General features: G+C 55.2%; 2 long non-coding RNA genes across 2 annotated transcripts; both read right to left on the reverse strand.

Moving 5' to 3' along the window:
• Positions 1-29,251: 29,251 nt before the first annotated feature.
• On the reverse strand, positions 29,252-30,833 carry LOC149122439 (uncharacterized). Its single transcript, XR_016220871.1, has 2 exons — positions 30,546-30,833; positions 29,252-29,686 (listed from the first exon to the last, which is right to left on the reverse strand). It is a non-coding gene; the product is annotated as an uncharacterized LOC149122439 (long non-coding RNA).
• Positions 30,834-33,302: 2,469 nt separating this feature from the next.
• On the reverse strand, positions 33,303-50,559 carry LOC127492724 (uncharacterized). The gene is made up of 5 exons (XR_016220875.1): positions 50,419-50,559; positions 49,660-49,971; positions 44,022-44,287; positions 41,986-42,072; positions 33,303-33,661 (listed from the first exon to the last, which is right to left on the reverse strand). It is a non-coding gene; the product is annotated as an uncharacterized LOC127492724 (long non-coding RNA).
• Positions 50,560-70,468: the final 19,909 nt, after the last annotated feature.

Raw genomic sequence — 70,468 nt, forward strand, 5'->3', positions numbered from 1 at the left:
CCCCCTCCCGCTCAGAGACGGCTCATTCCTCCTGGACCAGGTGCCCGTGCTCGTCAGAGGCTCTGACAGCCACGGGGGATTGATCACCCGATAGGGAAACTGCTCGCCCCCCACAAGCTCCCAGCAGAGTCAAACTTTTCTGGCAGATGGATGAAACCATAAGAATGTGCAGGAATTTTCTTCATACAGAGGAGTGGAAGGGATCTTCACAGGACCCTGAGGAAAACCGGAACATTCAGACACAGGAGTGGTGTCCATGTGGACGTAGAACATGGTATGGGAGATGGAGAAAGGGGGGAGTGGCTCAGAGAGCTACACAAGCCCCCGATTCTGGGGAACCATTAATGAAGAAGGCAGACATCTCAAAGGCATCCTCTGTGGGACAGGGGCTCTGAGCACAGGGTGCCCACCAGTCTGGAGCTGTGGCTGGGAAGCTGGACGAGCCCCAGGGAGTTCACAGCCAAGGGCACGCCACCCCATCGGCCTCATATTTCACCGCACACTGCCCGTGTTAGGGCGCTGCCTTCAGTCTCCCTGTGGCTGTGACAGACGGTTAGCAAGGAAGTGCTGGGGGAACCGGCCCTTACTCATTACTAATTCAAAAAGAGCCATACCGAATTAAACACCTGTCATCCAGTAAGTGCAGGGCTTGCAAATCCAGGCTCCTACGTCCTCTATATGTTTGTCTTTGTGATATAATGAAAATTTAGTGGTAATATAAATGAGCACCTGCCTGCTGCACCACCGTGTAATTAGTTTAGGATTATAGTTGTCCAAATCCATAGAAAATGAGTCGTCCGGATTTGTGTTGCTCTTTTCCCTAATCTCCACCCCCGTATCATTGCTCACTCAACATCAGGACTGAAGAGAGAGGGCTCACATTTAAGTAACAGGAACCGAATCTTAGATGCACACACAGTACTGAGAAGAACCTCAATATTTAGATGTCAAGTTGTCTCACAGGATGAAATGTGAAGAGATTTGGAGAGGAAAAGATTACAAATATAAAAACTCACCTATGAACAGCCGATTTTAGGTATTTGGATTATAACTATTAATTAGCAAATAAATAAGTCAATTATTGGTCAAATGCTCTACACACAAGAACGTGGCTTGACTAGTGACGGGTCAGAGAGGTGACCCTGACTTCACCAAGAGCAGCTGGGAGGGCAGGAAGCGTCGTTTGCTGGAAGACATCGCAGTGTCAGGCGGCCGGCAGGAGAGAAGAAACCCCGAGAGGTGGGGTTCGCTCTTCTGCTCCTCTGGGGTTTCTGCTGACGCCAAGCACTGAGCCCGAGAAACTGGCCAGAGCTGTCGCCTCCCCACGGGCCCCTGCGCCAGGGCAGAGCTGCAGTCCAGGGCCTGCCTGCGGGAGCGTGGGCTCGGGCAGCTCCTGCACGCCCTGGGTTGGGACTCTGACAGGCGGCACCAGGAGACCGCGGGGGCTACAGCCCACCTCTGGGAGTGACAAACAGTCTGGTCTGCAGAGACGGAAGCCTAGGCCTGCACAATCGTCTCTAGCGCCGAGTTCCTAACCGCCCGCCCGAGATAAATGGACGCCCTCTTTGCGAGATGATAGTAGTTTACAATCAAATCACTTCCACGTTATTTATTGCAAGGCTCCAACACCTGCTCATAGACAATCATGCAAGTAAAGGGAAAATAACACATTTTTAACGGTGACTGACAATAGAAACAGACACAGGGATTTAGGTAATACAATGGTCTGACTCAGCACTTAGAATAAATATGTTTAGTATGTTCACTATATAAATGCAAGACTGAACATTTTGGTTAAAAAATGAGAACTGTAAAACAGAAGTGAGCAGGATGTCTTAGTCTGAAAAAAAATAATGAAAATAAAAATGTAGAGTAGACACATATGAGTAGGAAGTTCTGTGCTTTTGAATACAGAGAAGGTGAGGCCCAGTGCGGAGCGCACAGAAAGAAGCCGGTGGGTGAGGCAGCGCAGGTGTGAGGAGGCGGCGGGGGAGGGCCAAGGGTGCAGGGGGGTGGTGGGCGTGTCTACTACAGGGGCGGTGGGGGTGCCAGAGCCGAGAACAGGAGCCGGGAGCGCGTGCTCTGTGAAGAGATGCTGGCCCGCGTGTTTCCCAACCTCACGAAGACAGCAGGCAACAGAGGCAGGAGGCCTGAACCCCCCACGGCGAGTGCACACAGCCCCGAAGTGAGACGGAGTGAGGAAGCGTTAGTCGCCGGGGGAGTGACAACTGAACAGCAGCTGATCTTCCAGTAGAAACAAAGGCAGACGGAGACAATGCGGTGACCTTATTTTCCAAATATCTCTAGGATTCCCTGGTCAGCAAAAGCCGTTCTTCAGGGCTGAAGGTGGATCGTCGGGGGTGCTGGGAGGGTGTCCCAGTGCGGGAAGTAACGTGGGGTGCAGCGGAGTGGGTGTTTCCCCGTGGGGATCTCTCCAGGTGCTGAGAGGCGGCCTGTCTCCGTTTGCCTCTCTCAGGAGTCGTCCCAGCCCGGGGATCCAGCCTGGGGACCCATTACGTGCACATCAGATCCCAGGAACGGGCTCAGGAGTCATCCCAGCCCGGGGATCCAGCCCAGGGATCCATTACGTGCACATCAGATCCCAGGAAGGGGCTCTGGAGTTGTCCCAGCCCGGGGATCCAGCCCAGGGATCCATTACGTGCACATCAGATCCCAGGAAGGGGCTCAGGAGTCATCCCAGCCCGGGGATCCAGCCCAGGGATCCATTACGTGCACATCAGATCCCAGGAACGGGCTCAGGAGTCATCCCAGCCCGGGGATCCAGCCCAGGGATCCATCACCTGCACATCAGATCCCAGGAAGGGGCTCTGGAGTTGTCCCAGCCCGGGGATCCAGCCCAGGGATCCATTACGTGCACATCAGATCCCAGGAAGGGGCTCTGGAGTCGTCCCAGCCCGGGGATCCAGCCCGGGGATCCATCACCTGCACATCAGATCCCAGGAAGGGGAAGCACTCCTGGGAAAACCGCTGCAGGGAGCAGCCGGAGTTCTGTGGTCCCGGCCGCGCTGTGCCGAAGGCTAAGCACGCCCACTGGCCATCCTTCCTCTGCCCACTGGGTGGACGGCCGCTGGGATACCGCAGCAAGTGACTGGAGCTGATCCGCGCACTTTCAATGGTCACACTGGGCATGAACACAGTGCTCTGGGTCTCGGGTGCAGGTTTCGGTGATGAGAACAAGCAGCTGCTTGGACGTGGGTGCCGAGGCCTGAGCCTGTCCCGCAGACACGGAGGCCATAAAAGATGGGGGAGCGACCTTTACGAACCTGGTGAAATAGGTTTAACATTGCACAGATCTGACCCGGGCTGGGACCAGCAGGCCAGCGAGGGGGCTCTGGCCGCACTTCTGCTGGGAAGTCTGATTAAGCCAGAGGTTAGGTAGGACAATGCTGGGGAGGGGACCGCAAAGCTTCCAGGGCACAACACGCAGCAGAACGAGGGCAAGAGTGAAGAAGTGGGGGGAGACAAAGCTCTGCCCGGAGAGCAGACTTGGCCGCAGTCTCCGCCCCCCAGGGCCGGCCTTGCCCCGGGAAGCCCCAGGGAGGACGGAACAGACGCTCACGCCCACCCGTCCGGCTGTCTGCTCCCTGGAGGAGAGGACGCCTCTGACTGAGACCCAGCACGCGGTGCTCCGGGGCTGGGACCGTCCCTTGTCGGGGGGCTGCGTTTCCTCCTGCGCTGGTGCGCACTCTGAGCTCACCCCTCCACGAACCACAGGGCGAGCTCCCCCCTCCACGAACCACAGGGCGCGCTGCCTACGCGGGTCTACCAAAGGGAGAAGGCGCACACGCCCAGCCCGTGGGCGTGTCTCATCCTGAGCCGCAGTTTGCTTGTCCCTGTTGTAGACTGAACCACCTCTCCGGGTGTTACACGTCAGTCTCCAGGGCTGTGCTTGTGACAGTGTGGCTACGAAGGGCCGGACCTCCTCGGTGTGACCCTCAGAAGGTGATCCCGAGGCCAGATCCCAGCCCGAGGCATCAGCAAGTGCATCCCGGCTGAGGTTCGGGACACGTGGCGCCCTTTGGTCCTAGTCTGACATCCCAGTTGAGAACTGCGGCACTATCATGAGCAGGAGCCAGTGTGAGAGTCGTCACGTGGCAGACACGTTCGGAGAGGCATTAAGTACCGGGATGACGGGCAGGCACGGCGAAAGTGCTTCCCACGAGAGCACGAGTACAAAACACCCGTGTGCAAGCCTTCCCTCCCACGCGGAGAGAAAAGGACGCTTTCTTGTGTTTTTAACATTTTTTTTTTGAAATGCAGAGAGACCAAGAGAGAGGGAGAGAGAGAGAAGGATCTTCCATTTGCTGGTGCACTCCCCCAATGCCCCCAACAGCCAGGCCTGGGCCAGGCTGACACCAGGAACCCAGAACATAGCCCCGGTCTCCCATGTGGTGGCAGGATCGCAACTACTTAGGCAGTTGCCTGCTGCCTCCCAGGGTGCACGTTAGCAGGAAGCTGGAATTGAAGGCGGACCCAGGACTCAAACCCAGGCTCGGACACAGGGTGCAGGTTTCCCAGGCTGCAGCGTAACCCCCACCCACGCCCAGCCCAGAAGGTTTTTTTCTGGGAAGTAACACGGGATGAACACACAGAGCATAGTTTCTCTTTGTATAATTAGGCTGCACACCATGTCATGTGTAATACATTTATTCAGTGTCTGCAATGTCTTGTTTTCTTTCGCTGAAAAAAAAAAATAGATTTAACACTTCCCAAAGTGCATGGACTCAGACCCCAGCCTGCAGCCAACTTAATTGCTTCTATAAGGTCATGGGCTTTTCAACTGTGCATTATCCCACAGGAGACTTGCAGCCCCACTGTTGGAAATGGACCACGGAAGACTATGGGATTCCTGATCGAACGTTTCTTTGCCCACGTGAGAGGGCTCCTCCAAGTTAAGTCAGTTCCTGCACAGTGAGAAATGCAAGGTGAGCTACAAGGTTAGACGGAAACACAGCAAAACAGCTGGGAAATCCCGACCTTTCTTTTATCCCAGCTAAACCATTGTCTCTCTGATCCTATCAGCTTGGTACATCTGCAGCTAGAGGCTTACAATGTCTGTCCCAGGAGTCCGGTAGGGGACGTAAGGGCACCAGTTGTTGGAGGAAGATAGCAGCCACTAAACTGATTTGGCGTTTAGCTCTGATCTCCTTTACGATGGAGAAATACAACCTTCACTGCGAAACAGTTCTACACAGAACTGTCCCGGTGGCAATCTGGGCTGTGCCTCAGCTCTGCGACATTGTTGAGGTTCTAGTTGGTTCCCCCATTTCTCAAGGTGCATTCTAGAGAACGAGCCAGTGAGCAACTTGGTCGTGGCTCACTCGGCGTCCTGGGTCGGATGCCAGGATGCCAGACTCGTTGCTGGGTTTCCAAGAGCTGCAGGACCCCTCCTGCCTTTTTTGTTTAACAGAGGAACAGACATGAGGGAATTAATGATGCTCAGATATGGTCCTCGGGGCCGGCGCTGTAGCGTAGTGGGTAAAGCTGACATCTGTGGTGCCGGCATCCCACATGAGCGCCTGTTCGAGTCCTGGGTGCCCCACTTCCTATCCAGCTCCCTGCTTATGCACCTGGGAAGACAGAGGTAGATGCTTGGGGCCCCGCACCAGTGTGGGAGACCCGGACATAGCTCCCAGCTCCTGGCTTCAGCCTGGCTCAGCCCCGGCCGTTGTGCCCATTTGGAGAGTGAACCAGCGAATGGAAGATCTCTGTATCTCTCCCTCCCTGTCTCTCTGTAACTCTGCCTTTCAAGAGTTAAATAAAATAAAAATTGATAGACACCTGTAAGCCCACAAGGAAAAGACCACTGAAGACAGTGGCACACACGATCTGAGAGGGCTTGGAGGAGAGCCCACCTTGTCAGCCCACAGGATGCACAAATGCCAGTGAACCAGGGCAGCCGGATCCCTCAGAACTCAGAGAGGCGCACACATGCCTTCGGGCACCAGTGATGGGGAATGGGGGCGGGGGAGAAGCCCTGGGCTGGAAATGGTGGGGCTGACTGAGGCCTCTGGAGAGAGATGCCCCCTCCTTCCTCAGGACACAGGTGCCCCCAGCCTCGAGCAAGGCAGGGGGATTTCCATCTGTGCAGAGAAAGAAGTAGAACTGTGTAGGCCAGGCATAGACAAGAGCTGAAACGGAAACTTCAGTAAAATATCGAATATCGGAGGCCAGGGCTCATTGAATGAGCCTGTACTAGAAAGATCGGCTCCTGGAACCACGGCCGGTGGGCCGGGTTAGCTCCTGAACTCAGACACACGGAGGAAAAACGCTGCTGCTGTTGGGTGCCTGCGGGAAGCCTGGCTTCCTACAGTACCAGGGAACAGCTCGCGAGCCACCGCACCCGGGCCCCGTCCTGCACACCCACATGTGCAAGAGAAAATGGGGCTTCTGGCTTACTGCTTTGTATTTTTTCTTTTTTTTGACAGGCAGAGTTAGACAGTGAGAGAGAGAGAGACAGAGAGAAAGGTCTTCCTTCCGTCGGTTCACCCCCAAAATGGCCTCTACGGCCAGTGCGCTGTGCCGATCCGAAGCCAGGAGCCAGGCGCTTCCTCCTGGTCTCCCATGCGGGTGCAGGGTCCCGGCGCCCCAACTGGGACTAGAACCCGGGGTGCCGGCGCCACAGGCGGAGGATTAGCCTAGTGAGCCATGGCGCCGGCTTCTTGCCTTACTTTTAAATACAAATAGATGGTGAAGGCCAAGTGGGGAAGGCCTACAAAGAGAGAAAACAAAACCAGCAGGAAAATAGAGCCCTGACCAACAGAGACCATGCATGGCCGAGGAGGACACACAGTTAAGCAGCCCTGGTCGTCCATGTGCAAAACGGAACCACTCGCCGCGAGAGAAGAGCGTCAGAGAAGCAGGGAGATTCTCCGGAACTAAATAGGAGAGCTGCAAGTTCAAGTTCACGAGAAAGAGAGATGGAGAAAAGCTCCTGGCGGAGAAGCCAAGGCTGAGAGAAGGAAGAAGAGAGTCGGGGGTTGCTGAACGTGAACTTGTGGAAGGAAGTTCCAAATGGCCGCAGTGCTGGGAGAAGGGAGCCAACTGGAGTCGACTGAAAACGGGTCCCAGAGGCCGCCGGGGTCTGAGTTCCAGAACCCTCGAATGCTGAGTTATTTGGAAAAGAGTTTATGCAAACATGGGTAAGGATAGGGAAGGGAGAAATGACTCTGGGTTAGCAGGCGGATTAAATGCTGCCACACTCGGCTTTATGGGAGAGAGTTGCAGGGCCCTTTGCGTGATGCAGACGTAGTAACAGCAGGAGCCCCCGGGAACTACAAGAAGCAAGGATTGGATCTTACCCGCTGGAAACGCTGGCTTCGAATTTCTGGGCTCTTGAACTGAAGGGAGCACAGTTTTAAGTTAGTTTTATGTATTTGTTTATTTAAGAAGGAGGGGCTGGGGGCAAGAGAGTACCCATCCACTGGTCCACTCCCCAAAGACCTCAAAAGCCAGGAATAGGCCAGGCGGGAGCCTCGGACCAGGAGCTCAATCTTGGTCTCCCCTGAGAGTGGCAGGAGCCCAAGTTCTTGAGCCACCACTGGGCTGCAGAAGCAGGAAACTGGAGTCAGAAGACAGAGCTGGGTACTGGATTGGGCACTGTCCTGTGGGCGTGGGTCTCGGGCACTGTCCTGTGGGCGTGGGTCTCGGGCACTGTCACATGGGCGTGGGTCTCGGGCACTGTCCTGTGGGTGTGGGTCTCGGGCACTGTCCTGTGGGCGTGGGTCTCAGGTACTGTCCTGTGGGTGTGGGTCTCGGGCACTGTCCTGTGGGCGTGGGTCTCAGGCACTGTCCTGTGGGCGTGGGTCTCGGGCACTGTCCTGTGGGTGTGGGTCTTGGGCACTGTCCTGTGGGCGTGGGTCTCGGGCACTGTCCTGTGGGCGTGGGTCTCAGGTACTGTCACGTGGGCGTGGGTCTCAGGCACTGTCCTGTGGGTGTGGGTCTCGGGTACTGTCCTGTGGCTGTGGGTCTCAGGTACTGTCACGTGGGCGTGGGTCTCAGGCACTGTCCTGTGGGCGTGGGTCTCGGGCACTGTCCTGTGGGTGTGGGTCTCGGGCACTGTCATGTGGATGTGGGTCTCAGGTACTGTCCTGTGGGTGTGGGTCTCGGGTACTGTCCTGTGGGCGTGGGTCTCAGGTACCGCCATGTGGGCGTGGGTCTCGGGCACTGTCCTGTGGGCATGGGTCTCGGGCACTGTCACATGGGCGTGGGTCTCGGGCACTGTCCTGTGGGCGTGGGTCTCGGGCACTGTCCTGTGGGCATGGGTCTCGGGCACTGTCACATGGGTGTGGGTCTCAGGTACTGTCCTGTGGGCGTGGGTCTCGGGCACTGTCCTGTGGGCGTGGGTCTCGGGCACTGTCCTGTGGGCGTGGGTCTCGGGTACTGTCCTGTGGGCGTGGGTCTCGGGTACTGTCCTGTGGGTGTGGGTCTCGGGTACTGTTCTGTGGGTTTGGGTCTCAGGTACTGTCATGTGGGCGTGGGTCTCGGGCACTGTCACTTGGGTGTGGGTCTCGGATCTGTGAGGCCAGACACCCTCCTTGAGAAGAAACATGGGTAGAGCCAAGTCATCGAGTTCTGGACATTTGCTTCAGCAATCACAGAAAACTAATACCTTCCCTTTCAAAGAAATGGGAGTTTCCAGGCCTGACGGGGAACTGTTACCCCAGCCAAGTCCACCCGTGTTCCAGTACATTAAAACACAGCACCCGACTGTCTCGCCGTTGTGTGTTGCTATCATGGGCGACATGAACCTGAATCATTTACTAAAAACTGCATTTATTTTCTCATTCTTCTGACAGCTGTGAAGAATGAGATCCAGCGGTTCTGTTGTTCTGCTCCCCGCTTTCAATTCGGTGCCTTCCCGAACCCCTGGGTGGGAGGAGCCCTGCGTGCGCCACGGTAGGAGGCGGAAGGGCCAGGAGACGCCTCTGCAGAGGGCAGGCGGCCAGGCTGGTGCAAGGAAGGCGTCCTCGCTCAGCGGGGGCTGAACCGGAGGGGAAAGCCCAGGAAGGGACCGCGCAGGGGGCGCTGCAGAGAGCATTTCCTGCTGAGATCCGGAAGAGAAGAGAAAGGCAGGCAGCGCAGAGAATCAGGGGAGGCGGCAGCGCTCCCCACAGCCCTGCGGAGGGAGGGCGCCGAGGGGCGGATGAGAGCTCGGGAGATCGGGGCCGGGGTTTCCAGCACATTCAGACCATGGGAGCTTTGTCCTTCAAACTAGGGAGAAAGATTGAGGTCCCCCCCTTAAAAGATTATTTTTCAAGCAGGAGAGGAGTGCCAAGATGTGCCGTATCCATGGGCACAATGTGTCCAGGACTGGAGCAGAGGAGATGAGAGAGTTGGACACAGCCACGGACGTGCTGCTCAGAGACAGCGAAGATGCAGCAAAAAGAGACATTAGGGAGGGAGGCGGGGAGACAACTGCTTGGACACAGGTGTCTGACGCAGAACTCAGCTGCAGGGTATCGTCATGGCAACTGGATGCAGGTGTCTGTGCGAAACCTGGATGGGTGGCGATGCTCTTCCCGGAGACCGGGGCAGAGCAGGTGGACTGTTGGGCTCATTCAGTGCCCGGTGCCCACGGGACGCCCCAGGGAAGCTCCTGGAAGCCAATGAGATCTTGGTGTGGGCACTCCGGAGGGCGACGTGGGCTTTCTTAACCAAGTGGGAGCCCTGGGCATACAGCCAGGAGTCAGGCTTCAGTGAGGAGGAGCCTTCCTGCTCACCGATGGGCCGAGCCAGAGAAGAGGGCGGGCACAGAACTCCAGGCTTGAGCAACGCTCCTTACATCGGGGAACCGAAGGAGACCGCGTTGAGGAAGGGGGCAGAGGGCGGTATCGGCACCGTGGGAGGGGGCGCAGCCAGGACGAGTCTCTGAGGGTCGTTCTCCCTGTGGATTCCTCGCACACAAGTCATTGACGCCCAAGGCAGAGAGGATCCTGGGTGGTGGCTAGCGTAGAAGCCGCGCCGTGGGTGCTGATGGGGAGGCAGCTGGAGGAGCAGGGTGATGGCCGTGAGGCCTCAGTGCCGGGGGCTGGAAAGACCTGGGCATGGCCGGGTGCCGACGGGAAGACTCGGGGCTGGGAGAGCCCTGGCCCCATAAGCCGGGGCAGCCGACGGGCGGTTGTGGAGCTCAAGTTGTCCAAGCAGGAGGGATGGGCAAGGCCGGACGGTCACCAGAACGTCCCAAAGCCCTCACGTTCTCACGAAGCACGTTTTCCATCTTGAACGTTGGAAACTCTTTAATAATTTGAGATGTGATTTGACAAGTAATTTTACAGCCTCCAGCAGGTGTGACAAAAGCTTTGGCAGAGACGAAAATGCATAAAACAGTATTTTTTATAGCGTTTGGTTGCGTTTTTTTGCTGTCCTCTGAAGAGTCGAAGAGTCTGCACCAGACACGCGGGCCCATCTGGCCATCTTTCTGCCGCACCATCCTGCCCAATTAATTACTGCGCTCAGCTGGGAGCCCCGTGACAGGCACCTGCTAGCAGGGGGGACGGGGAAGACGTCCACCCGCAGGACCAGCCGCCTCCCAAGGCCATTTCACTGGGAGTTGGGCTTCGATGTGGGGCCTTGGGGGAGGACAGGAGCACTGGTGTGTAGCGTGGCTGGTGGCTCCCATGGTTCCTGCGGAGCAGTAACACGGCTCTCCAGTCTGGCACAGCTGCTGCGTCTACCGCGGGTTCTCTGGCCATCAAGGGCTCCCTATGCGGTGTCGTGGGATGTTCTGCGCCCACGGCTGACGCCTGGGCTGGGCTCTCTGTTGAGGGACTCAGCAGCAGAGTCAGCGGCCCTTTGATCCTCTGGGATTTCATTTCTTACTTCCCATACCCAATTTCAGCCATGAAAATTCATGTAGGATAGGCGATCTGCAAACAGTCCCTGTGTAGGTGAGGGATCCAGATGCTGTTTTGGAGAATGGGAGGGAGAAGTCCAGGTAGGACTCTCCACAAGAACAGGACCACTCTTGTAGGGATGGCAAATATCCCAAGTCAGTTCCCTTCCCCACCAAGGCATGGAGCCAGACAAGAGCCACGCCCCGGTCACACACCGGCCTCTCCTGGTGGAGCCTGTTTCCCTGAGAGTGTGTGGCACCCACGCTGCACCCCGTGCCCAGCTCAGGGAACGATCCCCAAAACCCACCAACAAGCCACCTGTGAACAGCTAGTGTTTCTGAACTGTCACTGTTCTCCAATCTGTTTTAACATACAAACAGCATGTGGCAAACATTGAAATGGATAGAAAATCTATTCTGAGTGGACAGACAGGGAGACAGATACGTCCGTCTAAACCAACCTCCGCCCAAGAGGAGAGGGGCGAGCTTTGCTGGATTCTGAGCTTTGCCCAGTGGGCGTAATGACAGCTGGCGATGCAGATGTGTTAAACAGGACCCACATTCCTGCTGGGGAACTGGGCACGCAGGCTCTATTAACATCTGGCATGAGCAATTTTGAGTCAGAAGGAGTAATATCAACTGCCTGATATTAAACATTGGGATAGCGCAGAGCTCTTACACATACACATATTGGTCTCGGAAGAATGGCTCTGGGATGAAAAGCTTCTCCATTACGTTAGCGGTGCAGTCGGAACTGGAAGTGCCAGCCCTGTGGAGGCCCTGCTGCTTCCAAGGAATTTTCTGCATCTTTGGAAAGACTGGGTTGCACACAATGATTCCTGGAAACGGGCTTGCCCCACTTCCCGGAGATACCCACTACCGTTGCCGGACTTTGTTGCCTATTTATTTTGAGTTTCGGAGCACTGCTTCTGCAAACTCTCTCAGTAAAATATACACGTTAAAAGTCAGTTTTCGGCTGCATGTTGAAGATGACCTGACCGACAAAGAGAAAGACTGGGTGTGCATCGACTGGGAGTGAGCAGGCACCTCAGGGACACTTCTGCATCTCCAAAGACCAAGGCCATTTCCGCCCCGCCGGCCTCTGGGCTCCACCCTGACTGTCGAAGCTGCAGGACTGTAAGAGGAAACCATGGCTCGGCCGGCGCCGCGGCTCACTAGGCTAATCCTCCGCCTGAGGCGCCGGCACACCGGGTTCTAGTCCCAGTCAGGGCGCCGGATTCTGTCCTGGCTGCCCCTCTTCCAGGCCAGCTCTCTGCTGTGGCCCGGGAGTGCAGTGGAGGATGGCCCAGGTGCTTGGGCCCTGCACCCCATGGGAGACCAGGAGAAGCACCTGGCTCCTGCCTTCGGATCAGCGCGGTGAGGCAGCCGCAGCGCCCAGGCCGCGGCGGCCATTGCAGGGTGAACCAACGGCAAAGGAAGACCTTTCTCTCTGTCTCTCTCTCTCACTGTCCACTCTGCCTGTCCAAAAAAAAAAAAAAAAAAGAGGAAACATGGCTCCCGAGAAAGGGGCGGGGAGTCCCTCGCAAGCCCGTCTGGTCTGTGTATGAGGTTGAGTTTTTCCTCGAAGTCTCACACGCACACTTCAACGTCAGGCCTGGGACGTGAGATGGTGACACGGCAGCTCACTGAACCCTTCTACGTTGTATGTAAGCAGCAAAACCTCACATGGTACCCCAGGAGTGTGTCTGATTATGATTCGTCAATCAAAAATGATGTTAATCTTCCAAAGTCAAATATTGGGATAATACTTTGGAGTTCAGCCACCATTCACCCCTCTTGTAGGTTTAGACAGAACTGAGGGTCTAACAGCTGAATTTCTCTTCTTTCTTTCTTTCCTGCTTTCTCTCTTTCTTCCTTTCTCTCTCTCTTCCTTTCTCTCTTTCTTTCTTTCTTTTATTTATTTGTATTCCCTCCCAAAAAACATTTATTTAAGGAATACAAACTTCATGCATTTCATAAGTACAACTTTGGGAATATAGTTATTCCTCCCACCATACCCACCCTCCCACCCTCCTCCTCCCGCTCCCATCCCCAGTCCCATTCTCCACTAAGATCCATTTTCAATTAACTTAATACACAAAAGACCAACTCTGTGCTAAGTAAAGAGTTCAACAATTTGCACAAAAACAAAACAAAGCAAAGCACAACACAACTGTTCCTCAACAGTGGAGACAAGGGCTGTTCAAAGTCATTGCATCTTTTAGTTAATTTCACTTGTTCTTTTTTTTAGAAACTTAATTAACTTTAAAGAAATAACAGCTAAATTTCTGTGACTTCCTCATAGCCAGAGTTGTAGATGATCAACCATCGCAAGACAAAGGGCCCCTCAAAAGGCTCAGGGAAAATGGAAAGGAAAATAAGTTTACTTTGTTACCAGATGAATGAAACGCATGCAGAGTTTTCATGATACACATTTCCCACAGATTGTTTGAAGGCTCCTCCTACGCACGGATTTGCAATGTCCTGTGCCGAAATAAACATCTTTGCTTCCTTTTCCAGGGACTGCTTGGAGGAACTCTGTCCACTGCTGGAAGTGTCACGGACCCAGCTGTGGCAGGTGCCACTGTGCCGGTGCCTGTGGGCTCAGAGGTGGAATCCACATCTCGGGGGCCACGCGGCAGCTGTGGGGGTGCTCTGCTCCTGGCAGTGCCCGGAAGGGAAGAAGCAGCTGCTCTCGGCACTCCATGTCCTGAGTCCCTCCGCCGATGCCTCACACCCTCTCCTCCAGCGCTCGCCGTGACGGTCAAGGCCACTTTGTTCCCGAGTGAGCTGACGTTCCAGGATGCGGTTTCCTGCCGTGCACCCTGACTGCGACACAGTCGTTGGCATCGTCATGACTGCTCGTGTCCAGAGCCAGGACGGGAGACCCAGAGTCCATGAGAGTGTGGCCACTCAGTACCTGGGCATGAGAAAGTCGCTTTCGTTCGGCTAAGGGTGAAGTGGAGAGGGAGCTGGATCCGGGCGGCCATCAGCCGGGGCCACCCCAACCCTGAGCCTCCTGCAGTTGTCTCACGGCACAGCAATTCAGCCGCTCCGCGGTCGAGGTCCGCAGTGGGCAGAGCAGAGCCCGTGTCCCCCGAAGATCAGGTGCCCGTGTCCCCTTCTCAGTGTTTGCATCCTTCCTGTTGCCACCCGTATTTCCATGGAGGTGACACACAAAACCTCTGCCTTGAATTAGCTAGGACGTGATTACATCTAAGGGTGCGGTGACTTGGGAACACACGGCCCCCATGGATCAGTGCCTTGTGAGAGTCTTCTGTCCCATCGCACTTGAATTTTCATTGTGTTAGACCCTCGGAGTGAGAATGCTAACACGTCGAGAGGCACACCCCAGAGACTCAGACTCCAGACCAGCTGATGCAAAAGCAAGAGGATTTATTCGGCGTCTGTGCAGACGGGCCTCCTGAACTCGGGAGTCCAGAGAGCGCCCCCAGCACAGAGCCACACGGTTTATATACCCGCAGCAACCAATCAGAAGCACTATAGAGTCCATGCACACAGCAGTCCAATCAGCGAGCTGATCATGTGAAGGGCATGCGTCTTCTATCCAATCAGCTACGAGATCACACGGGAGGCATGCACCTCGTTGCCATTTTGTTGTTTACTTCTTTAGCAGTTCCTTTCCCTGCCAGCGCCATCTTGTTCACCCTGAGGGGGATGACGTCTCACTCCCTTCGTTCCCCTGGTGGGAGAGTGGCGTCCCGCTTCCCACACCGTTATTTGAGTATTAGGAGGCATACAAACTGGGTTAGGTCTTAGCACAGCCAGGCACAAGTGTCGCAGCTAGCTAAGCATAGGGTCCCTTATTTTATAGCTGCACCTAATTTTAGCTTTGGGGGAAAAAGTTTAGGGCTGTAATTTTAAACTTTAATTTTTTATTTGGGGCAAAGGTGACTTCTTGTTTTTAATAGTGTTAGCTTAAGTCACTCCATCTTGGTTTGATTTTTAAGGTTCTTCAATTGAATCCCAAAGCAAGTTTCCACCAGTCTCAGGGAATGTTACAGTTTAAATCAACTTCTCCTATAAAAGATTTCTGTGGGTTTTGAGACCATACTCAAATACGCTTCATGTCGTGATACCTAAATAGTGCAAATTAGAAGCTCTACCTGGTTACCTTGACTTACAAACAAGACAAGAGCTCAGTCATTCCAGAAGGGGCCCTAGGAAAGTGCCGGAGCCTCCCCCCATAGGGTGGGGGGTGGTAGGAGCACATGGTGGGGGTGAGGGGAGGGCTTTTGGACACCCACCCTTTCTGTGGCACAGGCACACACCCAGGTTCATGTCAGCTGACTCCTCCTGGATCCGGCCAGTGGCCCATGCTGGACGTATGTCAAAGGTGGGGAGAACAGAAGAAACAAGGTGTCTGCCCGGCCCTGTCCACCTGGGGCAGGGTCTGGGTCGGCTCATGTCCTCTTCAGCTCAGCCTGGGCCCCGGGCACTCCACCTGCTCCCGGCATTCGGCCTTGAGAACCCGCGTACGTGCTCGCCCTGACACCACCATGCCCGGTTCGCTCCTTCACCGTTCGCCCACTGAGTGAGAATTTCCCCAGATTAACGGCCTGAGTTGTGACCATGGTGTGGCTTCCATTTCTGCAGTGAGACCCTGATCGAGCCCCCGTCCCGTCCCCACAGGGAATAGAGCGGGCCTGGATGTGGGTGTTCCGGGGGGGTGGGTGGGAGGGGGAGGGGTCTCTTCAGGCTTCCCGTGAGCCAGGAGCACTCTACGAAGAGCACATCTTGAAGTCGGAAGCAGAGGAGGTTTTCCACGCTGCCCAGGAAGGCAAGACTGAGAAACATCAGGGCACGAGGCACAGGAGTGATTGCCTGTTTGCCTGCAGGAGCAGCGGCGGCTTAGCCGGCTGCCGGGGCTGCAGAGACCCCAGCAGACACGGGCCACCAGGCACTCACTTACGGTGCATCCTGGGCAGAAGGTCAAGTATATTCTGGATCGGGGGGAAGTGGGTGCCACTCGGGGGGCGGGGAGTGAGCGCGTCGGTGGGAAGCTGCCTTGTCCATTCCTTGTCACTGCACTTGCAATATTTCCCCTTCGGAATCACAAGACCCCCGAGTGGACCCCAGACGAGGCGGTGTCTCGTGCCCTTGTGAAAACCTCAGCAGGTATCCCCTTGACAAGAGCTGGAAAGCCACTTTGTCCACGAAAAGGAACAGAGTGAAACTGAGAAAGATTTTCCAGTGGAAGAGCCAGGAATCACATGGAAAAGATTATTTCCCTCCAAGTGCAAGTTCATGAAGAAGAGAAACAGCAAAGTCCACACAGGAGGTTAGAGAGAGCGAATGCACCTCCGTGATGTCACTCACGGCCGGCGATCCACGCAGGGGACAAAGCCACCCCTGCCGTGGACGCCAAGGAGGAAAAGCAATCCGATCAACCTCGTGTCAATGTTCTTCCTCCCCTTGTTTGCAAGGTGGAGATGGGCTAACAGGGCCAGCTGGGACATTCCTCTTTTCAAATGGAAGGATTATTTTGACCTTAAACTGGTGAGAACTAACATTAAATCCTCTGAAGAAAGCGGGGTTAAAAATTAATTGTGGTGTCGCCTCTTTGACAGTTGAGATGGGAGTCATGCAAAAACGTGAACTAACTTTCTCCTTTTTAACCAATTTCATCTTTTTGGAAAAAACTGTCATAGTAATTAAGCTGGTGGTGATTGGAATACACAGACATATGCAGGGGTGAGCTTCAGAAAGCTCACAGAAAATGGAATGAAAAGTGCTTTTTTCGGTACAAAAAAATTGGAAATCCACACTTGGTGTTCCTAATAGGCGTTTTCCTTGGACCCTTTGGCCGTCCCCACACCCCGTGTCCATGTGTGCGTGCATGTGTGGTATACGCATGCACTGTGTGTATACTTGCACATGTATGGACACATACACACATCTATATCATAGTTTTATAACTAACTATTACTGAATAGCCTTACTAGGAGAGAGGAGCAACACGGAACTTAATCTGGTTTCCTGAGTCCCTTCCCCTCAACTGGATGGCACCAGTAAAACCCGCCCTGTGTTGGGATGACGACTGTGCCTGCCTGCATGCGTGTCCTTCCTTTTCTGAACAGAGAGACCGTGTGCCACACACACTTAGTATGCCGCCTTCTTTGCTTGTGGTTTTCCTCTGCCGCCCCTGTAAGACCAAAGAAAGCCGAATTGCACCGCAACCTCTCCCTGTTGAAACACCGCTCTTTATCTGACAGCCAACAGTTGCAAATCCTAAATGAACGCGTCAATTATTCAGGAGTCTGAGCCGCGAATGCCAACTCTGCATTATTAATGAGCCGATGTAAATATTTAAAGAGCGGAGAGAAAGACATTCTGTGACAGTGCTTCTGCGCTGGAGTGGGTGAACACCCACGGTTAAGGCAGAGGGTGATGGGCACAGAGCAGCGTTTATTCAGCGCCCTGCACAATAGGGTTAAGCACACGGTTCAAAAGCCCCTTTCAACTCGCCCTCATCACAAAGGGAGCTGCGTGTTGATGCCACAGCCATTACTTCCACATAGTTAACCTTCGCAGCCACCAAATCTGAGTTTGGTGCTTTTGGTCCCTCTATCTGCTCCGCGATTTCATTGAATTCTTGTCTTGAATGCGGCAGAGCAGGGCGGTGTCTTGTCATCTCGTTTGCAAGACGCTTCGTGGAGGCCAGCAGCGGGAGCAACACGACCTGGGTTCGAGGTGACTTACAGAGGCCTCTCCATCGCGGCACAAACTTCATTACCCGCGTAGAATTCTCCCCTGCCTCCGAGGCTCTGCTCTGCTCTCCCCTGACCTGCTGCACTTCCTCCCCTGCTCAGGCAATCCTACTCAGAGTTTTTTTTTTTTTTTAGATTTATTTATTTATTGGAAAGGCAGAGTTACAGAGAGGCAGAGAGAGAGAAAGGTCTTCCATCTGCTGGTTCACTCCCCAGATGGACGTAATGGCCAGAGCCATGCTGATCAGAAGCCAGGGGCCAGGAGCTTCTTCCAGGTTCCCATGTGGGTACAGGGTCCAGAGGACTGGGCCATCTTCTACTGCCCTCCCAGGCCATAGCAGAGAGCTGGATCGTAAGAGGAGCAACCAGGATCCCAACCAGCACCCATATGGGATGTTGGCGCTGCAGGTGGCGCTTTACCCCCTATGCCACAGTACTGGCCCCAAACCTACTCAGTCTTAAAGGTCAACCTTTTGGATTTGGCCTCTGTGACTGTTTCTCCAGCCATCCCAGTGGGAACGAGCCCCTTGTCCCACCTGTTTCATTCCGGTTTTCCCGAGTGAAGCGGCCACTCCGTGAGCAGTGAGTCTTGTGCACTTCCGCCCGCTGCCACTCGTGGTTCACACGCCCCACACAAGTGCTCAGCAAGGGTGGCTGGATTTCGCAAAGTGAACGTTCCGATGATGACGGAATCCGTAAGCTGTGAATCCTCACATTTGATCTGCAGTCGGGTTCTGTCCCCTTTTTATGTGCAGCATCGCCAGTCCTCATGGCCAAAGGCCTCGGGGCTGGAGCTGGAGGAGACTGGGGGCGTCTGGCTCTCTGAATTCGGGAGGCTGACGGAATCCTGGGAGACAGGCTCCCTGGGCAGCCCGGCCTGCACAGGCACTGAGAAGCCGTAGGGGCTGGTGTTCATGCATTGTCATGATCCGTTCTGGGACACCACGTTGCCGTGACAGCAACAGGGACGTTTCTGCTGAGTCACCTCGTTCCTCTGCACCGGGGGCCCCGGATGTTTGCTCAGGTCTACACTGGAGAGTGCACCACAGCAGTTCACGTCTAACCCTTGTCACAGGAATAGACAAAACCCCACCTGGACTCTCAGTTGCAACCTAAACATCCTGTTGGCTACTTTTCGAGTTTCCCTGTGCATTTTCTCACTGTTTCAATGGAGATGTGGGTTTTCCAGTCACATATCTTACACGAGAAAAACATGCAATGGACTTCAGTGTTTGTGCTGTGTCATCACAAATGGACGGTCAGGGGAGGATGCCGTCGGCACACACCAGATGAAGCCCCCCAGGTCGGCGTCTCGGCGCCTGATTCCAGCTTCCTGCTACTGTGCCCCCGGGAGGTGACGGCTCCAGTGCTTTGGTGCAGCAGCTGAGAGCGTGGCCCCGTGGGTCTGGTTCTGACCCCTGTCCCTCCGACCACACAGCCCTGGAAGTGCCCGCCCTGTGGTGCCTGCATTTCCTTAAGGTATGACATGCAAGCCACGTGCAGGCTTGGTGGATGAAGCCAAGGGGTCCTACTATGTGCTGTGTGCAACCTGACTATGAGCCTAGTGATTCTAGCAGCTCTCAGATTCAGACAGGAAACATTTATTTGCGAGTCGGGTTGCATGATAGCAGTATAGATCCGAGGTATTTTAAATGTCCTTTAAATCGTCATCAGAGTGCTACTGAGAGATATTCAGAAGCAGAAAGACGGGCTGGTGTCGTGGTGCAGCGGGCTAGGCTGCAGCCTGTGACGCAGGCATCCCATGTGGGTGCTGGTTTGCGTCCTGATTGCTCCACTTGCGACCCAGCTCCCTGATGATCTGCCTGGGAAAGCAGTGGAAGATGCCCGAGTGCTTGGGCCCCTGCACCCATGTGGGAGACCTGGAAGAAGCTCCTGGCTCCTGGCTTCTGCCTGGCCCAGCCCCAGTGGTTGTGACCATCTGGTGAGTGAACCAGCAGATGGAAGACCTCTCTCTCTCTCTCTCTCTCTCTCTCTCTCTCTCTCCCTCTCTCTGTGTAACTCTGCCTTTTAAATAAATAAATCATTTTTCTTTTTTTTTTTTAAACAAAAGTAGAAAGAGCCTTGTGGGTAGACAAACCCCTATCTAAACGTTTTGGTTTTTATGAGACCACCTTTTGGCACGCCGCATTTGCACCCTCTGATAACGAGAGCCTGCACCCCAGAATGAATGTGACTTTTGTGCCCTGCCTCATCCCACATCTGGCCTGGTTGAGTAGCATATTTTCTAGTCTTTAACTTATCACTTAACAGAGAAGTCCCAGGGACACCCAGGCCCACCAGGCTGCGTGGACGGCCACCCATCTGCTTCCCCGGAGAGCTGTCTTCAGCAGAGCCACCCTTGGCGGAAGCCAGACTCCCCCAGGACTGCGCAAGAGACAGCCGTGGGGAGGGCTTCAGACTTCACGTGGAACTGTTAGCCGGGACAGTCTTCACACTAGCATCCTCTGACAAGTTCCCCAGGAGCGCGAGGCCAAGGAACACGTTGTTAGGTTTTTAAAAAGATTTTGCTGAACCGGCAATGCCCTTAAAATCAGTGATGACCCTAAAATCATGCTCGTTGGCTAAGTCAGGGAGAGGCAGAAGCACACCTGCCGGACACGCCCGCTTCCTGCACTCGGGGTTCCCGGCAGGGGAGTTATTGTCATGGTTTTGCATGTGTGCTGTCTTCAATGTGTACTGATGATTAATTTCAACCTATAATCCTCAAAACAAGTGCCATGAGGTCCTTTTTAATATTTAATCTTTACAAATAGCCCAAGGATTCTGGCTAATATCTGTTAGAGTAAGCCTGTGTTAGATTCTTTACAGTTCAGAGAGAATGTGAGTGTGGAGAAACAGCACAAAGCCCTTGGAAGCTGGCGCCTGGCGCCTGTTCCATGTGCTAACAGGGAAGGGCCAGAATTCTCATAAACGCCCCTGCTGTTGCTGACTACAGAGAGTCTTGATTTAAGGCTATTGATCCTGGGCTCCCACCTGAGACTAAATAGCAAATAACATCTGATGTATTAAGCTCCTGCCTCTCAACGTGGCTAAGGAGCAGGTGGCAGCTCTGAATCCATCGGCTGTGTTCACACGGGAAACAGTCACGTCAGACTTGGCTGGAACGTCTCATCCTGAGACGAAAGAACTGTGGCCGTGAGCACACCGCTGTCCCGACGTGCGCCAGCATTCACAGCCTTGCGGTGCAGAATTTGCTTCTTTAACCGATAGGGCACGTTACCACCAGGCTTTCTGAGACAGAGCAGGACCCGATCCACATGGAGTTATAGAAGTAAGGAATGTTTTTATAGGGGTAAAGTAAAATCATAAAATGTCTGTCTAGGATCTGGCTTAAATGCCAATGGTGGCCGGCACTGTGGCTCAATAGGCTAATCCTCTGCCTGCGGCGCTGCCACACGGGGTTCTAGTCCCGGTCGGGGCACTAGATTCTGTCCCGGTTGCTCCTCTTCCAGTCCAGCTCTCTGCTATGGCCCGGGAGTGCAGTGGAGGATGGCCCAAGTGCTTGGGCCCTGCACCCCATGGGAGACCAGGAGAAGCACCTGGCTCCTGGCTTCGGATCAGCGTGGTGCGCCGGCCGCGGCAGCCATTGGAGGGTGAACCAACGGTAGGAAGACCTTTCTCTCTGTCTCTCTCTCTCTCACCGTCCACTCTGCCTGTCACAAAAAATGCCCATGGTAAAGCTTGTCTGTCTCGGTGTGGGGGTGATGGAGACCGTTACCAAAGCTCCAGAGGCCTGGTGAGTTAGACCTGGTTCCCTTCAGCCAGGGCGGCCCCTCGAACGGTGGAACAGGCTCCCTGTGTGCAGCACCCCACAGGGCTGCCGGAAAGATGATAAAGGAACGTGGAACTGAACTCTTCCGACTTTGCAAGGCTGGAGCCACCAAGAGTACCGCAGATGGTTTTCAGCCGCGATTCCGGGAAAGAGGCTGTGAGCCAGACCGGGGCCCAGGGTGTGGTCAAAACAGAGAAGGCCACGTCCCATGTAGGTATTTATGTGCCGCACTGAACAAGGAGGCCCGGTGTATGCCAGACACGTGTGTGAGAGACACAGAGCGACAGGAGCTGTGTCCCTCAGCTCCTGGACCTGCCCCCCATCTGTCCTTGGGACTCCCTGCTCAACGCTGCAGCCTGACACGCCGGAAGGGATGACGTGGAGATGGCTGGAAACCGCAGGGCAGGAACCACGCCCTCCATCCCGGCAGCCATGGGGGTCAGTGCAGGATGGGGGGGGAGCTGTCCAGCGACGAGACCCCTCCTTCTGTTCCCACCTACGCACTTCTGCCCATGCTGAGTCCACGCGGACGCTCTGCTCAACAACAAGAGGGCATCAGGGGCTCGGCCGCCGTCTCGTCTGCTTCCCTGGGCACGTGCTCCTCTCTCCTGCCCATCTCTGTAACAGAAACTCCATTCCTCCCATCCTCGGCCCCAAAACACTGGGCACATCTTCACTCTCTGTCCCTCTCATCTCCCCGTTCAGAGCTCGAGGCCCCCTCCAGGGCCCCCCATGTCACTCAGGTGAGAAGCAAAGTATCAGGCAGCCCAGCAAGGTCCCCACAGTCTGCTTCTGCTGCCCACAGCTCTGGAACGCCTCACCTCCCCTTGCCCATCGAGGGCTGCGTGCTCTCTGCATGCATAGCCCCTGCCTCAGGGCCTTGGCACTTGCTGTTCTGGGTGCCTGGCTGGCTCTCCCCACGGATACGCTTGACCCTGCCATGAGGCCTCCCAACCATCAGACAGGGGCATCCCCCCACCCTCTCCTCACGGGCAGCTGTCAGTGCCTGGCACGTCTGCTCCTGGCTGCTCCGTGTCCCGGCTGATGCACCTGCCACACAGGAGACTGGCACATGGGAGGAGCCTAAACACCACGGCTTCAGGGGACGGAGAAGCAGGTGTTTTCCTGAGCACCTGTGAGTCAATTCCAGAAATGTTCACTCCCTAAGAAGCGCCATGGTGTGTGTTCATAATTCTGTGTGTGTGTGCTCATGGGTACTCGCACACTTACACATACATGCAGACATACGTGTGCACCTATGCGCGACTTCTTGATGCTGTGAGTCTGAGAGAATTCTTTTTATAGTATTCTTACCCTGTACTCAGAGGAAACTTCAAAAATTCTGTGGAAAAATGCAATTTCAGGTACAATCCTATCTTGAGGACAAAAGGTTTGGAAATTTGAGCATAGTTTTTTCATAACATTATTCCATGGTGCAGTTCTCAATTCCAAAAATATCGCACCAAGAGAAACTCATGTTTCTAGTTGCAACTTTGCACAAACTTTTTGTGGACACTCACACCAATAACTTTGAATTAAAATATATATAGGCAACCTCCCCAGGACATTTTGGTAATCCTTTTTAAACAATACTTACATTTTTTCCCACTTTTACATAATGTGATTTCTGCTTGTGTCTTTTATCTACTCTCCATGAACATTCTTGTTTTCCATGTAAAGTACAAAGAACGTCACAAATAAATAATTTCATCTTTGTATTAGTCTGTTTTTTTTCTCAAATGTTATACTCTACTTTCTGAATGTCTTACTATAAACCAAGAAAAATACAGTGAAAATAAATATTCATTTTTTTGCAAATTTCAATTATTTAAATAAAAAGAGATACATACAGATAGAGCACAATACAGAGACAAAGACACACATATAGAGAAGGGAGGGAGGAGGTGGGGAGGGAGGGGGGGGGAGAGAGAGAGAGAGAATCTTTCATCCACCGCTTTACTCCCCAAATGCCTGTAACAGCCACAGCTGGGCCAGGCCAGAGCAGGAGCCAGGATCCCAATGCAGGTCTCCCACGTGAGTGACAGGGACCCAGTTTCTCGAGTCCTCTCCACCGAATCTCCCAGAATCGGCGTCAGCAGGGAGCCCGGAGCTGGGCACTGAGCCCCAGAGCCTCGCCATGGGAGGCAGGATCTTCACTGCTTGGCCACGTGCCCACCCCCACCAGCTCAGCCCACGCCATCCACGTCGCCACAGCATCTACACTGCCTTCCTCCAGCAACCAGGGGGTCCCCGGGCCACCACGGCAGAGGCCTCAGCCCTCACCAGCTGGAGGAAGAGGGCAGGTGTGGAACACGTGCTCCAGGTGGCAGGCGGAAACAAGAGGCTGAGTTACAAGAGGGACACCCTCCGCAGAGGGCAGAGGGAAGGCTCCGGGGGCGCTGGGTTGAAGCTGGACTGAGCTCTGCGAGGAAGCACTGCTTTGAAGGGGGGGCTGGGGGTGGGGGTGTTCGGGGGGGGAACCACACGTCCTGGCCCAGCAGAGAGCTTGCGGAGAGCCCGGAGCTGAGACCAACAATGCGACTGACGACAACCGTGCGAGGCAGAAAGTAGAACGGAATAGAAGAAGTGGGTAGGAAGCAGATGGCGCATCTTTCTACAACTTCACTGCAGGCCTAGTGTGAACCCTGCAGTGTTTGGACAGGGAAGGAGGACGATCGGACTCGGGCTGCAGGAAGGTTGCCTGCTGAGCAGAGAGCAGAGGGAAGGAAGTTCGAGAAGATTCCGCGGCAGGAGTTTCTCGGGATGGGTCGAGTTAGGATGAGTGAGGTGTAAGCAGCGGAGACTCGGAGAAGTGCGGGGATGCGGGCCACCGGATACGGGGAATGGGGAGAGAGAAGATGCGATCAGAAGTAAGTGATGGTGAGTGGCGATGTCATTTGCAGAAACGTGGCAATTTGGAGAGTCAACGCTAGGGGGCGCTCAGAGGGCAAAGGGTGGGAGGTCTGCAGGGCTCTGGTCAGGTGGGGTCACCGAGGCAGAGAGAGGTCCTTCTCTGCAGACAGTCCGGGGGGCCACGCGGTGGGGAGGGGACGGAATGAGGGCTCTGACCACAGCAGCGCTGGGGTTGGCCTTGAAGGCTGCGGTCTGGGTGGCCTGGGGCGCGTGGGAGGCCGGGCTGGGTGCAGAGTGCCAGGCACCGGAGCTGGGGAAGGGATGGAGGATGGCGGCAGGCAGCTGGGGGGGTCGGCCAAGAGCTCAGGCACGCGGGGCAGTGGTGCAGCCAGAGCCAGGGCTCCGGGGGTCCTTAGGGAGGGCAGACAGCAGGGCTCCGGGGGTCCTTAGGGAGGGCAGACAGCAGGGCTCCGGGGGTCCTTAGGGAGGGCAGACAGCAGGGCTCCGGGGGTCCTTAGGGAGGGAAGACAGCAGGGCACCGCGCGCAGGCACAGGCAAGACGCGGGGAAGACGGAGGGTGCTGGCGGCATTGGGGTGCTGACTGACAGCCTTGGCGTGGAGACACCGGGTGAACCCGGCCCCCTCGTGCAGGGAGGGAAGAGGGGGCGGGGCAGAGCGGGAGTAGCGGCAGGGGAGTCTGCAGGGTCCACAGCGAGGGAAGCCCCAGGCTGAGACCTGGGGGGGGGGGGGGGGCGTGGCAGAGGGTGCTGTGGGCGGGGCGAGGAAGGCTGCAGAAGAGGAGGGAGGAAGCGAGCCCGGCCGAGCGTGGTCACGCCCCTGTGTGTCCTGGGCCTGTGCTCGGCATCTGTGGCTGTGATACCCCTAGAGACCAGAGTCAGGGATGGGGACTCCGTGCAGGCCCCCCACGAGAGGCAGAGCCGTTTCTGCGCTGTCCCAGCTGCCTCCCACGGCGGACCCTGCAGGAAGCTGGCGTTGGGAGCTGGGGCTGGGTACTGACGCCGGGCTCCAGCGTGGGACTTGGGCGTCCCAACGCTGAGCTACATGCCCAGGCCCCCTTCCTTTCTCGTGGTGTGAGTGTGCGTGTGTGTGGGTGAGTGGGTGAGTGTATGTGAATGTGTGAGCGTGTGTGTGTGTGTGAGTGTGTGTGGGTGTGTGAGTGGGTGAGTGTATGTGAGTGTATGTGAATGTGTGTATATGTGTTTCAGTATGTGTGAGAGAGTGTGAGTGTGTATATGTGTGTGTGAGTGTGTATGTTTGTGTCTGTGTGTGTGAGTGTGTGTGTGACTGTGTGTGAGTGGGTGAGTGTGTGTATGTGAGTGTGTGAGTGTGTGGGGGTGTGAGTGTGTGTGCAAGAGTGTGTGAGTGTGTGTGTGAGTGTGTGTGTGAGTTTATGTATATATGTGAGTGTGTGAGAGTGTGAATCTGTGTGAGAGTGTATATGTGTATGTGAGTGTGTATGTGTGTTTGTGTGAGTGTGTGTGTTTGTGACCATGAGTGTGTGTGAGTGTGTGTGAATGTGTGAGAGTATGTGTGTGAGTGTGAATCTGTGTGAGAGTGTGTATGTGTGTGTTTGTGTGAGTGTGTGTGTTTGTGGCCGTGAGTGTGTGTGTGAGTGTGTGTGGGTGTGTGAGTGTGAATCTGTGTGAGAGTGTGTATGTGTGTGTTTGTGTGAGTGTGTGTGTTTGTGACCGTGAGTGTGTGTGTGAGTGTGTGTGGGTGTGTGAGTGTGAATCTGTGTGAGAGAGTGTGTGTGTTTGTGACCGTGAGTGTGTGTGTATGTGTGAGTGTGTGTGTATGTTTGTGTGTATGAGTGTGTGTGAGTGTGAATCAGTGAGAGTGTGTGTATGTGTGTGTGAGTGTGTGTGAGTGTGTATATGTGTGAAGGTGTGTGTGAGTGTGTATGTGTGTGTGACTGAGTGTATGTGTGTGAGTGTGTGTGTTTGTGAGTGTGTGTGTTTGTGAGGGTGTATATGTGTGAGGGTGTGTGGGTGTGTGTGAATATGTGTGTGTGTGAGTGTAGGTGTGTGTGTGACTGAGTGTGTGCGTGTGTGTTTGTGTGAGTGTGTTTGTGACCGTGAGTGTGTGTGTGAGTGGTGGGTGTGACTATATGTGAGGGTGTGTGTGAGTTTGTGAGTGTGTGTGAGTATGAGAGTGTGTGGGTGTGTGAGTGAGTGTGAGTGTGAGTGTGTATATGTGTGAGTGTGTGAGGGTGTGTGTGTGTGTGTGTTTGTGTGTGTGAGTGTGTGAGTGTGTTTGTGACCGTGAGGGTCGGTGTGAGTATTGTGAGGGTGTGTGTGAGTGTAGGTGAGTGTGTGTGACTGAGTGTGTGAGTGTGTGTTTGTGTGTGAGTGTGAATCTGTCTGAGTGTGTATGTGAGTGTGTGTGGGTGTATGAGTGTGCGAGAGTGTGTGAGTGTATGTGAACGTGTGAGAGTCTTGTGTGAGTGTGAATCTGTGTGAGAGTGTGTGTGTGTCTGTATGAGTGTGTTTGTGACCGTGAGTCTGTGTGTGAGTGTGTGTGTGTGAGTGGGTGGGTGTGTGAGTGTAGGTGAGTGTGTGTGACTGAGTGTGTGTGTGCGTGTGTTTGTGAGTGTGAGTGTGTATATGTGGGAGGGTGTGTGTGTAAGGGTGTGTGTGACTGAGTGTATGTGTGTGTGAGAGTGGGTGTGTGTATGTGTGAGGGTGTGTGTGAGTGTGAGCATAGGTGAGTGTGTGTGATTGAGTGTGTGTGTATGAGTGTGTGTGTATGTGGGTGTGTTTGTGACCGTGAGTGTGTGTGTGAGTGTGTGTGTGTGAGTGGGTGGGTGTGAGTGTGTGAGTGTAGGTGAGTGTGTGTGACTGAGTGTGTGTGTGAGTGTGTGTTTGTGTGTGAGTGTGTGTGTTGTAGGCTTTACGCATCTTCACCTCCCGCATCGGCTGAGGTGGGGTCAGGAGGCCGGCGCGGGCAGTGCTCCGTGTGGCCTGTTCCCTTCCTCCCAGTGTCTCCCTCGGGGACCAGGACACGACCTTCACCCGTCACAGCCAGCCTGGAGGTTCCTGGGTGTGTGTGTTTCCTTTCGCTTCAGTGTGACGGCCCCTCACAGCCCTGAGCGCCGGGATTGCCTCTCTGTTCCGGTTTGCGCGTGCCCTGGACAGTGACACGGACGATGAAGTCTCATCGCGGGCTTTGGGAAGATGAGGATGAGGAGGCTTCTTTGGAAATAAGATCACCACTCAGTAAAGTAGCCGAATGTTTGCATGAAGCGATGAGTCTATGGCTGAGACAATGAGCTCGGAATCGGGCCAGGGCTGTGGCATGGCAGGTTAAGCCGCAGCCTACGCACCAGCCTCCCGTATCAGAGTCAGTTCCAGCTCTCCTTGCTCTGCTTCTGATCCAGCTTCCTTTATATCACCGTAGATCCCATCCTATTTATGTGTGTCTGGATTCCTATCCTATTTATTGTGGAAACTGGGTCGTCCAATCATGCAGGCCAGAAGTCCCAGTACACCCTCTGCAACCAACCTGGAGAGCGGGACGCCGACAGGGTAATGCAGCTCCAGCCCTGGACCCGAGCCCAGGCTGGGATGCCCAGGGCAGGGGAGCGGTTCGCCCAGCACAAGGAGAGAAGGAATCAGCCTTCCTCGGCCGCGTCGCTCTCCGTGGGCCCTCAGTGGACTGGACGACTCCACTCCCACTGGTGAGGATGGAGTCACATCTTTCCCAGGAATGCCCGCATAGACGCATCTAGAGAGATGCCTCAGGTCAGTCAAGTTGACACCAAAAATCAGCCAGCACCAAGCCTTGGCCTTCGGGCCACTCACAAGAGGCTGTGTCCGCAGCTCGTGTAGGAGTTGTTAAACTTGGGTTCATCACAATGGTCTGGTCTACAGTCAGCTCAGGTGAGAAACACTCCTTTGTTTAAACGAGCTCTCCAGCGCCAGCCAACACACTCGGATTCTCACACACACAGGCAAACACACTCACTGACACACATTCTTATACTCACACACATAATACTTGACCCTAGCACCATTTAAATCAGATACACAGCTATGGACATAGATGTGGCTATCAATACAGACAGAGACACATATAGATGCAGACAGGTGAATAGAGGATAGAAAGATAAATGATGGATAGAAATAGATGACAGGTGATTGATTGATAGATGATAGATAAAAGATGGCTAGAAATAGAGACAGATAGGTAGATGATAGATAGACAGACAGACAGACAGACAGATGGAGACAGATGATGATTGGATAGATGGACAGACAGACGCTGAGCGGTCCCTGGCGGGGAGCTGATGGACACTCCCACTCTTCGCTTTCATTTCCTGCTGGAAGATGGTCGCTGGGCCACAGGAAGTTCAGTCCCCAAAAGAAACATAGAAAGTGACACGTCAGACAGCAGCACGACACAGAAGTGTATCTTGGTGGCCACAGTGGCATTTTAAAGCATCACATAATTAAAGGCCATTTGCTCCTCCATCCACTTGCTCAGGCATGAACTCGGCAGGACCAAACCTGTCCTGCTGGGCTCGGTGAGCGGGGAGCGCAAGGGGAACCCACAGACCCCGCTTCTCCGGGGAAGATGGAGCCCTGTGGAGCAACTTGAACAAGAGCTCAGGGGGAGACGGGAAGGGTTTCCAAGCCTGGATGGGTCCTACAGGATGAAGGGAAATTCAAGTTCATGGATGGACAGCGCAGAGAAGCCACTCCAGGAAAAAGCAGATCCCGTCAGAGGCACACACCAGGCTGTGGCCACTCAAACCCTCCCTCGGCTGCGCCCAGCAAGTCGCGGTCAGCACCTCCTCACCGGGCATCTTCCTCAAGGCAGGGGGCTCTGAACGCAGCTGGGGTGCTCACTGGGGCAAGAGCAGAGCCTGGGGGGCTTGCCCTGGCTCTCACGGAAAGACTGGGATTCGCACCACATAGAACGCTCACGAGAGCCGTAGATCTTGCAAAGTTTGGATAAGCGCTATAAAAAAAATGGACCTCTCAGCAAGTTTTATCTCGGCTTTCAAATAATTTTAATTGTGTTTTTTGAAACTAATCACGCTGGGTTCTAGGAACCATAAAACCAAGCGCCGCTGAAGTAACGTCAATGCGCTGATCTATTTACCGACCCAGGAGGAGGGAGCCCCGCCAGGCTCAGCGTGGCGCGGCCAGAAGCGCATCCTGCAGCCGTGCCCTCGCATTTATATGGCTCCTAAATGAGGAAGACATTTTGCACGTGAGTTTTACAGTTACAGCTAAAGATCCAGGGTCGGGATGGATGGCTGTGACTCCTGCCATGCTGCCCGTTCATGCTGCATTCCGTTTTGACGGCTGCAGCCCTTGTATGGTGCGTGCACGCTGGAAAGTGGTCTAAGGTCCTGTCCCAGGGGAAGAATGGCTTTTATGTCACCACCAGCAGCTCCAGGTTCTGATGGAATGACATCTGTTTTCAGGCCTTACACATTCAACAGAGCGAGAAAGAAAATATCATTTTCCTTTTCTCGGCAAAAGTCACAATAAAAGCGAGGCAGATGCTCTTTTAATTGGTTCTGTTTCGTTACTACCTAGCCACACTCATTCCTATCCGTGTGTGACCTTCCTAACAGCAAAGGTAAGAAAACACGGTGTCACATAAAATGCACTTTATGCAAACAACGTTTTCATGTTTATCATGCCAATCAAGAACTTACGGGAAAGGGACATGGACTGAGCCGAAAAGTACTTTCTGTTATACCTGTGGCCAAGAGGAGAGGGTTGACCGCATCCCAAGTCATTGGTTTCAGTCTATGACTTTTATCTGCTGGTTTACATACAGTCAGCAAGATTTAAACTTGACAGACTATTGCCAATTCTCTTAAAAGCTTATTCCCTACACCGAAAAGAAACAAACTCTCTTTTCTTGGGTGCACTTACCTATTGTGGTCCAATGCATACATCCTACAGTTTGCCTTCCTACAGAGCGTAGCGTGCTCAGGGCAGCGACGGGCATGAATTCCCAGTGCGGTGCCGCCGCCAGTGCCAGCTGCCCCAGAGCTTGTTCGCCACCCAAAGGGGAGACGCTAACCCATCCGTCAGTCACTGCCCTCCCCTCCGTCCCCCACGCTGGCAACAGCACTTTGTCTCCTGTACCCACGCATGTGTCTGTTCCGGATGCCTTGTACACACCATGTGTGCGTTCTGCGCCTGGCCATTTTCGTTTGCATAGCAGTTCTACTTCTAGGTGCAGCCCCAGGGGAGTCCAAAGCACGGTAGATGTTAGACGTTAGGCAAAAAAGACGCCAGACGAGCCCGGCCTCCAGTGCTCACACACTTACCACTTCTTTCCTTTCCCTATGAACGAAGCAGCCTCGTACTCCCGGCAGCCAGCGCGGCGCACACCGTCTGGTGTCGGTGGGTGAAGGCAGAAAAGGAGATGAGCTACATGCTAAAAAGGGGTGGTACCCAGTGAGAAGGGTGAAGTCCAGACAGATGCAGAGCACACACGGGCCTGAAGAACACTGAGTGGGTTCTCATGGGATGCGGCTTTCACGGGTCCAGGCTGCTCTCCAGCTGGGCTCAAGGCCACCGCTGGCACTGGGAGCGTCACTGGGAGCCCGTGTGACCTGTTGGGTTTGGAGACCCTGCGGCCGAGCGTGTCCTGGTGCCATTCCCATCCGCTGACTGTCCATGGTCAAGGCAAGCTCCCTGTGCAGAGGCCCCTTGCTGTAAAGCCCCAGAGGGACCTCCCCAGCGGTGAACAGAGAGAAAGATGGATTGAGACATGGACCCCCATCGGGCTGTGGGCCTTGAGCTGAGACTTGAAATCTCTGGGATCAGCTTCATCCACAAAATGAGAGCATTAAAGCAGGTGATTATAAATTCCTAACAAATTTAAAACCCTGACACAAAAAGAAAAATTAAAAAAAAGTGCTAACCTAGATTTATTAACAGATCTGCTCTGCCGATGGGAAGCTGGAAAGGGGAGGCGCGGTGTCTCTGCAGGGACGGACAGGGCAGGAGTGCCGCCCGTTAGTTGTAGACAAGCCCCTCCTCTGGCAGGACAGCAGGGTCCTGAGAGGGTCAGGATGGCTCCCCTGGGGCAGGGGCAGACACTGGGGCCCTGGGGTGGCCCTCGGGAGCCATACCTGGGGCGGGGGATGAGTTCCTGGGGTTCAGACAGTAGGAAGACGTGGGAGACAGGCTCCAGGAAGGCCTGGCCCCGGCCCAGGTGTGCCCTGCTGTGCAGAAAGCAATGGCGTTGGGTGGGGACAGGAGACAGAGTTGGATGAAAGGCACCCTTCCACAAACATGTGGTTATTTAATTTGACTACAGACGTGTTGGGAGCCGCTGAGGGTGAGAGCAAAGTAAAGGTGAAGTGGACACGTCTGTTCCACAGAGCTCAGAGCCTCCTCAGGGACACAGACACAGCACACAGGGTCAGCATCAGATGGTCCCACATGCTGCCTCCAGGGCACGCGCACAGTGGGTGGATGTGACGATGCACAGTGATGACAGTGGGTGCACGGCCGCGTGCGTGGTCTTATGTGCTGTCCCTAACTTTGCACAGTGACTGTCACCTGTGGTCATGGGTACCATACTCCAGGAAGAGAGAACAACCTGGCAGGAAGGAGGTGAGGATTCTGTCTGGGGAAAGCAGGGGAGCTCCTTGGGAAAATGAAGGCATCAAGGGCGTGCGGAGAGGGGCACTGGAGGGAGGGTGGGCACGCGCAGACCGAGGACCAGCGCAGAAGACGGGCCGCGTTGGTGGCACAGGGGCCAGGCATGGCTGTGATGGTGGTGAGGAGGGGACATGAGAAGACCACCAGGCCCCACCCACAGTGAGAAGCACCCTCACTCCCAGGCTCTCCCAGGCCCCTCCTCCTCTGACTTGGTCCTGGACACGCTCCTCTCTCGGCTCTGCCTCTGGGCTGCCCTGCCTTGGACCCTTTGACAGCAGAGCGTCCACCCCCTGGGCCTGCAGACCTCGCCTCTGAGGCCACGCGGAGTCCCAGTTCAGGGCCGTGCCTGCTCTGGTCTCTGTTGCTCACCCGAGCACCACGCCGCCTTAAAGGACGTCTTCCAAGGAGCCCTCAGGCTCTGTGGTGAGTCAAGGTTTGCTGACGGATCAGGTCAGGATCCAGATCACCTGGGGAAAACGCGTGTGGAAAGTGGGCTTTTCTTGGCAGCAGGAAGAAGCCACCTGGTGGCTAATGCAACTGTTCAGCACACACACACACTGGCACACAGCCACAGCTGCACACACACTTTAATTAAACACGCCTTGTTCTGCCGGCAGCAACCGCACACAAGCACGGGGAAAGCCTCGTGTCTGCAAGCTGGCAGCCGAGGGCTTAGAGCACACGGAGAGGATGGCAGTACAATGGAACTGCCATCACGCAGGCGAGGTGCTGTGCTCTGGAGCACAGGGGCTGGGTGACTCACAGGGACAGTTGTGTGTGCATAGTGGGAGGTGCCTGAGAGGCACAGACAGGATCACAGGGGAGGGAGAGGCCCAGTGGAACAGCCACTAGGGTTCATCACTCAGGAAAATGAGACAAGAAATATCCCAGTCTCCATAGGTGTGTGCATCAGGACAGGAAGTCATCCCATCAGGGCAGGAAGTCATCCCATCAGGGCAGGAAGTCATCCCCATCAGAACAGGAAGTCATCCCCATCAGAACAGGAAGTCATCTCATCAGGGCAGGAAGTCATCCCATCAGGGCAGTAAGTCATCCCATCAAGGCAGGAAGTCATCCCCATCAGGACAGGATGTCATCTCATCAGGACAGGAAGTCATCCCATCAGAACAGGAAGTCATCTCATCAGGACAGGAAGCCATCCCATCAGAACAGGAAGTCATCCCATCAGGGCAGGAAGTCATCCCATCAGGGCAGGATGTCATCTCATCAAGACAGGAAGTCATCCCATCAGGACAGGAAGTCATCCCCATCAGAACAGGAAGTCATCAGGACAGGAAGTCATCCCATCAGGGCAGGAAGTCATCCCCATCAGAACAGGAAGTCATCAGGGCAGTAAGTCATCCCCATCAGGGCAGGAAGTCATCCCCATCAGAACAGGAAGTCATCAGGGCAGTAAGTCATCTCATCAGGGCAGGAAGTCATCCCCATCAGAACAGGAAGTCATCTCATCAGGACAGGGAGTCATCCCATCAGGACAGGAAGTCATCGACAACATGACAGGATGTCATCCCCATCATGACAGGAAGTCATCCCATCAGGACAGGAAGTCATCCACAACATGACAGGAAGTCATCCCATCAGGACAGGAAGTCATCCACAACATGACAGGAAGTCATCCCCATTATGACTGGAAGTCATCCCCATCAGAACAGGAAGTCATCTCATCAGGACAGGAAGTCATCCCATCAGGGCAGGAAGTCATCCCTACAGGACAGGAAGTCATCTCCATGGCAGCTGAAAGACGTGGGGCCTGGAGACAAGAGTTGGGCTTCAGGCTGTGGGGCAAAGGAAAAGAGCAAAGAGGGAGACACTTCCCAGCTCCCCAGGATGTTTGACTTGGGTGGAAAGACGAGAAAACTGGTGACGTGCAGCAGGAAAGGCAGGGTGCGGGAAGACTTTGCTCAACGAGAGACAAGCACATCTCTTCGGCTGAGGAGGAGGCCCCCGGGGATCAGGAGGCTGGGGCTGCGCAGCTGTGGCCCTGACCCCAGGCCCATGTGTCTTGTGGGTTGGGGCCGGCAGTCTGTGATGCACACTGGTGAAGGGGTAGGGGTTGGACCGTGAAATGGGAACAAAGGAGGAAAGAAGAGGGAGGGGCTTCCCAGGCAGAGAAAGGTGGGCTTAAACTCTGGGGAAACACAAAAGGAGGTGGCCAGGGTTGGTCAAAGAGGAAGAAAAAACACGGAGGCCTAACTGGGATTGGAAACTGCTATGGCCTGGGTATTGACCCCCCAAACTCGTGTGTTGACATCTCCACTTCCAAGGTGGCAGTGTTAGGAGATGGGGCCTCTGGGAGGTGACGAGGTGACCGGGGCAGAGCCCTCCTGGATGGGAGGAGCACCTTTCTCTGGAAGTCAGGGAGGGGCCATCTACCAACCAGGAAGTTCCCAGACACGAAGTCTGTGGGGACCTGGATCTTGGGTCACCAGCCCCCAGGCTGTGGGGGGTAAGCCTCTGTGTTTCCCCACGCCACCCCAACTTCGACTGATAGCACTTTGTCACAACAACCCGGACGGAAACCCTAGATAGGAGGTGATGCTAAGCTTGGTATCCTTGTACTTTCTCCCCAAAGCACACAACGACCAGCGTTTCAGAGCAGAGAAAGCAATTACTTACAGTGACCCCCCCCCCCCGTGTGTGCGGGAGATGGCTGACCCAGGGAACAGTGGAATCGCCTGAACGGCACCCTGACAGTGGCTCCTGCTGCAGCTGCCGGAGCATCTCACAGCCTCATTCACAACCAGAACGTAGGGTGGCCAGCGAGGACTGATTAAAGCCACAGGCTTGAAGTTGCAGGATGGATTAGGGCCTTCTTACTAAGTCATCACATGCCATTGAGTAAACGCAGAGCAAGCATTGCCCAACCAAAGCTACAGGTGGCGCAGCCGCTCGCCGCGCAGAACAAATCAACTCGACACGCCCCAGTCCCTTGTCTTCCCAGGTCTACCATGAAAGCTGTGATCGCTATACAGCACGCTGGCTTTGAGCCCACAGGGTCCACATGATGGGCCCCTTCTTTGCACCCGTGCATCGGACGGGACACTCAGGGTGTCTAACAACGTCGGGACAGGCTTCCAGGCATGTGGTAGATTCACCCTATCTCATTAAGTCTCTGGACTGTATTTCTCTACTTGTGAACAGATAGGAGCTTCCGACAGAGGTTTTACTGAGTTCTGGAGAGGCAGCCACACGCCTCCTCACAGGGCCTCCTGCTGTGGGGAAGCCAGACGGAGCGGCTTTCGCACTGTGGGGACAACCACATGGCTCCTCACTGCCACCACGCGGCAAGGACCCTCTGCGTGGTCTCTCAAATCAGAAGCAGGAGAGGCAGCCGGGCTTGGGCGGGGGACCCTGGCCCAGAGATCACAGGAGCCCCCACAGGGTCAGGCAGGCCCTGGTCTCGACGGGAGGGGTGGTGAACCATTGGCAGCAAGGGAGTGCGTACAGGTGCTGGCCACAAGCCAGAGCTTGACTCAGTGTAGCCTGGAAAGCCCGTGGTCCTGCCCCCAGCTATCTACACCAAGGGCCAGACGCGCCCCAGTCGTGTGCCTAGTTAAACACTGTCTCTGGCCCATGTAGCTCCTCCCAGGAAGCTTCATGTACTAAAAAAGAATCATATTCACTCAGTGGAAGATCTCCAATTTGTCCCAATGAGGTCCAAGACCTCTTGAAGGCTTCTCTCTCCCATGCACTGTAGATGGATGGAAACACAAGCAGAGATATTCATATTCTGGTGGGTGGATGTTTGAGTGGATTGACAGAGCATCTGATCAATGGACAGACAGACAGGGAGGGGGCGGGCAAACAACCAAATCCTCTTGCAAATGCAAGTCACTGACAGGCCTCCTGGCAAGACTTACGATGTCTTAGCTCCTTGTAAGTCCGTGTCTGGGGCTTGTTTTTAGCAGGGGGCACCCAATTGTCTAGGATTCTCTAGGAAAAGGCAGATCCAGAAACGGGATACGTGAGTGGTGGCTGCTGGCTTGTCATGGAGGTGATGCCACGAGCTATCTGCAGAGAAACTGGTTTTGCTTCATGGCCAGATGTCCCCCGTCCTCTGCGAATGATGTCGCTGCAGATCTCACTCACAGCCTCCTGTTCTGAGCCACGGGGAGTCCCAGTGTGACGAGGACGGACCCGGGGCTCAAACTCAGGTCCCCAGTCCCTGATGTTCAGCCATGGTGCTCGTCTTTAAAGTGACAGGAAGTGCGTAGCACAGGCAGCACTGCTGGTTTGACAAAGCATCCTTGGGTTATCTCAATCCACCTACAAACAGCAGTGGGCCACGTGCTCATGTTACGCTGCCACCCAGTATAAGCATTGTCAAAGAGGTTAATCACAAGGACAGAAGCATGGACCAATATCATCAATCCAACATCAAAGAGGCGTCTCCAGGAACAAATGTGGTGAGTTAAACATCTCCACTGAACAGCTCAGGCCACTGTCTGTGTAAAATGCACATTTTCCTAAATGCAAACTCTGAGGAATTGCTGATTTCTTCATGCAACAAATGAAATGCGTTTAATTTTATCTGATTAATTATTATAAGGCTGGTTTAAATTTTAATTGGAATATTATCTTCCTAATAAGAGAAATTTTTTCTTAATGCAGCATGATTAACACTTAAATTAAGCTGATAAAAAGTGGCACCATGGAATTCTGATCTGAGAGAAGTGATGACTAGGACACGATTGCCCAGCGGCTCCGTGTGCAGGAAGCAGAAACAGAGGGCGCGGGTCACGGCTCCACTCCTCCACGCCCCCTGCTGGGCACAGTCCCACTCTGGAACTGGTGGGCCAAGGGACCCCGGGAGAGGAGGAAGTCCCAGGGAAGGATCTACTACGGGGTCTGTGTGTGACCTCTGAGGCAGCCCTGGACCAGACAAGCTGTGTTGTCCTGGGAACAGCCAGGCTTTTCCCCGCTGTGCCCTGTGGGACACAGCGCCTGGTCGTTGGCCTGAGTCTGCCAGTCATCCGTTGACCCTGTGAGCCCGTGGGTGGGTCGCCGTTCTCCCATCACCTCCAGGGCTCTCAGGAACCCACAGGAGGTGTGTCCTTGCTCCCCACAGGCCCGAGGTGGGGTGTATGGTCCCTGGCACCAAATGGCAAAGCCTGTTAGTCCCAGAGTGGCCTGGGACGGCAAGGACTGGGCGCCCATCTCCGCTTGGCTCTTTTCCATCACAGACAAAGGTGGGTCAGGTGAGCCTGCTTCCATTGCAGCAGCCAACAGTCCAAGCACGCCGCTTGGCAATTTGTAAGTCTTCAACACGTTGATTTGAATTAGCCAGGTTTTTTCACAAGTCTTGGCTTAATTTAACATTTTGGAAGACTAAAAAGGACCTGAATTTGGGGCTGGTGTTGTGGCACAGTGGGTTTAGCTGCCAGTTTGAGCCCCAGCTGCTCCACTTCTGATTCAATTTCTTGCTAATGTGCCTGGGAAATCAGCAGAAGACGGGCCAAGTGCTTGAGCCCCTGCCACCCACGTGGGAAACCTGGAAGGAGCTCCAGGTTCCTGGCTTTGGCCTTTTGCAGCCATTCGGGGAGTGAACCAAGTGGGTGGAAGATCTCTGTCTCTCCCTCTCTTAGCTGCCTTTCAAATAAATAAGTACATCTTTAAAAAAAAAAAAAGAAAAAGAAAAATGCAAGGACCTGAGTTTGTCCTCAAGTTACAAATGCAGCTGCTCCCTTCCCAGAAAAGACCCGCACGGGCTCAGCACGGGGTCTGACATCTTTACAGACAGCGAGGGGTCCTCCCTGTCCCCGCTCACTCTCTCCCATCTCTGATCATTCCCAGTCCTACGCCATCACTTCCTGTAGCAGCACCTGCAGGCCTGTGCGGAGGGAGGAGTCCCCGGGGACCCTCATGTCCTTGCCCCGCCCCCTCAGCTCTGGCAGGGCCTGCAGATTGGGGAGCACAGGCATTCCTGGGAGGGGAGAAGTGAACAAAGCAGCTGGAGACCGAGGAGGCTCTGGAGCGGATGGGGAAGCCTGCAGGGCCTCTCTGCCGACACCAGCTCCTGGCCTCCGGCCTCCCTGTGGGTGATCACATACCTGACTGGGAGCTGCACCTGGCAATGCTTTGCATAGCGTCAGAGGGGCCGCTTGACCACAGCAGCCTAACGTGAGAGCTGCTAGTGAGAAAGGAGGCGCTGGGGGAGCTGCCTCCACGCCTGCAGGGGGAGCTTCCCAGCACCCCGCAGGGCAGGCAGAGACCTGTGGGCCTCTCCTCTGCAGTCCCCGGAAAGGGCGGACCCAACAGGGCGCAGCCACATGGAGACCCTGAGCCATCGGGTGCGGCTCCTCCCCTGGCCGCTGCTCTGCCTCTTCCCGCGTGGGCCCCTCGCAGGCTCAGGGGAGCCGGAATCAGGTCCACGCAGTCGCAACCTAACAATAAAAGTCACCTGGGCACACCCGTCCTGTGGAATGGCCTCTGGATGTTTCAGGCAGATTTGGAATGAAAGCAAGACTCTAAATTCCCAAACTGGACCTTCCTGTTTTGAAAATAAGATGTTCTCATGATGGAAAACAAAGAAAATGGTGTCTTCTTTTTTAAAAAAAAGTGCACGGCCCCTTATTAGGAATGGTGAATGGTGCTGCTGTTTCCTGACTACCGTTAAAGAACATTAGAATCCAAGATGCCGACTACTAACGTTTTATGCCCTGTCCTGCAGCCAGAGAAACCTGCCCGTGCTCAGGAACCCATCACTGGCTAATAACGCTAGCAAACCCCGACTAAGCAGCCTCGGGAGTGCCGGACTCCTTACAGGTGTGGTTTTGTTCCACTTTTGCAATGCAGAAGGTATAGCAGTGTCATTAGCAAGCCCTTGCAGAACCAGAGGGTGAGCCCCCAAGGCGTTCATCCACCCAGGAAGGTCTCCCCCCACCCCGGGGAGAACGCGGTTCTGTCTGGATGCACCCCCAAGGGTCAGAGCCAGGGTCTCATCACCTCGCAAAGCTTGTGGCCCTCGCCTTGCAGCTCAGACAGGGCTCTTTTCACAGGATTGTCCACATGCGACCTTGCCAAGAGGTGCTAAGAAAGGGTGAGCATGAGGCTGGCTCATGCTTGTGATTGGGGAACAGCCCTGGGCGCCCCTGTGAGCCTGGGCTCTCACACCAGAGATGAAGTATAGGGCTTCCAACACAAGGAACCTGACGGCCGTGATGTCCACAGCTAAGAGAGGCTCACACCCTGCGGGGGGTCCCGGAGGGAGAAGGGACAGAGCAAGAGGGAGGCAGGGGCTGCCGCGTGGAGCAGCTCAGAGAGACAGAGGGCAGAGGCCGGGCTCTCGGCTCTAAGGGAGAACTGGAGACAAAGCACGAAGCATGATGGAAAAGACGACACCTGCACTTGCTACGCAGCTCAAAGGGTCCAGGGTGTTAGGGTTCACACTCAGAAACGAAGAACACGGGCGCTTATGAAAAACTCAAACCTGCTAAGATGCTTGATTTTACTATCAGGTGGTCACGGTGCAGAGTGGCAACTTTAGCCCCGATGGCCACGTATCCATGACTGTGGGACATCGTTAGACGTCGGTTTTACAATTGTTAGGACTGAAATTATTTTCGCTACAGAGGCAGAAACTTATAGGAAAGGACCAGAATATTATGTATTTGGGAGACACGCCCAGCACGGGTGCAGTTCTGTTGTTTTTACCCGTGGGTGCCAAGGTCAAAAGGCTGTCCAACAGTCCATGGATAACAGAATGAAAAGAGAATTTTCCAGGAGTTTCCTGAAGCTCTTTGTGCTCTTGTCTGCATTTAGGATTGCTGAGGGCACAGCACGGGACATGTTCCACAGGCTCCCTGGCGCCAGATCCCACCTAAGCCCTCTCTGTGACTTGCCTGCGGCCAGCCCCACGCCCAGAGCCTTAGAAAAGCAGTCATTGAGCTGGCGTTGAGCACGCGGCTCTGGGGCGCCCAGGGTCCTGCTGACCAGGGCCAGGCTTCTCGGGGGTGGATCTGCTTCCAGATGTGCACACAGCACGTCATGGTGCAGGTGCACCCCCAACCCCTTCTCTGAGGCAGAGACTCAAGGACCAGCAGCGACCACAGGAAGCCCCTCTCCTGGCGCTGGCAGAGACTTGAGGCAGTGAAAGGCTGGCTAGGGCTTAGAGCTGTCACTCTGCCACCTCTGCTGATAGGTCAGGGGCCATGGCCAAGTCCAAAATGAAGGATTGGGAAAATGCACCTGCCCAGGACGAGTCCTCGCAGGGCGAGAACGCACTGGAAGGGATTGGAATTAGGAGCTACGGCTGCCGATCTCCCACTGGGAGTAATTCCATTTATGGTTTACTTCAGTCACCACTGTTGTTGACTTAAGTGTTAGAAGAGAAGTATCCGTGTATACAAATTTCCCTTAAAGCATGATCGTAAAAGCTACAACTGTACACACAAGACTGAAATTTAACGCCCTCCTGCGGCTTTGAGAGCTCGGGCCTTGTGGGTACCTGCAAGAATTACTTCATTGCATGGATTGGTTAACCTGCTGCAGCTGGACACATAGTATCTAACCCAGGCTGCTGTCTCCTTCTAATACCTTTATAGTGAAGGTTGCCTTCTCTCCTTGAGATCACAAATCCCCACACCTGCTGTTAAGATTCCGTAGGCCCTGAGGCAGGACCTGGACTTGTTCTCGGCAAGTCCTGGGTTACACACATCACTTGCACAGGTCGGGGAGGTGCTGGCTCAGCCGTTGCATGCGTGCCGTGATCGGTGAAATGAGACTTCTGGCAAGGTCAGGGTTAGGGTCCCATCCCGACTTCCGGCATGGTCAGGGTTAGGGTCCCATCCCGACAGGAGGGAGAGAAGGTTCTCATTGACCCTATAAAACTAGTTGGCCACAAAAAGTGAGCAGATCTAGTCCAGCGCTTGGATAGTACTTAACCATCGGTTCCATTTTTGCAAAGATCTGTGGGCAAAGCTCATTTGAAAAGGCACTCATTTTCTATTGGACTCACTCTCTTCAAGTTTTCTTAGAATTTATTAGCTTATAATCTACATTAAGAACTTTAATATTTTTCTCAATTCAAAGGGATTAATTAGAATGATATATTATTTAAAGAATGCTTCGTTTCAGCTTCTACAACTACTGTCTGTTAAATTGGGTGTTAGGGAGAGATTAAACAACGGAAGAAGGTTCCTCCTATGCTCATTAAACACAGAACTTTAATCACAATTAAACCCCTGCTTTTAGTCTGCTTCACCCTCTGTAATTTCTTTTGAGGATTTTTTTTTTGTTCACCGAATCATCTGCTCCTGGAGTAAGCCCTGGGAATTCTCCCTTAGTTACTCTGACACAGCACAACAGGTGCCTTGGCAGCGGCAAAGCGAATGTCCCAGTGGAGTCTGCAGGATCCACGGTGGGGAGGGCCTCCTTCCGCCACTCCCTGGGCTTCTTTTGTCATTTCTTCAGAAGGTGACGTCTGAGGGGCCACCCAGGACTCGGGTCAAATGTGAGGGTGGTGAGTGAGCCCCAGCCGCAAGGCCGAGACAGGTGGACGGCCAGTGAGCACGTGACAATACCAAGACCCTGGGGTCGTCCTCTGGAGCCAGGGCATCAGTGAGCGTGATTGAAGCCAGAGCACATCTCAGGTGGAGGATCGACGGAGGGCGGCTGTAGCTCACCCTGTCCAGAGCAAGTTAGCTTGGGGTACCGCCACCATCACCGCCACCGCCACCGCCACCACCCCCAGCTCCCCAGCCCCCGTGCAGTCTGCACCACGAAGCAAAGGCAAGCTCTAACCGCACTGTGAAACACACAACGGCCGCAGCACCTCAGGTTCCTGATGGCTTCATCTACTCCTAGCTGACCCGCGAAGCAGCCCCGCGATTTGGATCTCCCAGGGGTTATGTTTTGGGGGATAATCTGTAAGAGCTCCAGCGAGCGCCTGAAACCTAACCTAATATGCGCTGTTTCTTCCTATATACACGTATCTAGGACAAAGCTCAATGGATGCATTAGGCAAGTAATAGACCCGGCAGGAAGCAGCAGTCAAACAGGAACTGACGACCAAGCACTGTCAGGAAACTGTGGCTATGGCCCCTCGATCAGACTCCCTAACTGAGCTGCACCCACCGTTTCCCTCCTGGTGACGACGCGCAACGCCGCAGTGCCTCCACCACGGGACAAAGCCGTTGGCCTGGCACTCTCCTCTGCTGGCCTCTGGGAAACAGAATTGAAAGATATTTGTTTTGTGCAAATGGACTTTGAAATTCATAAAATACAATATCCATGAACTTTTTAAAGACTCCTGATGATCAAAAACAAAATCGACAGTTTTGAAGCATTCCAAGTTCAACTTTTTTTTCTTTGAGTGTCTAGAAACTCTCGAGGTCATAAAACTTTATAGAAATTCTAAGACAATCAAAGCAGAATCGCTGATGAACTTCAGAAATGTTATTATCTACTTTTCCCCTTGAGCCAGGAAAATATATCAAAGCGCTGGTGATGTTTCATACAAATTCAAAGAATTCAATAAAATCTTGGGCAGGCCAGGAAACTTAAGAGGTACTGATGCATAAACCTGTCATGACGCAGTTTTGACCCTTGTCAAGCAGACTGTGGTTTAAGTTCACCGTGCAGATTCAGAGTTTCTCCACAGCTTGCTGTCAGCCCTTGCAGCGCCTTTCCACAGACGGCCTGGCTCGTCTGTGAGTTTTCTTGGTGGGCAGGGGAGATGGCCACTCACTCACACCCTGTGAATGTCTTAGGAGGGCTCAGAGCTCCACGTGGACCGGAAGCTGTCTCCCTCCCAACACAGGCGCATTAAACCAAGCGTGTCTCCTTCACCTGTCTGCTCTTGCTCACCAGCCCCACAAAAGCCCGTTGCCAAACCTTTTCCTGGGGCCAACATTATAGAGTAGGAGGCGGAGTCACTGCCTGGATGCTGGCATCCCATATGGGCGCCAGTCCACGTCCCAGGCTGCTCCACTTCCGATCCAGCTCCCTGCTAAAGTACCTGGGAAAGCAACAGAAGACGGCCCAAGTGCCTGGGCCCTGGTACTCATGTGGGAGACACAGAGGAAGTGCCTGGTTCCTTGCTTTGGAACACCCAGTCATATGAGGAGTAAACCAGTGGATGGAAGCTCTCTCTAACTCTTCCTTTCAAATAAATACATGTTAAAAAAGAAACAAAGGGCAGGCGCTGCGGCTCACTAGGCTAATCCTCTGCCTTGCGGCGCCGGCACACCGGGTTCTAGTCCCGGTCAGGGCGCCGGATTCTGTCCCGGTTGCCCCTCTTCCAGGCCAGCTCTCTGCTGTGGCCCGGGAGTGCAGTGGAGGATGGCCCAGGTGCTTGGGCCCTGCACCCCATGGGAGACCAGGAGAAGCACCTGGCTCCTGGCTCCTGCCATCGGATCAGCGCGGTGCGCCGGCCGCAGCGCGCCGACCGTGGCGGCCATTGGAGGGTGAACCAACGGCAAAGGAAGACCTTTCTCTCTGTCTCTCTCTCTCACTGTCCACTCTGCCTGTCAAAAAAAAATAAAAATTAAAAAAAAAAGAAACAAAATCTTTCTCTTCTAGCTACACTTTTCCTTGCCTTATTTATTATTATTATTATTTTGGTGAATGTGCCTGCCTGAAGTAGGCATCCACAGAGCAATGGCTTGGGGTGATAGATTCCTGTGACCACTCCCCACAGGCCATGTGTGTGTGCACGGAGGTGGGTGAGGCGTTGACCCACAATGCAGACAGCGTTAAGGCTACAGACAAATTGTTTAGTGTGTTCCAGGTGCTAACTAGAGTGCCCTAGGCTGGGCAGCTTACGCATCGCAGACATTTCCTCCTCCTCGCAGTCTGGAGAGGAACTGCAAGGCCATGGTGCTGCCAGCTCCTGTGCTGCCTGGGGCCTGCTTCCCGGCTCCTGCACCGGAGCCTTCCCTCCGTGCCGCACGTGGTGGGCGGGGCAAAGCGGCTCTCCAGGGCCTCTGCTGTAGGGGCACCCATCCCACTCAGGGGAACCCACCCTCATGACCTGATCACCCCACAAGGGCCCCATCTCCTGATACCTTCGCCTTGCAGGCCACGGGCCCAAAGTATGAGTTTTAGGGAGGACACGGACACTTAAACTTAACATAGCAAAGGGGAAGGGGGTGTCCAATCCCTTTACCCACCATTTACTCAATCAAAAGGAGAGCAGGAAGTCCGGCATGAATTTCTCCAGCCACAGGCCAAAAGGAGACACGATGACCGACTGACCACAATTACAGAATCCACGCAGCAGTCTCCTCTCCGGGGGAACCGAGTGCTCTTGGAAATTCAGCTACGAAGACGAGCAATGCTGAGGCTATTTTCACAGCTGTCAGAAGGCCAGACAGCGAATCAGTGATGTGGGAGATGACAAAAGTAACTTCCGTCGTCTTCAAAAACAGCCTGTAGCCTGTTGACAAGCAGAAATCTGTCTTAAATTCCAGAAGGTTTATGGGTCTCTAACACAAGGGAGCCAAAAAGTCAGTTGCATATGTGCACGGACACACACACACACACACACACACATGCCACCACCACACCCACACGCCCCCATCACACACACACACCACCACACACGTGCCACCACCACCACCACACACACCATCAGACACACACACCGCCAGTACACACACCACCACCACCAAACGCCGCAGCGTGCACTGCTTGGGGACCACCAGAGGGATGGGCCCCTGGAGCCCAGCTGTGCTCCCAGCGGGTGATGGCAGCGGCTGTGTTCAGAAAGAGAACTTGGTGTAGGCCCTGACTCGGAGCAGAGAACACACAGAGAGCGAGGGGCAGCGGAAGACAGACAGGCAGGCAGACATAAAAGCTCCTCACAGCCACATACAAGCTCACGGGCTGGGGCCGCCCAGCGCACTTCTGGAGCCGCTCACTGCGATCTCGCGGGTGACCCCACCGCAGACAATCCTGGTGGGACCTTCGGTCGGGGGAGGGCTCACTCTGAAGAATTCAGGAAAGCAGCCGCACACACACACACCCACCAGGAGACGCGGCTTTAGGAGCCGCTGCTTGTGCAAGGGTGACAGCGGGGTAGCTGGCAGGCCTGGAATGGAAACACACACAGCCCCAGTCACTCAGGCCACACGCCCACAGCAAACCAGGGAATGGCTAGGTCATCAGGCCCTCAGAGACGGTGCCACACCTCCGCACAGCCAGTCGGCAGAGTCAGGGACAGGCAGCCCTCCAGGAGTGCCGGGGAAACGCGACCGCACCCAGACCAGACAGGACAACCAGCGAGACACCTCCTCCAGCAGTGCTGGTTCTGTTCGGGTTTGTGTTTTCCCTGAGCATGGGCTGTGGGGCGTCTGCTCATCCACGAGGACCACAGGGAGAAGGGTCACCCTCACTACCACTGTGGGAAACGAGAGAGGCGTGCAAAGCACAACGTGGCCCTGATGGGTGAACCAGAACTGTTGGGAGCTGCCCGCGGGAAACCACCCACCCATGAACCCTGACTCAGCCGTCACAGGCAGACGCGGCTCAGTTTCCTGCAAACACTGCACATCTTTACCGGATAGAGCGAGCACCAAAGCTGACCGCTCCTACCGCCAAGGCTGAGGGTGCAGACGAACTGCCCGGGGGCCCATGGCTAAGGGGGTCCCACCCTCCCGGGGGCCCCACCCTCCCTGCCAAGGCAAGGAGAACCGGCCTCCCCGTGGTCTCCAGCACCAAGGGCCCTGAGTGAGAACTGCGGCCAAGGCTGGGCTGCACGTGCCCCGCACGGGCACGCAGAGGGCGGCACAGATGGAGCCCCCTTCCTGACCCCTCCATGCTGTCCATCAACCCAACGACCAGTCGACAGCTTGCTGTCCACCCCTTCTGTCCTAACCAGTTGGCCTTGTGGTTGAAATCTCCGACTCGACCTCCGAGGTCCTCTGCAGCTAGAAGTGGACATTTGAAAACCCGACTCAGCCCTCACTTGGAGCCGCTCACTGCGGCCATGATTCTTTCGTGATGTCAGACAAACACTCGCAAATCTCCCCACGCTCTGTGCACCACGCACAGGGTCTCAGGACGAGGACTCCATTTGTTTGGAAAAAAAATTCATAGTGAGAGCAGAGACGAGATGGCAGGATGAGGAGTGCACCCATTGTTCTAAGTCCGTCGATACCTTCCTCAGTGGAACAAACCCAGGGTTTAAACTCGGCCTCCATAATCTTGATTTAGGATGCTTTCTGGGCCTGAAGAGGAAATAATTCATGTCATGTAGAACGCAGACTCCACCACATAAATAATTGCTGTGTGCACTGTGCAGTTCACAGGGGCGTCTGGGGACGGATCTGCCGGGTATTCTTAATGCAGACTAATGCAACAGCAACGTGAATTATCAAAAAGGATTGTGATAAGCCCATTGCAAATCTACCACCTCCTGGATAATTTCATCTCCCAGCCCTTCCTGCTGTCTTTGCAGCTCCCAGGAGAGCTTGTGTTATTCTTCCACTTCAAACTAATATTGTCTCTTACAACTCAGAGGCAAAATGTTGGCAGACAAGGCACACAAGGTGGCTCAGCATACCAAGAACCGCCGAGATCCCCGGGATGTCGCGAATATTTTATTGATAAGCCTGTCACTTTTGATATCAGAGACACCTAAGAGGGTGGCCCTTAAGCATCCCTGTTGGGGTTGCAGGCAGCTTGACAGCCATGTGTGCAGCACCCCACGCTGACACTGTGAATGCTGCCGAGTTTGAAGCCGGTTCTGGGAGTGTGGCACCCCCGTCTACATCCAGATAAGGGAGGCTTCTGCTTTTTCTGCTGGGGGTGGTGTTGGCTGGCGGGCAGCTGCGTGGGTCCCTCTTGTGGCAAACATTGTGTCTCCCAAGTCTTATGTCCAGGGAAGCTAAAACAGGGCATCACGTTCGCTGCCTGACAACACCTTTATGTTGCTAGACAATTCCATTTCGGTGACGCGACTTTAAATGCCTGTTCCTCCTCTTCGTGTTAATGCTAATTTTTGCATATGGTGCAGCTGACTGCCAAAGACATCCCCAGGATCCCCCAAGTCTCCCTCACAGCGGAGACTGGAATGCTGCAGAGATGTTAAAACCCGAGAAGCCACTTGGCCTGTGGACTGAAGCGTGTCCCAGCCCCCGCACTGCCCCCGCACTGCCCCCGCTTTGGAGCTGCACAGCGGGAGTGCCGTCACCTTGATGGAAGTGTTCCGCAATGTGCTCAGAAAAGTCTATCAGAAAACCGCAGGGTTCCCCACAAACGTATAAGATATGCAATTACTATTGGTCGATTAAACATAAAACACAAAATAAAAATGAAATGAATACAATTTAAGAGAAGACATAGGCAGCCCTATTAATTTTTTATTTGATCCGTAATAAGAGTGCGTGTTTATGGGGTGGTGTGACCTATCCATGCCTGTATACAGCGTGTCCCAGCCACACAGGCCATCAGCGGCCTGTGCGACCCTCGCCCCTCTGGCTAGAGACGTCTTCCATGCACCCAAGCCGCCTGGGAGCAGGGCCTGTGTTCTCTGCCCAAATGTTTCAGGTCCAGCTTGGCTCCATACACAGGGACACCTCTGCAAGTGCCCTGGGGAGGGATGAGGGGGGAGAGGGGGGAAAAGAGAGTGAAAGAGCGAGGCGGGGGGGGGCGAGGTCGGAGACAGAGGGAGAAAGACCAAATGGGGAGGGGAGGTCTCAGGACTGACATGAACCTCAGTTCAGCCCGTGACACTAAGGACAGGGGCAGATCCTCCAGCTTCAGGAACCCCCGAGTCTCCTTGGAGCTCCGGAACACCGGGACGGAAGCACGGCTGAGTCTTCCACAAGAGATTCAGAGCCTCAGAGAAGACTGACCGCAGCTAGGGACACAGGAACTACAGTGAGTGGCCGGAGGTGCTAGTGGACCTGGCCGAGGGGGTGGACGGAAGATTCTGGTGCCCCAGCTGCAGCGAATCAGGGAGAACAGGCGTGAAAGGTGACTCCCAGCCAGGGTGCTCGGTGTCCTGGCTCGCTGAAGCCCTTGCCTTTAGCTAAACGCAAGCCACAGTAACCACTCTGCTGAATTTAAAAAATTGCATAAATTTCAAAGCAGGTGCTTACGTAAATGTCACCACCCCAGTGCTAATCGCTGTGGCTGAATTGCAGAGGAGCCGGTTTGTGAGCTTTGCCGCGTGCGCCTGACTGAATGCCGTGCCTCTCAGTGTGTCCAGGGCACACCCGGATCAGCCGGGACCCCGTGACCGTGCAGGCTCCAGCTGTTCCAAGACACACAGGACCCGGAGTCACCCCCGAGCTTCTGAGTGTATACGGAGCTCCCTCGGGCACTGACGTCGTTGCCCACTTTGAGTGGCTTCCTGATGGGGCTCTGGCTCTGGTTTCAGCACAGTGCGGCAGTGTGTGGTCTGGGCGGACCCCTCCCTCAGGGCCCCTGTGCCCAGACTTCCTCCTTTGCGTGGAGACCAGCAGTAGGGCTGCATTCTAGAAGCCGAGTCAGGATGGGACGCGCTGAGGCAGGCAGCACGTTCATGGCCGTTCTCAGCATGGGGTCTGCTCAGACTGCCTTACTGTGTTGAAATGTTCCTAGAACCATCAGGAGGCCTGGGTCTCAGCAGGTGCCCTCTGAGAGGCACTCAAGAAGGGACTTAAGAAACCAGGAGCCCAGCCCCTCCTTCCTGGGCTCACCTAACAGGGAAATGAAGACCCCAGGCTTTCTCCCTGGCACGGAGCTGGTGTACACCTGTGCCCTCATTGTCCACCATCCTGTGAAGATGAGGCACCAAATCACCCAGCACCCTCAGCAGGTGCCTCCCCAGAGAGGGAGTTAAAGGCACCTTCAGAGACCTGAAGTCATCTTAGGGTGATGAGGACACGTGCACCTCTGTGTGTGACCCCGAGAAGAGCTCGGGTCTCAGCAGAGAGGCATCTCCCAACCGCTCTCACCGGAAACCGATTCCACAGGTGACAAAGCTCATCGTTTTATAGAGATTTGTGTCTTAGCTCTCAGAGGGAAGATTCCTGACCGTGCCCTTAAATTCTGTGGCTCTGTCTGTTTTTGCAATGTACACCCCTGTCCCTGGACACAACTCATGACATTTTCATAGCTATCTTGCTTCTGAATGTTAAGATCATATCTATAGTGCTATCTTGGGAACCTTAGGTCAAGAGAAATCTATAGTGATGGAATGAATCCCAGCGACGGTTTCTGTTCGTGTCTCTGAGGCAGGTGTTTTTTGCTATTATCCATTGTCGTGTCCTACGCTGGTGAGGGTGGCATTGGTCTTTACAGATCATCTGCTTCCTGCCAGGTGACAGAATGGGGACGCATATAAGTTAATGACTCGTCCACTTTATTAGCCAGCGCTGTGTCACTTTAACTAAAACCCCTTCTTGGGAAGGAATGTGGCTTCTTTTGGAGTTTCCCAGTCCAAGATGGTTCAGGCATCTGGGGAGGTGGGGGATGGAGGAAGCAGACACACCGGAGCACACTCTGTGTGTGCCTCCTTGTGGTCTCTCCCTGTAACGCGACCACGAGAGCATCTCAGGGCTCCTCCCTAGCACTTAACCCAAAGCGATGCAGTCCTACCCAGTCCTTCCAAGGTCCCCAACCTGAAGACGCCATAACTGGAGCAAACCATCCTACTGCACCAGGCACTAGTATTAATGTGTTAACTGTGAATGTTAGAGTTTGGGGTTTAAGCATCTTGGAGGGCTTGGGCAACCAAATCCTGTTCAAATCAAAACATGCAGGGTTGCCAGAGTTAGATCTCATTTAAATATATTTTACAATGTGTTTGTGAATGCTCACCTGGGTGGAAATGTGTCCATGAACGAATCTAGGCACGAGAATTAACAGTGGAGAGAAAAATCAGCCAGACTTCGGATAGCAGGAATGGGTCTTCTGAGCAGGGTACAGAGGGGCTGGCTTTGTGTCCAGATACTTTGTAGCCGATACAGACCATGCGCTCTTTCACACTGCTTGGGCTTTGGTGGGAAACGAGCAACAGAAGAGAAAGAGCAGTTGGCGCTCAGGGAAGCCGGGGAGAAGCCCACAGATAGAAGCGGAGTCTTCAAAGTCTGCCTTCCCGGCAGGAGACTCATTGTTTCTTCAGAAGGAGCCCTGAAGCCAGGAAATAAAACACCAGGAAGTAAAGTGCTCCTGCTCACCGGCTCCCAACCAGCCGGGACCCCAGGTTTTGTCCTGAGCTCTCCCCAAGGCGGCTTAGCCAGCTAATGAGCGCCGACTCATTCCACAGCTCGCTTCTTCTGAACAGGGTGGCCGCGGCTCCTTTTAAATGAGAATACGGTCAGCTCCAGCGACTTACAAGGGAGCCATGTGCTGTGCTGGCAGACTTCCTGCTCGGCCAGGATTAAATGGGCATCAAGAGAGCCGTCTCGGCTTGTGCCCGCCCAGCAAGGAGAGCACCCTTGCGTTCAGGAGAGATCCGGCAGTGGGATTTGGCTCGGTTGGTGTTAGGAATCGGGGAAGCGGTGTGGAGCGAGGCTCCCGGGGAGGGACGGCATCCTTGCTCCCTAACCGTGAGCAAGCACTCTCTGCAGTTCTCACCTCTGCTGTCAGCCCGGGGGCCTCACGTAGCCTGGTCCTAGCTGAGAGGAATCAGACGTTTCACGGATGCCCAGCAGCCACCATCGAAGTAGCCCCAATGCATGGACTTCAGTAACCAGGACCACGATAAGGACACGGCCACTGTGAATTCAGGAGACATGAGTAACACTCAGTGAGGAAACCGGGGCAAGTCACTAGGACTGTAAGTGGGAGGACTCGAGGCAAATGCTGATTGAACATTTTCGCGGACTGTAAGACAACAGGCATGGTCGAAGTTCAAGCTCTCAGAGCAAATTATCATCCTTCCCAGAAAGGATGAAATTCAACTAATTCTCTCCCTCGCAGGTGGGCGGGAGAAGGCCCCTCGCAGACCCTGCCGGCCTCGGGCTCCTGCAGCTGCTGTAACAAGTGCCACAAACCGAGGGGTCAGGAAGCCCGGGGATGCCCCTGCCTGGCCTCACCCCAACTCCCCTCCCGCACTGGGCTCGAGCGGAGCCCCCTCTGGGCCCCTTCTTAGCTCCTGGGCATGGCCATTTGTCTGTGGGGTTCCTTGGCTTGCAGCTGAACCACCCAGCCCCTACCCTCTACTTCTTATAAAGACAATGTAGCTTAGGAGGAAGGACCCACCCAAGCAAATACGACACCTGCTATCTAACTAAACATCAAGGACCCCATTTCTGAAGGAGGTCGCATCCTGAGGTTTGGGGGCTGGAGCTTCCATGTGTGGTTGAGGGGACGCGATTCAGTGGTCGCGAAGGAAGGAAAGTACTGGGAACATATCCGGTCTTGGGGGCTCAGCTGCTGTCAGTTTCGGGGACTCTTGTTCTATTTCCTGGTGGCTGAGGATCTGTTCTCAAGGAAAGCCTGCTGAGAACATCGTTAAATACACACGTGACAGTCACCTGGCGACATCTGTCAGTAATTCACCCTCCTGGCAGCTTCTGGGTTTGGGGAGAGCAAAGCACTGTCCCTTGCCGGTGCATGACTGAGCCGGGACCTGCAAACTGGGAACAGGAAGGCAGGGACTGGAGAACTGCTCCCGACTCCGAGCCTGTGGAGGTGGCGAGCTCCGGGACGGGACTCCCAGTGTCTGTTGGTGGTGGGGGATTGTTGTGGGGGTGACGTGGGGGGATGTGTCCGTGTCTGTGCACAGGAACACATGCTGCAGAGAGACGAGCTGAGAGTACCTGAGTCAGCATCTTGCAGTCGGCAAGTGCGTCTGAGCGTGCGGGGCATCTGACTACCCACGCGGGCTCACTCTGAAAATCAGTGACCGAGCGTCTAAGCAGCATGTCTGACACCTCTTATTCATCACTTTTCGTTTTATATAGCCCAGCCCTCATAGCCTCCTTAGCAGGCTCTTTCCTTCAGGCGCAGTCTGGAAACCTTGAGAACCACCACGGGGGTGAGGCATGTGGCTGGAGGCCCGGCCATCACACCTGCACCGAGCCTCTGCTCACGCCGCTCACGCCCAGCCCTGCTCCGAGTGCCGCCCGGCTGCACCTGCCAGTGTGTTGCAAGCTCACTTGCACTTGTCTGAGGATGGTGGGGTGGGACTGTGATGGTTACGGGATGTGCCTGTGTGGCTGGGATGTGGCACCAGATTCCAGGTCAAACAGTAGTCTAGAGGTTGCTATGAAGTTCATTTTCAGATCAGACCAAGCAGCAGGGATAAGAGCCCAGAGAGCGATGCTGAAAGCCTTGGAAAACATGAATTGGGGAACCGCAGCTGAGGACCAGCCCACCTCTGGTCTGGAGAAATGTCACCCATCCTCCTGCAGTGGTCACACAGCTGCAGTGCCCCGGCCCCAGGCGTGGTTTCCTTGTGCTGGTGGCTGCAGCTCCCACTCAGCCTCTGTCTCCCTGGGGCAGGTACCGCGAGACGCCTGTCCTGGGAGCTTAGCCAGCTGCGGAAACAAACAACACCGGAAGTGGCTCCTTGATACTCAAATGGGGACAGGGGTTGGACAGCACTGCCTGCTCTGCCAGCTCCAATGCCCTCTTCCCCTCGGATGTGAGACCCAGAGCAGCCTGCCTGAGGGCTCCTTGTTCTCCCCTCTCAACCAAAGCACACACAGGTGCCAGGGCAGGCCCGCATCTCCATGCAAGCTCACTGCTGTGCTGGGAACGGACGCCTGCCCAGTGTGAGGCCGGGAAGGGCCGTCCGTGGTCACTGTCTTGTGCAGACCTGGAACAGCTGGAGTCTGTCCCCACCTGGGCCCAGGGATGCAGCGTGCCCTCTTCCCCGTCCCTGCGGGCTGACCAGGCCAGGCCACTCATGGGCCAGCAACAACTGACACACGTGGTGAGGACGGCAGACCTGGGGACATGTGCCGGTGAGGCAGCAGAACTTGGCAAGACAACAGACAAGAGACGCCTAGAGCTAGAGGGACCTGGGTACGAGGCTACAGAAGAGAGAATGCAAACACAGCGGCTGCCGATTCTGGCCTGGCCGTGGCAGTGGCGGGGATCGGGGGCGGCTGTGCTGCCAGCAGAGAGCAAGGGACACAACAGGGGGCAGCTGGCAGAGGGTCCATAAGTGCTCCCCGCCCCGATGCCTGGAAGACCCCCGAGGGCTGCTGTGGCTCAGGCCGCTGCTCCTGCCCCACGTCCCCGGAGAGCGGCACAGGCGAGGCCGGGGCCCTTGCAGATGCACTGGCAGACGGCCAGCGTGCAGATGAAGTGGTCAGCACTTCCCAGAAACCTGTGACGAGTGCAGGCGCCATGCATCACGCACTGGCAGTGTGGGGAGGACTGAGGCTCCGGGGCTGGTGGGGGAGGGGACCGCCAGCCTGAAGCCCCCTCCATGTCTTCCTAATTCTTCTAATTCTTCTAATTCTCTGCCTGTCTAGCATCCTCCACCCACCTCGGGGAAATGAGGTCTGCGGAGTCTTCTAGCTGGGAGGCGACTTGGAACCATCAGTACCAGCTTTCCTCTGGCTAAAGTAAACCAGACAGTCCAGCCCACTGCACACAGCAGCTAGAAAAATCCTTGTAAGAAGTGGATTCGACAAACACTTTTCAATTCCCAGCAGTTTTCTCCAGGTTCCCTGCTAATGCAGAAACAAGACTCCAGAGCTTATAACCCGCAGTGGGTTTTCTGCGCACCTAAATGATGACGTAAGCTTGAGATGAGTTCACCCAGTGCCATGAACTCAAATACCCGCCATGTGGCTCAGGCTGCAGTGTGGGGCCCCTCTGGGAGTCCAATTCTGGAACAAAGAAACAATGCCCCACGTTGGAGAAACCCGCGGCACCTGCTCCACAGAAGGCAGCGGAAGCCTGGACTTCCACGGGGGTACCGTGTCCTGCTGGGAAGTGCACCTGCCCTGCCCACCCTCTCAAGGCTTCTGTTGTGACTCACACACCTGTCTGGGCAGGGACGAGGCGGTGCGTACACAGCACCCAGGATGTTCTAACTCCACTGATAGGGGTGCCCAGTGAGGCCAGCTGTGCTGGTTTCTGAGCCCTGGTTAGGGCCACGAGGGGAGGGAACTGAGGGGGCATTCAGTCTCCACATTCAGCACGCTCTACAGATCCCCTCTTCCCACTCATGTTCAGACTTGAGGACGCACCTGCCCAGGGGAAGATGTCCCCCAAACACTCACAGTCACCAACACAAACACGAAACCGAAGTGTCATTTTCACCTATGTCAAAGCTGACCCTCTACCATCTCAAGCTCATTCTTTTTCAATCTGCTCACAAACCGAACACTCAAAGGTACTGGTATTTTTTAAGCTTCATCAGCCATAGATGTTATTTATTACCATTCTCTAAATTCTGTTTTTAAGATGCATAAAAAAAACAATTAATAAGATAACAGGGGACCAGCATTGTGGCATAGCATGAAGAGCTGTGACACTGGCATCCCATATGCTGGTTATATCCTGGCTGCTCCACTTCTGATCCAGCTCCCTGTTAATGCACCTGGCAGAAGATGGCCCAAGTGCTTGGGTGCCTGCACCCACTGGGAGACCTGGATGAAGTCCTGGCTTTTGGCTTTAGGCTGGCCCAGCCCTTGACACTGGGCCATCTGGAGAGTGACCCAGCAAATGGAAGACCCACCTCTCTCTCTCTCTCTCTCTCTCTCTCTCTCTCTCTCCCTCTCTCTCTCTATATATATATCTATCTCTCTGTAATAGTGCCTTTCAAATAAATAAAATCAATTTTTTAAATATTTACTCATTCATTTGAAAGTCAGGATTACAGAGAGAGGGAGACACAAACACACACAGAAAGAGAGAGAGAGAGAGAGAGAGAGAGAGAGAGATCTTCCATTTGCTGGTTTACTCCCCAAATGGCCTCAACAACAAGGGCTGGGCCAGGCGGAAGCCAGGAGCCAGGAGCTTCTTCCAGGTCTCCCACGTGAGTGCAGGGGCCCAAGGACTTGGGCCATCTTCTGCTGCTTTCCCAGGTGCATTAGGGAGCCGGATAGAAAGTGGAGCAGCCTGGACTCCAGCAGGTGCACGTGGGATGCCAGCACTGCAGATGGCGGGTTAACCTGCTGCACCACGGTCCGGCCACAAGTTTTTTAAAAAAGAAGAAAACATGCTGGGCTTTGTCTCGGGAAATAATTTTGTGCACTCTGCCATCATCTTTGTTACTCAACAGTAAATGACGGAAAGGCGAACGGAACACCTACACAACTGACACCAGGGGCAGGACCCAGGCAAGCAAAGTGGCTTCCTTCCACCCGCGTCCTAGGCTGAGTAAAATCTGAGAAACCCCTCTGGGTCTCCTTGCTGTTCACAGAACGTCCACGCTCAGTGCCGGTGTGCATGCTGTCCCGGCTGCTAGCTGCCTCAGTTTCTCTCCTGTTTCAATGACACCCATTAGTCCAGGTCACCCAGCTGCGGTCTGAGCTCTCTCTGCTCAGTGCCCCAGAGGCATCTGGGAGGATGGACACAGCACCACCCACACCCTGCGTCCTGCCACTGCAGAACTCCGCTCTCCACGGGAACAACAGGGCCAGGAGGCTGATGTTCCGAGGTCTCGTGGCTTGCTGTTGGAATCAAATGCTGAGTGACTTTGTGCTGTTATCCCACGCCTGCTTCCGCTCTGGGCCTTTTATTCTCCCCCCACCACATATTCATCCTTGAAGGTAGCAGGTGTTCAATAATTATTGATGTCTCAGCTCCTCTAACGTTTTCCTTTTAATACCAGGAATTATTTTCTGCCAGGTCTTCCAAGGAGGCGGAATAACTCCCCCTCCTGCAAAGATGCCCATGACCTAACCTTGGAACCACGGAGGCCAACGGGGCTTAGTAGGTGTGGTTAAGTCACAGCCTTGACAAGGGAGATTATCCTGGCTTAGCCTGTGGGGCTCAGTCCTGACACTCCGAAAGCCCTGCTGGCTCTGCTCAGAGGCAGCCAGGACAGCAGAAGCCGGCCAGAGACGCAACACCGGGGAGGACGTGACCTGGCCCGCATGATTTGAAGACAGCCGAAACGCCAGAAGCCAAGAGATGCAGGCCACCCCCGAAGCTGGAGAGGACCAGGGAGGGCGCTCCCTGGGCTCTCAGAGGGTGTCCCACTGACACGGGGGTGGGGTGGGGGTGGGCATCAACCACAGAACGCCTTGTCTTGTGGTTCCAGAGGCCAGAAGGCCAAATTCAAGGGGCAGCGGAGCCGCACTCTCTCCAGACTCCTAGGTGAGGCTCCGTCTTTGTCTCTTCCACTCTTGGCAGATGCTTCTTGGCTCTGAGCCGCCATGCACCAATCTCAGTTGTGTTTTTTTTTAAAGATTTATTTATTTATTTATTTGGAAGGCAGAGTTACAGAGAGGCAGAGAGAAAGAGAGGTCTTCTATCCACTGGTTCACTCCCCAAATGGCCACAATGGCTGGAGCTGCTCTGATCCAAAGCCAGGAGCCAGGAGCTTCTTCCAGGTCTCCCACGTGGGTGCAGGGGCCCAAGCACTTGGCCCATCTTCTACTGCTTTCCCAGGCCACAGCAGAGAGCTGGACCAGAAGTGGAGCAGCTGGGACTTGAGCCAGAGCACATATGGGATGCGGGCACTTCAGGCAGAGGCTTTACCCACTAGGCCACAGCGCTGCCACGTGCCTCATGCCAATCTCAGCCTGCTTCATCGCCCAGCACCCCCTGCTCCTGTGTCTCTGCCTCTTCTTAAGGGGCCAGTCACTGCATTACAGCCCAACCTAAGCAAGCACGCCCGCACCGGAACTGGATTGACCGTATCTGCTATTCTAAACAAGGCCACAGTTTGACATGGGAGCTGGAGATAAATTTAGGGGACACTGTTCTCCCAGTGCACGCCCTCCAGGCCTCCCCAGGAAAGCGCAGCCTGAGGCGACACCTCGGCTTCGGCCCAGGAAGACGTGGTCCTGACCGCCAGACAGAGATGATGCAGCCGCGGGATGCCAGCCGTGCAGTCTGTGGCTTCCTCACAGCCACCGGGGAAACCCTTGCCCCCCGGCGACATGGCTGACTTGGCCGTGGGATTAGCCATTCATTTCCCTGGTATCCGGTGCTCTCTCCATCCATCAAGGATGGGACAGCATTGCTTATCAAAGCATCAGAGGAATGCCATTCAGGGCAGGGAGCTCCCCAGTTGGTTCCCGGGAAGGGCGCTGCAGAGCTTCGTTGATGTTCTGTCGTCCCCACAGGTGCACTGTGCTGGCACTTCGCCCCGGGCTGCAAACCTTGAGCGTCCCTGGTGCTTCTCAGAGCACATTCCCTGTGTCACTCAGCTCTTACGTCCACAGCGTGCTCCCCCGTGGGCCTGCGCTCTGACCCACCAGGCTAAACACAGCGGCAGCAGGCCCAACGCCTGATCTCTGTTTACAGCCCAAAGAAACTCAGACACCAGGATGACAGCTCCATGACTGCACACACCAGGCGACGCACAGCAGTGACAAGCCAGGGATGAACGCGCATTGGACGCGGGTTTAGGAGCAAGGCTTGCCCTCGTGTACACACACCGGGGGAAGCATCTGCGAACCCCTGCCCAGCCTCTCCCGCCCAGGCTGCTCCTGCGTCTGAGTTCCACCAGGGCTGGAAGAGAAGCGGGCAAACAGGACAGCAGGAGCCTGCGGAGTGCTGGTCTAGGGATGCAGGCCCCATACAAGCTGTGTGCCTGCACCGCCTCCATGCCGGGCGCTGCCCAGAGCACATGGCCCGGCTCCTTGGCACGGGGTCCATTAGCCCTTGCCTGATGACAAGCCGGAAGCACTGGGATAGGTCTTCAACGCTGACTTCCTCGATTTAAAATATTCGTTTCACACTGCTGTCTGCCTGAAGTTCAAGGCTTACGATGTTGAATTGCAACACACGCTTTCAAAACAAAGTGTTTGCCCTTTAAACATGGAGCACCGTGTGCGTCTCTCTCCAACATCAGAAGCAGTCATGGGGTGGGGGGTTGGGAAGGTATTGAACTGTGAGGACCAGTGTGTGCTTGCGTGTCAGCATTTCACACGTGCACATACATGAAGTCATGTGTATGGCACAGATATGTAGAGACAACAGTTAACCCTCACAGAAGACGGCACTGAGTACCTGCAGCCACTCCGGTTCATCATGTTTCCATATTAAGTCCTGCCGACGGGACCAGAACTCTCAACCAAACTAGCAAACGTGCTGCGGTGGAGATGTTCTGTCCCGGCCACCGTCTCTCGGGAGACTCAGGGCACTTTATGATGAAACCAGGACCCTGCCATTCTCCACCCTGAACCCCATCTGCCTCCGTGCCCCCCCAGGGCGTGTGAGCATATTCATCCACGGTAGATTAGCCATCCGATCTGTGTGACTGTGCAGAGAGGAAAGACAAATCAGAGGCGGCCGTAGATAAGGGACCGCAGGAGCCCCTCTCAGCGGGCGGCACCGTGGAGGCCACGGCCACTGGGAGAAAGGAACCAGCACCACTTCCACCGTGGCACCCAGCGCGCATCTGGCCCTGGGAGGTCTTCCTGGGCCCCACGTCCCTGTGAAGCTGCTGTGAAAGTCAGCGCCGGATGGCAAACGCAGCGCCCAGGAGCACGGGACGCCAGGCTGTGAGCCGGAGAGGAGACCTCACGGCCCCAGGCTGGCCTGTCCCGACCTGTTCGGCACGCCCGAAGAGGGCCAGGTGTTCCTTCGTTTCCATCCTCTGTGTGCTGGGTGACAGGAAGCAACCCCATGGAGATGTCGGCCACACCCTGTGCTGAGATGCCCAGAGATGGCAAAGCCAAGGTCTGGTCACGTGGCTCAGGCCCCGGGGCCGACCAGCCCAGGGATCTCACGGCGCACAGTGAGGGCCAAAGGGCTGGACGCCGGCTCCAGTGCTGGCGCCACTGGACAAGGACATTTCCCAGTGTTCACAGGGAGATGGAGTTAAGTGATGTTTATCTTGGTGCAAGGAAAACTGAAGGGCACGCACGGTGTTCTCACCGTGAGCTTTTCCATGAGGTGCTGGTAGCACTCTGGGGTGGCACTGATGAGGTCTCGGGCTCTAGGTTCTGGCTCCTTCTCCCTGATCTAGGGATGACGTCACACTCCGAGCTGATGACGTCACACTCCGAGCTGATGACGTCCCATTCCCGAGCTGATGTCGCGCTCCTGAGCCAAAGATGCCATGCTCCCAAGCAGTCGGATACGGGTTGAGGAGTAACCACGTAAGAATAAATTAGGGGCCGGCGCCACGGCTCACTAGGCTAATCCTCCGCCTAGCGGCGCCGGCACACCGGGTTCTAGTCCCGGTTGGGGCGCCGGATTCTGTCCCGGTTGCCCCTCTTCCAGGCCAGCCCTCTGCTGTGGCCAGGGAGTGCAGTGGAGGATGGCCCAGGTGCTTGGGCCCTGCACCCCATGGGAGACCAGGAAAAGCACCTGGCTCCTGGCTCCTGCCTTTGGATCAGCGCGGTGCGCCGGCCGCAGCGCGCCGGCCGCGGCGGCCATTGGAGGGTGAACCAACGGCAAAGGAAGACCTTTCTCTCTGTCTCTCTCTCTCACTGTCCACTCTGCCTGTCAAAAAAAAATTAAAAAAAAAAAAAGAATAAATTAGAACTGTAGATGTCTCCGCCAGTGTGAAGTGTTCCTATCATAGCATCTGCATCTCAAAAATCAAGATAAATCAGAATGTGCAGAGCCCACTCCTCCGATGGGAAAGCTGGCTGTGGAGAAACTGGGCAGGGCAGGGCCACCGCTACAGCCTTGTTCCTGGCTATGCAGGGCGCCCAGGACAGGGGTCTCTGGCCAGACGGTCACTGTGGGGCAGGTAAACTTTTTGCCAACTTTTTTTTTTATCCCCAGGGCATTTCTAGTGACTTAAAAAGCTACGCCAGTTTGTCACATACGTGTTTAGCCAAAATGTCACCCAATTGTCAGATATGTGTGCAGCCAAAATGGATTTCGATTTGCTCTTAGAGGAAGCAGTCGGGCCGGGCTGAGCGTGCAGCCATTAGGCAGGCTCCTCCATCACCGGGAGACAGGTCTTTAAAATCACAATCGCTGATATTAATCTTGGGCCTGGTCCCGGGAGGCCCACACACGACACAGGTATTGATCTTATCGATCTGCATAAAAACCCTGGGGGAAGAAGGCAGAAACAGGCCCCGCCTGACTTTCTGAGAGACAGCGACTGAGGCTCAGACCCAGGCAGGCGGGGTTCCGGGGCTGACCGGGTCCACGCGCCAGGTCCTCTCTACAGGGTGAGCCCTGTGTTTGCTTCAGGAATATTCATGAGATGTGGCCTCTGACCCTCAGAGCTAGAGTTATCCAATTTGTGCCATCACCACCAGCAGCAGCCTGGCTTTTTCTAAAATTCTCTGTGAACGGTTCTTGTCCTTTTTCTTTCCTTCCTCCCCTCCCTCTCTCCCTCTCCCTCTCTCCCTCTCCCTCCCTCCTCTCCCTCTCCCTCCCTCCTTTCTTTTTTTAGACCTACTACTGGTTAGTAAGGAGCTTTCTGTGGAAACATCTGCTGGATCTGAATGTGAAGCGAAAGCCAAAATGGAAGCCGTCCGTGCCCCCGAAAACAAAGGCCCATAAATATCCACACGAGACACCATCGCAGCTCCCCGCCCCCGCCCCCGCCAGGCTGTCAGACGCCAGGATTTAATGACCAGCAGGAAGACGGAGCTCTGCTAATTAGCTCTGCCCAAGGAATACGGTCGCTTTGTTATGGCCAAGCCTTTGGTGTCTAATTATTTACAGAACATTTAGTCGAGGGCGGAGAGACCAGGAGAGAGACTCCTGACCTCCAGGCCCCTGGCGGGGCGCCTGGGACCCAGGGCCCCTGCTGGGCTCCCCCCCAACACACACACCCCTGTACACCCCCAGCCACAGCGCAGCACCCAAGGGAGACGCTGGCGGGGGACTCCGTTTCAGGGTTCGGCTCTGATTTTCATAATCACCGTTTGCTACGTTGTGCTGACAAGTACCTACGAGAGGACACAGAGAACGCGTGTGGGAGCTACTGTGTGTCAGCCCCGCGTGTACATGAGACCAACCGCTCTCTGCCTGGGGAGGGGCGGCAGGGTGCACAGCAGAGACTCCCTGCACCCCAAAGGCGGCTCCCCGTGAGCACCTGGAGGGGAGGACCTGCTGGCAGCTGCACCATGCTACAGCTCCACCCACCAGGCGGGGTCTCCCCAGCTCCCTCAGCCACGCAGCTGCTCCCCCAGCCACCCTCGTGCTCGCTGGCCTGGGCACTCCCCATCGTCACATGACAGGCGGGGCCAGGTGACTGCGTTCCATTTCTCCCCTGGCTGTCAGGTGAAGGGCTGCCAGTGACCCGGCGTGCCAAGGACAGCGCAGGAGGCAGTACGGATGGCGAGTGGCCGGAGCCACATCCGGTCCCCGTGGAGCCCTGTCCATCACTGCGGGGGGCCTGTGGATGCAGCTCTCTGAGCCTCAGTCCGCCTGCTCCACAGAAGGGGGAAAGTGAACATACAGCAGCGCCCGGATGGCCAGAAGACCACAGGTTCGCCTCCTCCTGGGGTCGGGGCGAACGCCAGCGGTGGAGCCCCCAGCCCAAAGGGGAAACACTGCACTCACCCTCGGGGATTTCAATTAAAGCACAAAAAGACTGTTTGGGGCACACCAGTACCGGGCTTGGGCGATGTTTTTATTGGTTGGAAACAATAACTCAGAGAAAATGCAGGCCTCTCTGCTAGACTGCTACGTAAATGTATTCTTCCTTTTTGTTTTCTTTTTTTTTTTTTTGGAAACACTACTAAATGAATGCATCCCCCTGTGGTGTTAAGCGTGGTCTGTTTGTTCTTTTGTGATTTTTGTCGTAGTCATCCTGGCTGGATTCATTTTGGTAATAGTTCTATGAAATGTAAACTTCCAGCTTTCACAAACGGAGAGAGAGGGCAGGGCCAGTGAACGATCTTCATTCAGCTCTGCTGCAATTCCTCAGCTCCCTGGTGGTTGAAAGAAGCAGACGTGGGCAACTGATAGACCGGCAGGGTCCCGTGTCACCAAGCCCGCCCCCGAGCACCAAGCCCTGGACACAGGGAGAGAGAAAGAAGCCACCCTCTCTGTAGGTGCAAGAGGTGAGGGCCGAGGGGAGGTTCCCACACTGCCATCTACCTGCAGGGCAGGGGTGAGGTCCCCACGCTGCCACCCACCTGCAGGGCAGGGGTGAGGTCCCCACGCTGCCACCCACCTGCAGGGCAGGGGTGAGGTCCTCACGCTGCCATCCACCTGCAGGGCAGGGGTGAGGTCCCCACGCTGCCATCCACCTGCAGGGCAGGGGTGAGGTCCCCACACTGCCATCCACCTGCAGGGCAGGGGTGAGGTCCCCACACTGCCGTCCACCTGCAGGGCAGGGGTGAGGTCCCCACACTGCCGTCCACCTGCAGGGCAGGGGTGAGGTCCCCACGCTGCCGTCCACCTGCAGGGCAGGGGTGAGGTCCTCACGCTGCCGTCCACCTGCAGGGCAGGGGTGAGGTCCCCACGCTGCCATCTACCTGCAGGGCAGGGGTGAGGTCCCCACACTGCCACGCACCTGCATGGCAGGGAGGGGTGAATTCCCCATGCTGTCATCCACCTGCAGGGCAGGGGTGAGTTCCCCACGCTGCCCTCCACCTGCAGGGCAGGGGTGAGGTCCCCACGCTGCCACCCACCTGCAGGGCAGGGGTGAGGTCCCCACGCTGCCACCCACCTGCAGGGCAGGGGTGAGGTCCCCACGCTGCCACCCACCTGCAGGGCAGGGGTGAGGTCCCCACGCTGCCACCCACCTGCAGGGCAGGGGTGAGGTCCTCACGCTGCCATCCACGTGCAGGGCAGGGGTGAGGTCCCCACACTGCCATCCACCTGCAGGGCAGGGGTGAGGTCCCCACACTGCCATCTACCTGCAGGGCAGGGGTGAGGTCCCCACACTGCCGTCCACCTGCAGGGCAGGGGTGAGGTCCCCACGCTGCCATCCACCTGCAGGGCAGGGGTGAGGTCCCCACGCTGCCACCCACCTGCAGGGCAGGGGTGAGGTCCCCACGCTGCCGTCTATCCACAGAGCCACTGACGACTTTGCTGAAGCCCAGGGAGAAGCTGGATGTCTGAGTTGGCGGTGAGGGCTGACGTCGCGCAGTGAGAACGCGGGTGATAAACGCGTCAGGAATGCGGACAAGAGTCTCTGCCATGGCTTATCGAGGGCCAGCAAGAGCCACCGCAAGTGGCACTGCAGAAGCCGAGTCACAGAACCTGAGGCTTCCCGGGGAGACGGGGGAAAGAGAGGAAGACGCTGCCTGGGCTGTGAGCAGCCCCCGCTGAGGACAGGGCTGGCCGAGGGGGGCCTGCGCCGGCTCTGTGACGGGGCCTCAGGAGGGGTGCACTGCAGCACGTGGCTCTGGGGGCCTCAGGAGGGCGGGGGTTTTGCTGTCCTGGCCATGGAACACCCAGCGCTGGCTTGCTTTTGGCTCTGACCAGGGTTCCGTACCCACATTCCGTCCACGTTTTTGTTGGCTGAGTGATTTCTGGGGGATCGACTTGGAGGTTTGAACTTGAAATCTTAATACCCAGGTTCTCAGTGTCATTCATTCCACAAATACTTATTGGGCGCCTCCTGGTGCCAGGCACCACCTGCATGTGCAGTTCCTGGTGCAGTATCTCACGCATGGCGGGACTCAGGAATAGCAGGTACGGCAACAAGACCCTGACAGACAGGTCTCTGAATAGCTGGGCCCGGTACAAGGGGAGACCTGAGACACGGCGGGCGCCTCGGGGTGTTAGTGTCCCGTCCCTTGGACAGATTACCCCCAAATTCAGAGGTGCGAGCAGGTGCCACCTTGCAGTGTGTGTGGGTGAGCCCTGTGGTCCTGGGGGAAGGCCATGCCAGCAGCTGCAGTCCGTCACTGGCGTGGGTGCAGCTGTCTGGGGCTCGGTGGGGCTGAGATCTGCTTCCAAGGCAGGACTCGGCTCCTGCTGGTGAGGGTCCCAGGCTTCTGTTCCCTTCCCGGGGCTGCTCACTGCAGGGCTGCTGGGTTTCCCCAGAAGTGGTGATCGAGAGAGAGAAAGAGGGAGAGAGAGTGCTATGTGTCACACAGGCAACCCTGGTCAGTGAGGGAGGGGTCTTCACCAGGGGGGGCGTGCCAGGGGCAGGGCTCACTGTGAACCGGGCTGTCCTGTAGGTGGCTCCCACACGTGGCTTTGTGCCTTCATGAGCCCATCTGTAGGCCTCCCCGGCCCTGGTCTGTAAGCAGACTGGGATGGGGTCCCCCCAGCTGAGGTTACAGCCACAGGTTATCTCCAAGGTCCAAGCCAGACAGCACACGGCCCCCCTGCAGCCAGGAAGGTGGCGCAGAACCATCTAGACACAACGGCAAGTTACCTGTTCCCCACACAAGCAAGTCAATGTTCTGGAAAGTTCCCCTGTTAGAAATCCCTGTCTCGGGATTCTATGGGATCGACCTGAGGCGACATCTGCTTCCTTCCCGGTGCTTAGTTGAAAGTGGCCATCGTCAGATGAAGCAGTCGCCACAGTCACTTGTCCCTGGACGTAGGACACAAAAAAGCGGTGGCATTTGGTGGCAAAGAGGACGCTGGTGGTGTCCAGGAGAAAGCAGGTGCGGGTGGAGATCGGATGGGGACGTCCACGACATCGAGTGTGCCAGGAGCCCTTTGCAAACAGATGGACTGAAATTTGAACTTCAAATTCCGCTTCTCCAGGACACGTCTGAGAAAGGCGAGCTCTGTGCCAGCTGTGTGGTATCAGGGGCCCAGCCCAGCTTCTGGCACACCTTCCAACTACCTGGAGGGGCTCCCAGCGCCTGCAAGACCCCATCCGAGAGTCTGTGACCTAACAGCGCTGGGAAAGGCCGAAGCGTGTGCCTTCAACACAAATGCTCAGGACGCACAGAGTCTGTGGCCCAAAGATGCCATCTGGAGAAATAAGATTCCCAAAACAAAATTGTGAATGAATGTACAGGAAAGCCGTGGTCAAAGATTTCCTTAAGGGAGAGGGAGGAGAGGGTGAGGCGGTGAGCAGAATTATTTAGCTTGGAAAAATCTCACAGGCTCGCCCCATCTTGAGTCGGGTCCATGCGTGGTGCTGAGAAACTGAGGTGTGTTTCTGGACAGCACTGGCCGGGCCTCGTCCATCCCTGGTCTTTGTCACCTGCATCCTGTTCACTGAGGACGCCAGCTCTCTGTGCACACAGGAAGACTAAAACGCGAAGGCACACGGGCTCAGTTTCTTTGCAACGCGACGCGGTCTTTTGCAAACATCTTTTCTGCTCCACGGTGTCTTTGACACATCCTCTGGATGAGGTTCCACCTCACATGGATGGCTGGGTTATGGAGAGGAAAATCCTCCAGACGACTTGAGGAAGAAGCCTGCGCCACCAGGGGCTTCTGGAGCCAACTTTCCCCCGTGTTCGATAAAACTAAGGTGGTACAGATCCCAAGGAGGAGAGAAAATGCCTCCTCGCGCCAGCTGAGCCCCGGAACTCCCGGGTGACCATGAGCCAGGCTCAGAGACTACAGGTGGACATTCCATACCACGCAGGGAACGCGGTGAGACAGATGCCAGCCCCCTCCCCCACTCCCCCACGAGCAGCCTCACCATGCACCCACGCCACGGAAAACTGCAGCCTCCCTGCCACCACGCCAGACCCCCAGCGCCCCAGCGCCCTGACAGCTCCCAGTCCCGAGCTCCACCCCGCCGCCCTCCACCCAGCTCAGAAGCACCCAGAGCAAGCTTCGGCCTTCAGCCTCCCCTTTCTGACTCCTCGAAAAGCTCAATCCGCCCCACCTTCTCGACTCCAGGGGAGCTCCTGCAGCTTTGGTCTGTGGCTTCCCCAAGCGGGGTGTCCTGAGATATGGCCAAGTTCCTCGCTGCCATTGGCCAAACCCTCCACTCAGTCCCCGTGGCATATCTGACTATTTGAAGGGGCCGGGTCCAGGCAGCGTTGTCCACAGTGCTAAGCTCAGTCTTCTACTACCCATGAGCTCCTGTACTGCGCTGAGCTCCTCGGTTGGGGTTTATTTTGGTTCCGGATGTTTGGATTCCTCGTGCTCTGGTAGGCCCGCCTTCTAACCGTCTCGTACTCTGGCGCTCAGGGGTCTGGGGTGTGTCTTTCTGTGACAAGGGGCCTGCAGGATGGATGGTGGAGCCCACCCTGCGCCAGGTGAGTGCAGAAGGCCCATCAGATAGGGTCTTTGGGAGAGTTTGTCTTTCCAAGCGCTGTGAGGACTTCCCTCCATCTCGTCTCCGTGTACTGAAGGTTGCTTGGTTACACCCCCCCCCCCCGCCCGAGGCTGGGGTCTGTGGAGCCTCAGTGGTGATGCTGCACCTTGCACAAACAGGGCACGCAGTTGCAGACGCACCCTTTGCACCGCATGAGACCTTGCGAGCCCCTCTGAGTCTGCAGCCTTGACCCTGACTTCGTTTTAGGTTTCTACTACTTTGTTCGCCCATGCACATCTCCCCGGAGAGCATAATTTTACAAAACAAATCAGAAAAACAAGCTGGTATTAGAGTGGTATGAGTAACTTTGAGAGTTACTGGACATAAACAAGATTGAGTGGAAGCTGCGAGCAAACCTGGAAACAACATCTCAAGTTTGCTGAGGACTGGGGTGGGGAGTTGGAAGTGAGGAGTCCTCCAAGTGAGTTTTCACTCCAGCGTGGCCTCCAAAAAGACACCTGGGGTACGAGCAGGAAGAAATGGGCAGACCCACACCTGCCTCCCCTTCCCACTTGCACGCCTGCTTTTGGCCCATCCCCTCCTTCTCCTGATGGTTTCTGCTACACCAGTGTCCGATGTCCGCACAATTACGACCCACACGGCACACAGTTCCCATATTTCCTGGTCCACAGACTCTGCACCTGTGCATTGCCGTCCTAAGAGTGTCCAGACTCAAGGGTCCTACAGAGAGGGACCTGAAACACCCAGACTGGTCACGGGCACGTCGCCTTCCCTGACCTCTACCAATCACATCATCTGCGGGTGAGGACGGAAAACGCAAGCACAGTGGCCAGCTGCCGTGACACTGTAAGGAGTGTGAGTCAAAGAGGGGAGCAGCCATATTGGCAAAGGCAAGCGGGATTGCGGTGATGAGAATGTGGCCTCCGGCCCCACTCAGGAGGCAGCCAGGGAAAGCACCTGCGGTCAGGGAGTCACCGAGGTGCCACAGGAGCCTCCGTGCCCCGAGACAGCAACGCAAGGGCACTTAGAGCACTCACGGCCCAAGACGGAAACGTGACCGGGCGTTAGACAGATCCCAGTTACGGCCGACACCAACCACAGCTGCAGAGATGTGGCTTCGCTCACAAGTACTCTCTTCGATGTCATATACACAGCATGCGATTGTCACTTTTAGTCCTCTTAACAGAGTAGTTCAGTGGCAGCAACAGCGTTCACATACAGCGTGCCAGCACCACCGCCCACCCCCACCACTCTGGCCCTCCCCAACAGAAATGGTCTCCACTAAACACCAACCCCCCGCCCCCTCCCCAAGGCAAACCCCTTTCTGCTTTCTGTAGGGATTTGCCTACTGTAGGTCAGGCATTTAGGAAGCAGTAAGACTTGTCTTTTTGTGGCTGGCCTGTTTCGTTCAGCATAATGGATTCACAGTTCTTCCACGTCCTAGCACGCATCCCTTCATTTTAAGTCAAATAATATTCCCGTGGACTGACGGGCCACACTCTCTTTGTCCGTTCATCTGTCAGTAGACACTTGGGTGGCTTTCCCTCTTGGCTATTGGAAATGATGCTCCTTCGAACATGACTGTGCCGATACCCGCTTGGGTCCCTGCTTTTAATTTTGGGGGTATGGGTTCTCCAAGTGGGGCCGCTGAAATATTTAATGTCTTTGTTCACGGTCAGCACCAGCAGCCACCTTGACTGAGAGGGAGTGGATTCCACCTGATCCGAGTGGAGTGGGGTCTGTGGTTTGGGTGCCCTGCACCGTACTATTGTGACGGTGCACAGGTTTCAGGTACAGCCAATGGACGGTTCCCCACCTCAAGAGCCAGCCTCACCCCGTGTCCTCAGTGTGTGTGTCTGTGTGTATGTCTGTTTCTATGTGTGTCTGTGTATGCCTGTGTGTGTCTGTGTGTGCATGTGTGTCTGCTTGTGTCTGTGTGCATGTATGTCTGTGTATGTGTCTGTGTGTCTGTGCGTGTCTGTGTGTGCATGTGTGTCTGTGTGTATGTGCGTGTCTGTGTGTGCATGTGTGTCTGTGTGTGTCTGTGTGCGTATCTGTGTGTGTGCGTTTCTGTGTGTGTATCTGTGTGTGTGCGTTTGTGTATCTGTGTGCATCTGTGTGTGTGTCTGTGCATGTGTATCTGTGTGTGTCTGTGTGCATGTATGTCTGTGTGTGTCTGTGCATGTCTGTGCATTTCTGTGTGTGTGTCTCTGTGTGTGTCTCTGTGTGTCTGTGTGTCTGTGTATCTGTGTCTGTGTATGTCTGTGTGTGTATCTGTGTATGTCTGTGTGTATCTGTGTATGTCTGTGTGTCTGTGTGTTTCTGTGTGTGTGTCAGTGTCTGTGCATGAGTGTCTGTGTGTCTCTGTGTGTCTGTGTGTGTCTCTGTGTGTCTGTGTATCTGTGTGTGTGTGTCTGTGTGTGTGTCTGTGTTTGTGTGTCTGTGTGTGTTTTTGTCTGAATTACGGGAAGCTAGTGTGGCTGTCTCAGCTGGAGGGGAGCAGCCTGGGAAGGTGGAGAGGGAACTCTGGCACAGCCTTGGCCCACCCTGCAGCGTTCCCCTCTCGGAGGGCATCTGCGTGCTCCCCGCAGAGACCCTGGCCTGGTGCTGGTTCCTCTGCTTCCCTGCCTCGCTCTCCTTCACTGTAAATCGCCCACGGGTGCCCAGCTCTCGTCTTAGTCTTAGGACGAATTCACAGAAGTAGATGAAGGTTCCTCAGCTGTTCACGGGGGGACCGTGATTGCCAACACACGGCTCACGGAGGCCGCGCCAGCCCACAGCGGACGCCCCGACCTTCCTGAAGTTGGGGCTCCTAGGATTCAGCATAGAATTGTGCCAGGTCAACGTAAAAGAGAAAGCCTGCTCTGCTTTGCCCAAGCCAGAGAGGAGGGGGTACAGAGACACCCAAATCTAGCAGGCGAAAGCCGTTCCTTCGTGCGGATTAGCAAACAGAGAAGACGTTATGATAGCGCTCTGTGCACTGCGCTTTAGGACCAGGCTCAACTGCGATTTCTGAACCCACGCTTTAGACGCAACCTTCAGATTTGCCTAAATCCTAAATTATGAAAATGTACCGAGTCACCGGGTGTTATCTCGTCGGGCTGCGATGGCTCTGCAGCGGGTATTTCGTGTCTGATTAGCTGGTAGTGGAACTCTGAGCAGACACACACTTACTCACTGGGCACATCTACGTTTTGCAATGAAAAGGTCACACAGTAAAAATGGCTGATCTTCATGAGCTCTGCTTAATTTCGCATTTTATCATCTTCTGAGGTAGCCCAGGAGTGGACGCCCAGGAAACCCAATGTTTATGGCTGTGATGATTTATGCGTTAAATCACCATGATTCTCTCCGTTTTAGATAACTTACGATGTTCACAACGGCAGCATTGTTGTGGGAGCTGGGAACTGTAAGCTCGCTTGGGACACTTCCGCCTGATCGTTTGTTTTACATGAAGCACTGGGGAACATGAAGGCTGGCACGCGTCTTTCCTCTTGGTTCCCTTCTACGATGGCTGAATTGCACCTCCTCACCCAAACTCACGTGTGGAAGCCCTCTCCCCAATATGACTGAGAGACAGAGAGAGAGAGGGAGGGAGAGAGAGGGAGAGAGAGGGAGGGAGGGAGAGGGAGAAGGAGCTGGGGGGAGAGAGAGAGAGGGAGAGGGGAGAGGGAAAGGGAGAGGGGAGAGGGAGAGAGAGGGAGAGAGAGGGAGAGACAGAGAGGGAGAGAGGGAGAGGGAGGTAGGGAGAGAGGGGGAGAGAGAGGGAGAGAGAGGGAGAGAGAGGGAGGGAGGGAGGGAGAGAGAGGGAGGGAGGGAGAGGGAGAGAGAGATGAAGAGAGACAGGGAGAGAGAGGGAGGGAGGGAGGGAGAGAGAGGGAGAGGTAGAAGAAGCGGGGGAGAGGGGAGAGGGAGAGAGGGAGAGGGAGAAGGAGAGAGAGAGAGGGAGAGAGAGGGAGGAAGGGAGAGAAAGAGAAGAAGAGAGAGGGAGGGAGGGAGGGAGAGAGAGAGGTAGAGAGAGGGAGGTAGGGAGAGAGAGGGAGGGAGGGAGAGAGAGGGAGAGAGGGAGATGAAGAGAGAGGGAGAGGGAGAAGGAGTGGGGGAGAGAGGGAGAGGGACAGGGAGAGGGGAGAAGGAAAGAGAGGGAGAGAGAGGGAGAGGGAGGAAGGCAGGGAGGGAGAGAGAGGGAGGGAGAGAGATGAAGAGAGAGGGAGGGAGGGAGAGGGAGGGAGAGAGAGGGAGGGAGGGAGAGAGAGATGAAGAGAGAGAGGGAGGGAGAGAGAGGGACGGAGAGAGAAGAGGAGAGGAGAGAGTACTACCTACCTTCCATCTGCTGATTTACTCCCCAGATGGCCACAGTGGCTGGGTCTGGGCCAGGCTGAAGCCAGGACCCAGAAACCCCACGCAGGTGCCCACACGGATGGCAGGACCCAAGCACTTGGGCTGTCGTCTGCTGCCTTCCCCTGCACC

Source organism: Oryctolagus cuniculus, chromosome 14 (genome assembly GCF_051225735.1).
Source record: "Oryctolagus cuniculus isolate XC-2025 breed Fujian yellow rabbit chromosome 14, ASM5122573v1, whole genome shotgun sequence".
Classification (NCBI taxonomy): Eukaryota; Metazoa; Chordata; class Mammalia; order Lagomorpha; family Leporidae; genus Oryctolagus; species Oryctolagus cuniculus.